The sequence below is a fragment of the Anomaloglossus baeobatrachus genome, chromosome 2, assembly GCF_048569485.1.
Source record: "Anomaloglossus baeobatrachus isolate aAnoBae1 chromosome 2, aAnoBae1.hap1, whole genome shotgun sequence".
In the NCBI taxonomy this organism is placed as follows: domain Eukaryota; kingdom Metazoa; phylum Chordata; class Amphibia; order Anura; family Aromobatidae; genus Anomaloglossus; species Anomaloglossus baeobatrachus.
This window is the reverse complement of record NC_134354.1, coordinates 77,521,198-77,583,418: the sequence shown is the minus strand read 5'-3', so window position 1 is coordinate 77,583,418 and position 62,221 is coordinate 77,521,198. Positions and strand designations below refer to the sequence as shown.

The window sequence follows — 62,221 nt, the reverse complement described above, 5'->3', positions numbered from 1 at the left end:
CTCTTAAAGACACTTTCTTATGTAACTGTATGTATGTATGTATGTATACATACAAAACACACACACACACACACACACACACACACACACACACACACACACACAAAGTTGTTGGTACCAATCGTTTAATGAAAGAAAATCCCCCAATGGTCACAGAAATAACTTGAATCTGACAAAAGTAATAAGAAATAAAAATCTACGAAAATGACCAAATGAAGGTCAGACATTGTTTTTTTTTATAAATTCTGTGGAAGCTGAAAAGCAAACAAAAAAAAAAAAAAAAAAAAAACATGAATTCGGCCTGGACAGAAATGATGGTGCCCTTCCTTCCTTAACTTAATATTTTGTTGCACAACCTTTTGAGGCAATCACTGCAATCATATGATTCCTGTAACTGTCAGTGAGACTTCTGCACCTCTCGACAGGTATTTTGGTCGCTCCTCAAGAGCAAACTGCAACAGTTGTCTCGTGTTTGAAGGTTGCCTTTTCCAGACGGCATGTTTCAGCTCTTTCCAAGATGCTCAATAGGATTTAGGTCAGGGCTCATAGAAGGCCACTTCAAAATAAGCCAATGTTTTCCTCTTAGCCATTCTTTGGTGTTTTAGCTGTGTTTTGGGTCATTATCCTGTTCCAAGACCCATGACTTTGGACTGAGACCAAGCTTTCTGACACTGGGCATCACATTTCTCTCTAGAATCCCTTGATAGTCTTGTGATATCATTGTACCCTGCACAGATTCTAGACAAGCAAAAAACGTTTTTCAGCTCACCTGCAACCCGGACTGCTGTTCCTTGCGGGTGCCTGGAATCCACCGGTAGGTCCAACCGGTAAAGACAGTGACATAGAAGAAAGGAAGGGATCTGGCACGAATTTCTTCTTAAAATAAAATCATTCAAAAGTTTATTGGATTCTTAAAAAATTCCTGTGGACACCATGGGGGGGGGGTTACCAGGCATGGGAACTTTACGCGTTTCGGACTTACATTAAAAACACAAAAAGTCCTATGAATAAGGACTTTGTGTTTTTAATGTAAGTCCGAAACGCGTAAAGTTCCCATGCCTGGTAACCCCCCCATGGTGTCCACAGGAATTTTTTAAGAATCCAATAAACTTTTGAATGATTTTATTTTAAGAAGAAATTGGTGCCAGATCCCTTCCTTTCTTCCTATGTCACAGATTCTAGACACCCTGAGCCAGATGCAGCAAAGCAGCCCCAGAACATAGGAGCCTCCTCCAGGTTTCCCAGTAGGGACAGTGTTTTTTTCTTGATAAGCTTCATTTTTCCTTTGTGAACATAGACCTGATGTGCCTTGCCAAAATAAGAATTATTCTTACCGATAATTCGGTTTCTAGGACCTTCCACGACAGCATAGGAGGTTGTCTCTCCACGCCCTAATTGGGACAGGAAGTTCAAGAGGTTTAAAAGGACCCTCCCACCTCCCACAGCCAGTGTCTTACAAAGAATCCATAGCATATGAGAAGTACCATACATTCAGGAATATATAAATACAAAGGGGAGGGAATTACCTGCTGTCGTGGAAGGTCCTAGAAACCGAATTATCGGTAAGAATAATTCTTATTTCTCTAGTCCCTTCCACGACAGCATAGGAGGAATACCAAAGAATTGATACCTAGGGGGGGACCACAGCCTGCAGGACCTTCCTGCCAAAGGCCAAATCCCTGTTGGAATCCAGATCCAGACGATAATGCTTCGTGAAAGTATGGAGCGAAGACCACGTAGCCGCCTTGCAGATCTGCTCAGGGGAAGCCCCTGCCCGTTCAGCCCAGGAGACAGAGGTAGCCCTGGTGGAGTGCGCCGTGAATCCAGTAGGTGGAGGGAGATGCTGGGCGAGGTAGGCATCTCTAATTGCCCGCACAATCCAGTTGGCGACGGTACTCTTAGCCACCTTCCTGCCCTTATTGCGGCCAAAGGGCTGGATGAACAGGTTAGAATCAAGGCGCCAAGAAGCAGTAACCTCCAGGTAGTGCAACACTGTCCGACGGACATCCAAAGAATGAAACACTTCCTCACCCGGAGTCCGAGGATTCTGACAGAAGGAAGGCAGGACGATGGACTGAGAACGGTGAAAATCCGAAACCACCTTGGGAAGGAAGGAAGGGTCCAGCTGAAAAACAATGCTGTCATCTCTGACGGTCAGGTAAGGTTCCCGAATAGACAAAGCCTGAAGTTCTCCGACTCTGCGAGCAGACGTAATAGCCATAAGAAAAGCAGTCTTGTGAGAAAGAGAACGAATGTTACAAGAGCACAGTGGTTCAAATGGTGACTGAGATAGTCCGGTAAGGACCACATTGAGATCCCAGCTAGGCGTCAGGACCCTCTGACGTGGACAGAGTCTACTAGCGGACACAAAGAACCGACGGATCCAACGATGATCTGCCAGAGCCGTGTCAAAGACTGCACTGAGGGCTGACACCTGAACTTTCAGGGTGCTAGGCCTAAGGCCTAAGTCCAATCCACTCTGGAGGAAGTCCAGAATCTGTGCAATATTAGGCCGAAGTGGGTCAGGAGGCCGAGAACCACACCAGGAGGAAAATCTCTTCCAGATTTTGTTGTAAATACTATTTGTCACTGGTTTACGGTTCTTCTGTAGGGTAGCCACAACTTTGTCAGAAAGCCCTTGGGCCTTCAGTGCCCGGGCCTCAGAAGCCAGGCAGCCAAGTTGAGTTTCTGGGGAGCCGGATGGAAAATCGGACCCTGGGACAGTAAGCTGGGGTCCGAACCTAAGAGGACTGGGCTGTCTATTTCTAGAGTCATGACCAGGCTGTACCAACTCCTCCGTGGCCACAGCGGGGCTACCAGAATAGTTGGGACTCTCTCGTCTCTGATCTTCCTCAGGGCCCTTGCGAGAAGAGGAAGAGGGGGGAACGCGTAAGCGAGGCGAAAGGACCAATTGTGGCAGAAAGCGTCTACCCCTAACGCCTTGTCTCGTGGGTTCAGGGAGAAATATGTTGCGACCTTGCGATTCCCTGCCGAAGCAAAGAGGTCCACCTCTGGAGCACCCTACCTTGCCACCAGAGAGCAGAACACCGCCTGATCCAGACTCCATTCCCCCGGATGAACATCCCGACGACTGAGGAAATCCGCCTGAAGATTTAGGGAGCCCTTCAGATGGACCGCAGAAAGGGATAGCAGAGATTGTTCCGCCCATTGAAAGATCTGGGAGGACACTGACTTCAGTGCGTCTGAGCGTGTACTGCCCTGATGACGGAGATGTGCCACTGTAGTGACATTGTCTGAATATACCAGGACGTGAGAGTCCCGGATGAGGTCCCGAGCCGCAAGGAGGGCTTCCCTGACTGCCCTGAGCTCCCGGTAGTTGGAGGATTGGGAGCTGACGTAAGGACTCCAGACCCCCTGAAATGGGGAGTTTGCCACCATTGCACCCCATCCTCGCAGGCTGGCATCTGTGGTCAGTGTAACCAAGGGTGCCTGCGTCCAGGCAACCCCCACCTGCAGATTGGTGGGCCGCAGCCACCAGAGAAGGGATGAGGAGACGGGCCCCGAGAGGCGAAACCGTCTGTTTAGGGATGACGGGAGTCTGTCCCAATGCGCCAGGATATGATCCTGGAGACACCGAGAATGGGCCTGAGCCCACCTGACTGAGGGAATGCAGGACGTCATAGAACCCAGAGCTGACATAGCCGCTCGAAGCGTCGGGCGAGCCTGCCTGCGAAGCTTTGATATCTTGGCTAACAGAGCTACCCTGTGGCCCTCCGGGAGAAAAGAGGCCTGTTGGTCGGAGTCCAGCAGCACTCCGAGAAACTGCCGAGTGGAGGAGGGGGTTAACTGTGATTTTTTGAGATTGGGAATCCATCCCAGGGACCGAAGGATTCCTAAAGACTTTTCCACATGGCTCCGGAGGGTTGGAGCAGATGGAGCCATGAGAAGGAAGTCGTCCAAATATGGAACCAGACAGATACCTTGCAATCTTATGAAGGCGACCACCTCTGCCATGATCTTCGAAAAGATCCTTGGAGCCGAGGAGATCCCGAAGGGAAGTACATTGAATTGGAAATGAAGCACCTCCTCCCCGTGTAGAACCGCAAACCTGAGGTATTGCCTGTGACCCGGATGGACGGGCACATGGAAGTAGGCGTCTTTCAGATCTATAGAGGCCATCTGGTGGTGTAGACCTATCAGTGGAATAGCCGATTTGACTGACTCCATCTTGAACCGCCGGTACCTGACCTGACGGTTTAGACGCTTTAAGTTGATTATTATGCGGACGTCGCCAGACGGCTTCTTGACAAGGAAGAGGCGGGAGTAGTGTCCAACCCCTTCTTCCCGATTCGGGACTGGGGAAACGACCCCCGAGTGCATTAGCTCTAGAATCTTTGCGTACAACAGGGCCTGTGAAACCTGCGACGCCAGAGCAGTGACTCGGAGACCCGGACGAGGGGGGGAGATGAATTCTATTAGGAGACCTTCCGAGACGATCTTCAGAACCCATTGGCAAGTGGTTATGGACCGCCACTGGGGAAGAAACGCCGGGCCGAGTCACTGTTTGTCCTGCTGAGGACGTTGTTGATGGGGAGGGATGAGGATGTTTCTCCCTCTACCCTTAGGATAGCTCCACCTGCCTGCCTTCCCTTTCCCTCTGGGCTGGGAGGCCTGAGGCATCGAGGGACGAAAGGACCGCTTCCTGGTGGGTCTAGGATCAGGCAAGGCCTTACGATCGGTCGCCTTGTCCAGAATATCATCCAGGGCAGGCCAAAACACCAAATCCCCTTTAAATGGAAGGGAGCAAAGCCTCATTTTGGAGGTGGAGTCTCCACTCCAGGCTTTAAGCCAGAGGGCACGTCTGGCAGAGTTCGAAAGAACCGAGGTCCTGGCCGCCAGGCGAACAGATTCCACCGAGGTATCTGCCAAAAAACTGGTAGCCTTCCTAAGCAAGGGAAGGGATTACAGCAATTCCTCCCTAGGGGTTCCTTGGGAAATATGAGCCTCCAACTGGTCTAACCACCTAATTAGGGACCTGGAGACACAAGTGGAGGCAATGTTAGCCTGAATAGAAGACGATGCCTCCCAGGATCGCTTCATTAGGCCTTCCACCTTCCTATCCATCTGATCCTTAAGTTGGGAAGTATCTTCAAAGGGAAGAGCCGTTTGTTTAGCTACCCTAGCCACCTGTACGTCTACTTTTGGGACCTCCCAATGTAATCCAGAAGGTTCTAGAGGAAACCGGCGTCTAGGGTCACTCCGTACCCGCCTCTCGGGAAATTCCCATTCCTGAGAGACAATATCCAGAATATTGGCATGAACTGGAAATCCCAATTGTTTGACTGTTTTCAGGCCAGCAAACATTTCATCCTGGATTGAGGGAAGAGACTGCACTTCCTCTAACCCCATAGTGCTCCGAACTGCCCCAATAAGATCCCCCAAATCTTCAGAGGGAAACAAAAAAGACTGGTCAGACCCCCCAGAGGGAAATCCTTCATCAGGACCCTCAGAGGTGGAATCAGCGTCCTGATCAGACGGGGCCGACTGGAGTTTCCTCTTCTTTGGAGAAGAGGGTCCAGGAGCAGGGCCAGGAGCAGGGAGGGAGGCCAGTGAGGCCCGAATCTCCTGTTTCATCATGGACCGCATGGGGCATGGAGAGGTTTTTTATCGTCTATCAGGGACGGTTGTTCGGCCCTAATAATCTGGTCCGTACATTGTTGGCAAAGCTTTTTGTCCCATACTGCAGGGAGCTTCTTTATACAGACAGGACATTTTTTAATTTTTTCAAATCTGTCAGGTCTATCCGGTTTATCGGACTTGTCTGCCTTCTCTGACTTCTCAGACTTTTCTGACTTTTCATTTCTGTCAGTTTTCTTAGTGGCCTTGTCCTCCTATAAAACACAGACCAGAGAGCCATAAGTCATTGCCTGAGACCTATGTCTGAGGGACCATCCCCCTCCATACTTACAGTAGTGGGGGGCACACTGGGCTCTGCAGATGCAGCTGCAGCAGAAGACATGACAGGGAGCACGGTTGCTTACCATGATCTGACGTCTTCACGGCAGCCCTTATGCAAAAGGGCCTGCCCCCCCAGTGACAGCTAACGGTCCCCGCCTCCTGCAACTGGTCCCGGACAGGCCGTGTCAGCGTCGGCGTGTCCTCCACGCTGCCTCCGCAAACCGGAAGCACTTAACCGGAAGTTCGCTAGACCGGAAGTCCCGCCCCCGGGAGCACTTCCGGATCGCTCCGGCAGCGTGTATGCAGGAAGCGGCCGGCGGCTCAGGGAGGACGCCGGCCGGGGAGCTCCACAGCCTGCATCACCCCAGAGGCGTTCCGGAAGGCTGGAGCAGCGGTCCCCCACAGCGTGAGGGAACAGCAAGGGAGGAGCGGTGAAGGCCCGACCGATGCTGTCCGGCTTAAGGTAACAGGAAGGAAAGAAAAAACATTATACTGTAGTTCGCCGGCCACCACAGCATAGGAGAAAATAAAAAACCTCTCCATGCCCCATGGGGACAGGAAAGACACTGGCTGTGGGAGGTGGGAGGGTCCTTTTAAACCTCTTGAACTTCCTGTCCCAATTAGGGCGTGGAGAGACAACCTCCTATGCTGTCGTGGAAGGGACTAGAGAAAAGTTCCATTTTCGCCTCATCTGACCATAGGTTTTTCAGCTCACCTGCAACCCGGACTGCTGTTCCTTGCGGGTGCCTGGAATCCACCGGTAGGTCCAACCGGTAAAGACAGTGACATAGAAGAAAGGAAGGGATCCGGCACGAATTTCTTCTTAAAATAAAATCATTCAAAAGTTTATTGGATTCTTAAAAAATTCCTGTGGACACCATGGGGGTGGGGGGGGGGGTTACCAGGCATGGGAACTTTACGCGTTTCGGACTTACATTAAAAACACAAAAAGTCCTATGAATAAGGACTTTGTGTTTTTAATGTAAGTCCGAAACGCGTAAAGTTCCCATGCCTGGTAACCCCCCCATGGTGTCCACAGGAATTTTTTAAGAATCCAATAAACTTTTGAATGATTTTATTTTAAGAAGAAATTGGTGCCAGATCCCTTCCTTTCTTCCTATGTCACAGATTCTAGACACCCTGAGCCAGATGCAGCAAAGCAGCCCCAGAACATAAGAGCCTCCTCCATGTTTCCCAGTAGGGACAGTGTTTTTTTCTTGATAAGCTTCATTTTTCCTTTGTGAACATAGAGCTGATGTGCCTTGCCAAAAAGTTCCATTTTCGCCTCATCTGACCATAGGACATTCTCCGAGAAGCTTTGTGGCTTGTCAACATGTAGTTTGGCAAATTCCAGTCTAGCTTTAATCATTTTTTTTTTCCAATAATGGGGTCCTCCTTGGTCATCTCCCATGAAGTCCACTTTGGCTCAAACAACGACGGATGTTGCGATCTGACACTGATGTTCCTTGAGCTCAAAGTTCACTTCTAATCTCTTTAGAACTTTTCTGAGCTCTTGTTACCATTTGTATAATCCGTCTCTTTGATGGTTTGTCATCAATTTTCCTCCTGCGGCCACATCCAGGGAGATTGGCTACAGTCCCATGGATCTTAAATTTCTGAATAATTTGTGCAAGTGTAGTCACAGGAACATCTTGAAGCTTGGAGATTGTCTTATAACCTTTACCATGCTTGTCTATAATTTTCTTTCTAATCTCCTGAGACAACTCTTTCATTCGCTTACTCTAGTCCATGTTGAGTGTGGTACACACCATGTCACCAAACAGTAGAGTGAGTATCTGTAGCCCTATATACAGGCCCCACTGACTGATTACAGGATTTTAGTCACCTGTGATGCTAATTAGTGGACACACCATGATTAGACATGTCCTTTTTGTTACATTATTGTCAGGGGTACCATCATTTCTTTCCAGGCTTATTTCATGAATTTTTTTTTTTTTTTTTAAATTCTGTGAAAGCATGGTTGGAAAGCAATGTCTGACTTTCATTTGTTCATTTTCATAGATTTTTAATTTATTACTTTTGTCAGATTCAAGTTATTTCTGTGACCATTGTGGGTCTTTCAATAAAACGAGGGGTACCAATAATTTTGACCGCGTGTGTATGTGTGTTTCCATCCTGGTGGTATATACCCCAGAGCCGCACACAGCTCTTCCTCACGATCACTTAGTAGATAGAATTTGATGGTTATGAAAAGGCTTTAATTTACAAAGGCACAAAACCAGAAGCGGATGGGACATGAACATACAATAAAACCATGGATTCCAACTTCCCAAATTAAGAGCGAGGCATGGTTAAAAAGGCAAATCATTAAATATATAGAAAGAAAAAGTCGCTTCTGATTATAACGAGTCGTGTGCACTACAGTATACAGCCCGTACTGTACGCAAGTGAAATACGGCATTTATACGCTTCTATCGAGGTAATCTCCTCCACAAGCAGTGCTCCTACAGATCGCGGTAATGCACCGAGCACTCATAGCTCCACAGTGCGGAGTCGCGTGGACTCCGTATAAAATGGTACTGAACTTACAGGGGTTGTCCGGTGGAAATAAGTTATCACCTACCCAGTTATAACATGTTGATTGGTGAGGGCCCAGCCACTGGAACCCCCAGTGATGGGCAGAACAGTGGACTTTCAATACAAATGAAGCGGCAGTGCGCATGGTCAACCAATGCTATACTCATTCCCAGTGGAGCTGCTATGTTCGTTTTTTTCCGGCATCTTTTTTTCTTCATTTTTTTCCGGCAGCCCCATAGAGAATGCCGCTCAATTCAGAGCCCATCGATGAGTTATAAACTACCCTTGTGTCCCCCCATTTCCCAAGACAATTCCTTCAATGTGTTGTCTCACTGACGCCTGGTGCGCACAAGGGAGACTATCAAATATAAACATGTACAACATGAACATTTTTATCCACATACAATGTAATGAACAGAAATAATAACCTGTGACTATAAACCTCTCATCTATTCATTTGCAGGTTATAAACCTCTGGCTAAAGTTTAGAACAATCCCAATTTGTAACCAAATGCCTCCAGTCAGGCAAGACGGGCACTCACACCCCTCACAGTCAGTTATGGGTCAGTACAGGGAAATTCTGGACAATCAGGTGCCAGATAACTGGTATCTAGTGTATTACTGGAGCTTTCTGTACGGCCAGTCTTGTGTATGGTATATAGATGGAGATCGTATGTCATATTACAGGAATAAGAGCATATGTAATAGAAAACCCCGATGTGACCAGCGGCTTGTAGGCATGCAGGTCAGGAATCCGCTGCCATGCACATGGCGGGAAGATTGTAAGTGCTAAACTGATGGGGGAAACTTCAGATGAGGATTTGCTGATTGAAATATGATGGAAGTGAATAGATCTATTATAATAAAAGTCGGAGCGTCTTTACAAAAATTGTACACTGCAGCTTCTGGATGTCAGCGTCTCCTGACACAGAGGGGGGGATCTGTACAGAATGAAAGGGTTAATGTCTATATACAGGTACTAGTATTGTACAAGGTCATTTAGCGTCTGTTAGCAAATGAAAGACACCTTTGTTCTTCAGTTCTCAAAAATAAATCCCTGTTCAGACTGATCCATTAGTAATAAGATACAAGTCCACACGTAGCGGGGAAACTTCCGATGATCGGGCGGTTAATCTACGCCCAGAGCCTTCAGCTGGCGCTCGATCTCTTCATCTGAGATTTTGGTGGAGGATGCGGAGGGAAGGCCTTTAGCGGCGGATGGGGCTTTTGCCATCTAAAAGTGATAATAAGGAGAAGGTTAGAGGATAAGAAAGGTAAAGTAGGACTAACCAGATGCAGAATATCTCCATAATACTCATGTACACAGCATAAGGCTATGTGCACATGAAATTTTTTCCTTGCTGCTTTTAATCAATACTGCAAGGAAAAATGCATGTAAAGTCTATGAGAATCCTGACTTGCTGTGCACATTGCTTGTTTTATCCTTGCAGAAAAAAAGAAGCAGCATGTCAATTGTTTCTGCGTTTTTTCCTGTGGATCTAATCCACTGCAGCTCAAGCTCGATCACAATCACTACAGTGGATTATAGGTCAGTGCTGCAATTCTCTGACACTTTGCCTCACACTGCATGCATCAGGCATGGTGTGTGAGGCTCTCCATAGCTCAGTAACCTGGGGTAATCATAGTAAAGACACAGGGTTGGCATGGCAGCGATCGGATCCCTGTGATCACAATATAGGGGCCCGATCGCCGGGGGGGAGGGGGGGGAAGAGATTCTTCACTCTGCCACCTGAATGCTGCAAATCGCATTGATCACAGCATTCAGGGTGTTAAACTTCTGGGAGCAGGGATGGGGTGAGCGGGGGGCAACCGCTCCAAGCAGAGAGAGACGGCTCCTGGCTGTAACATCAGCTGGAGACCCAACAGTTATCACGGGGCACTGCGCCTGAACCCCCACGATCGTCATAGCTAAGAAATAAATTAAAAAAAAAAAACACAGGAAAAAACTCGCATATGCAATTATAAGAAAAATGCAGGGTTTTTTCCTGTTGTGTTATTCCTGCCAAAACACGCTTTGTGTGCTTATTTTCTGTATATAATAAAAAAATTAAAAAAAAAAAAAAAAATATAAGAAAACAATGCGTGCACATAGCCTAAATGTGCAGATGGGAGGGATACAGGAGTCCTTCATTGCGCTCCTCCCATATGTATTAGTGGTCGAGGATTCATTGACTATAGGACCACAGACCTAATTTTTTTTTTTTCCTCATTATAGCATTACCAAATCAGAACGGGATATATGAAAACTGTTATAAAGAAAAGGTGGAGCAGAATTCCAAAGCCACCACCTAGATTACAGCTTTTATACTGACAGAAAATAAAAACCAACACTGGCTGGACACGATCAGTCTGTAGGGACACACCCACATTGGTATAGAAGAATGGTTGTCATCACATTATTCATATATTTCCATGAAGAGTAACAGAGGAATGGCACAATGCAGTGTTTATAGAATAATTTCCTTAGTATGTCCTTTCTTTGCGAATATAAATATTTACTGAAGGAAAATAATTATATAAAAGGAGCAATCCCATTGGTGCTTATACCCCAAAGACTCTAGAAATAACTGATGGAAAATTCATAAGTTGCGTTTTTAACTTTTCTCCATAGAGTATATGCTGCAAAACTCACTTGTGTAAAGGCCGCTTTACACGTAGCAACATTGTCGCTAGCGATCGCACCCGCCCCCGTCGTTTTGTGCGTCACGGGCAAATTGCTGCCCGTGGCGAACAATATCGCTAGGACGCATCAAACGGACTTACCTTCCTAACGACGTCGCTGTGGGCGGCGAAAAACCTCTTTAAGGGGGCGGTTCATGCGGCGTCACAGCTATGTCAATCAGCGGGCTACCAACAGAAGTGGAGGGGCGGAGAGTAGACGCATTCACGTCACTCCCACCTTGTTGCCGGAGGACGCAGGTACGGTGTTGTTCGTTGTTCCCGGGGTGTCACACATAGCGATGTGTGCTGCCTCAGGAATGACGAACAACCAGCGTCCAACACGAGCAACAATATTTTGAAAATGAATGACGTGTCAACGATCAACGATTAGGTGAGTATTTCTGATCGTCTGATCATTAGCGGTCGCTCAAAGGTGTCACACGCAACGACGTCGCTAACGAGGCCGGATGTGCATCATGAATTCCGTGACCCCAACGATATCTCATTAGCGATGTTGTTGCGTGTAAAGCGGCCTTTAGGCTGGAATGACTCGCGCGAGTCTTGCATCAGCATCACCAGGAGCGGGTCGGTTGCATATTTCTATGTAGTTGAGGCGGTCCTCTCCAGAGAATGTGTGGCCGTGCCCGGTGATGCCAATGCGAGACTCACGCGAGTCAGTTACAAGTGTGACTCTGGCCTTAGATACAGATTTCAGTTAGAATTTATTGCAGATTTCACGCTTTAATTTAAAAAAAAAAATAATAATCGGTGTTGAAATCCGCACAGAGGAATAAAAAGTTGCAGATTATAGAATCCGCGCCTCGTCAGTCTTTGCGCAGGAATACTTAGCAACGTGTACCTTGTTTGTTTGTAGTTGCACTTGGTACATACCTTTCCTGAGATTTCAATTCCAATCTCATCCAACACCTGGTTCACAATGTCCTGGCTTTCCTCCTCGTCATCAGAGGCATCAAAGATGTCATCCAGAGTGTCGTTTACTGCAAGGGTAAGAGGAACATGTCAAAGTGTGGTATGTGGCCTCTTTCCAGAGTATTTTAAAATTAGATTTTCATCCTAAATAATTCTTTAAATTTTTAGTTTTAGCAAAGTAGATTTCCCATAGGAATGAATTGGTGGAGTTTCTATGTTTTTCTTTAGGAGGATTTTGGAGCAGATCTTCTCAACAAAACATAAAATCCTGCCCAAAAAGTTATCGGCGTTCTGCTGTAGGCAGCAGGTCCTGCAGTGTTCTGGTGTTGCATAGGGCTTTGGATGGGATGAGAAGTGACTGATCACTCCGCCACCCCTTAGTGCTGGGATTTGTGATAAATACCGTATTTTTCGGACTATAAGACGCACCCTGGTTTTAGAGGAGGAAAGTAAAATTTTAAGCAAAAAATGTGGTCATGACACACTGTTCTGGGGCGAGGATCTGCTGCTTACACTGTTATGGGGGTAATGTCCTAAAATTCTCTACTAAGGTACCCCATCCTGGTAATGATCCTTCTGCCTTGTATATGATCCCTATCCTTGTATATATGTACCCCATCCTGGTATATGCCCTTATCCTGCAATATACTGGCATCCTGCTATATACCCCCATCCTGCTATATATTGCCATCCTGGAATATGCCCTCATCCTGCTATATACCCCCATCCATTCTGCTATATGGCATGTATCCTGTATCACACAAAAAAAAAAAAAAAAAAAAACGTTTATACTCGCCTTTCCTTACTCCGTGTGGCAGCAGCGCCGCTGATCTGTGTGGAGCAGTCACCTTTGTCTGCAGCATCGCTCGTTTTCCTGTCTGCCTGTCAGCTGACCTGCGTTAAGACTAGCGGCGCGCACAGGGATGACGTCATCGCTGTGCTCACCGCTCTCTACACAGATCAGCTTGCCGGCAGACAGGAGGAGATCGCGATGCTGCAGGGAAGTGACCGGTGAGTATACCATACTTATTCATTGCACCCCGCGCTGATGATGATATGCGGGGGGCAGTGAATACAGCCGCACATGATCACTCCAGGCTGTAGTTGCCAGGGGTGATCATGCGGGCCAGTTGTTAATTATGCACGCACCCCCCGCCCATCATCCCGCCCACCTGTCAGCGTCGGCTTCAGCGCTGTGGGATGATTGGCATGCATATGTAATGAGCGGGCCCACGTGGTCACGGTAGGTGCTGTTACAGCCTGCTCGTGCCCCTGATGACCCGCTCCACCCTCATTCCCCGCAGACACATTGAGACTACATTTGGGGGGGGAGGGTGCGTCTTATAGTCCGAAAAATACGGTACTTGGTTCTAGTCTTCTATTGGAAACCTGTTTATTTATTAAGGAGCTGGACTCTTACTCATTTCTTCCGTCATTTCCATCTTCATATTTTCTTTCTGGAAATTTTGCATCGTCTGCAGAGTTTTCTGTGGATCCATTTTCTTGTTCACGGCTTGCATAGTCTAAAATAAAATACAAAATAAACAAACGGTGTTGAAGTCGGTCGTCCTGTGGGGTTAAAACATGACCCAGTGGCGTTTCTTACAAGGCTGTTACATGCCCCCCCCCCTGTATTCAGCCCTTACCTTTGCTGTAGTGGACATTGCCCCGGCCATCTTCATCTGGGAGCTCATGACTTTGGTCTGCGTTGACATGGAGGTGACTTTGGAGCTAACGGCATAAGTTCTTGTCTTCTGCTTGCGGAGCTGGACCAGTTGCTTTGCTAGAACTCGGCAGGCTTCTTTATTACCCGTCTTGGCCATCTTCTTGATTTCCATTTCCTGGAGAAGGGGGGGGTTTGGGAAAGGAAGAAGGAATAATGCTCACAAGTAATATCCATCAATGGCAGAACTATCAAGAACTTTAAACCTTGTAGCTAGATATAATTAAACTGGTAGAGTTAACCCCTTATCAACCAGGTGTGTTTATTTTCATCACAGATCGTGGCGGAATGTAGAGAGGAGCCTGCTCCACACATGGCAAAAAGTGGCGGTGTTAAAAAGCCGGCATCTGTCTCAAACAGCTCAGAGCTAAGCTCCTATCACTTAAAGGGAATATGCCAGCAGGTTTTTGCCTCCAAATCTGAGAGCAGTATAAGGTAGGGGCAGAGATCCTGATTCCAGCGATGTGTCACTTACTTGGCTGCTTAGTGTAGTTTTGATAAAATTACAGTTTAAATCAGCAGTAGATAATCATTACAGGACTACTTGGCTGGTGCCAGGTAGTCCAGCATATTCATGAGCTTTGTATAACTGCTAGATCTGCAGCAGAGAAAACACAAATGACAGCAAAAAGCTCAGTAAGCGACATCACTGGAATCAGGGTCTCTGTATTGTGATGCTCTCAGATGAGGGAGTAAAAACCTGGGTGACATTTCCTTTAACCACTAAGATGCCACTGTCAATCAGTGGCAGTGGCATTTAAACAACGTGTTCACGGCTAGTTAATGGGTTAAACAGACACCCAAAGGTCTGCTGAAAACCCCTGTTACTGCCAACTTTACCCTACTATGAGGCTCAGCCACAGGCTGTATGTCAGGGGAAAACTACAATCACACAATTTACTGCAATAGTGTAGTATTGAAAATGAGGACTAACTAAATGGAGTGTGATGACCCCAAAATGAGAGAATAACGAGACCTATTTAATTAAAAATTATACTTTATTAGAGATGATAATAATAATAATAATAATAATAATAATAATAATAATAATAATAATAATAAAGAGGAAAGAGTAAATTTGCTAAATAAAAAAAAAAAAAGGAGTACTAAGTAATGAGGTAGCAAAAAAGTAGAAAAAGATGGCTGTCAATCAAAATCATTAAAGAATGTATGCCTGGAACACCAATGGTGTGAACAAGGTGCAAAACTCAAAAACATAACTATACAATAAAGGTATAGAGTTGCACACCAGTCACAATGTATATGGGAATGATGAAAAGCAGAACTGCTATGGGAATACTAGACTGAAAAATACAATAAACTATCTGAAAAATTGAAAAAAAACCTTGAAAATGCAATATGCATAACTGCTATGGATAATAGCAATATAAGAGATGTTTAGCCATTGTATTGATCAATGCAAAAGAGCCCTAAAACCAACGCCAAGGTAATCTCTATTTTTGGGGTCCCTAACTTTTGCATTGATCAATACAATGGCTAAACATCTTACATTCCTATTATTCATAGCAGTTATGCATATTCCATTTTCAAGTTTTTTTTTCAATTTTTCAGATAGTCCATTGTATTTTTCAGTCTAGTATTCCCATAGCAGTTCTGCTTTGCATTATTCCCCTATACATTGTGACTAGTGTGCAACGCTTTATCCTATTGTATTGTCAATCAAAATCTACAGAAAGTATTCAGTTAAATGATCTCACAATAGTAAGGTGGTCTAACCACTAGATGGAGCCCAAACATAATAAGGCACAAATTACATCTTAAAAAAGAAAGGCAGGAACCAGGAATAAGGAGATAAAAAAAATAAAAAAAAAATAGCAAATTATGAAATATCAATGTTATAAATAGTGTATTAGTGACAATAATGAAAGCCGTGTAACAGCCCCCACAAAACGGGTGTCAGGGCTTGACACACACAGGGACACAGAGCGTACTGGTAAGCACCTGTCACTTTGCATGAGGATGATGCTGGTTCCATTATTTTCAGACTATTTGTAACATCAATATTTCACAAGAACCTGAGTTTTTTTTTTTGTTTTTTTTTTTTTACCTCCTTTTCAGTTACTGCCCCTTCTTTGTAATATGTAATTTGGGCCTCATTATAGTTGGGCGCCATCTAGTGTTTATACCACATTACTATTGTGAGATGATTTCTGCGCCCTCTGCATTGTCATATTTTGTGTCCTCAACATTCACCTACTACTACTATTTTTTTATGGATATAAAATGTATTTTTTTTTTCTATTTTTTCTATCGAATTTTAAATAAATACTATTCTTCACTGATTTTGGGGTCATTACACTATTTCTTTCACCGATCTTGGGACTATGGTCCGTGGAAAGGAAAAAAACACTACTGCTCAGCATGCAAAAGAAAAATCAGCCCTCAGCCAGGACCATGGACAGAAAAGTAAGGTTACAAGTCTCAAAAAAAAAAACAAAACAAAAAACAATTTTAATGTATTTATTTATTATCAGAGCAGCGTGTGTAGATATTGAAGAATTATACATAAACCTTTCTGATTTATTTTTAAAAGAACATACATATTTTAAATGAAAAAGCAGTCATATTGATGGCATTTTACAGTACAATGAATATCTTATACAAAATCCAGGAGAAGAAAAAAGAAAAAAAAAAAAAAAAAAGGCAAATTGGACATAATTTCATGCAAAACCCCAAAACTGGGCTAGACAAGATTGTTAGCACCTTTCCAAAATTGTGAGATAACAACTCTGTTTCCAGGATGTGATGCGCGTTCAAACTCACCTTTGGCAAGTAACATGTGTGGGCAATATGAAAATCACAACTGAAACCAGATGAAAAGAAGGGAATTTTGTTTACTTACCGTAAATTCCTTTTCTTCTAGCTCTAATTGGGAGACCCAGACAATTGGGTGTATAGCTACTGCCTCCGGAGGCCACACAAAGTATTACACTTAAAAGTGTAAGGCCCCTCCCCTACTGCCTATACACCCCCCGTGGGATCACGGGCTCCTCAGTTTTAGTGCAAAAGCAAGAAGGAGGAAAGCCAATAAACTGGTTTAAGCAAATTCAATCCGAAGGAATATCGGAGAACTGAAACCATTCAACATGAACAACATGTGTATACAAAAAAACAGGGGCGGGTGCTGGGTCTCCCAATTAGAGCTAGAAGAAAAGGAATTTACGGTAAGTAAACAAAATTCCCTTCTTCTTTGTCGCTCTATTGGGAGACCCAGACAATTGGGATGTCCAAAAGCAATCCCTGGGTGGGTAAAATAATACCTCGTGATAGGGCCATAAAAACGGCCCTTTTTTACAGGTGGGCAATTGCCGCCTGAAGGACTTGTCTACCTAGGCTGGCGTCCGCCGAAGCATAGGTATGCACCTGATAATGCTTGGAAAAAGTGTGCAGACTCGACCAAGTAGCCGCCTGGCACACTTGCTGAGCCGTAGCCTGGTGCCGTAATGCCCAGGACGCACCCACAGCTCTGGTAGAATGGGCCTTCAGCCCTGAGGGAACCGGAAGCCCCGCAGAACGGTAGGCTTCAAGAATTGGTTCCTTGATCCACCGAGCCAGGGTGGATTTGGAAGCTTGCGATCCTTTACGCTGGCCGGCGACAAGGACAAAAGAGTGCATCCGAACGGCGCAGAGGAGCCGTGCGGGAAATGTAGATTCTGAGTGCTCTCACCAGATCCAACAAATGCAAATCCTTTTCACATTGATGAACTGGACGAGGACACAAAGAAGGTAAGGAGATATCCTGATTGAGATGAAAGGGGGATACCACCTTAGGAAGAAACTCCGGAATCGGGCGTAGAACCACCTTGTCCTGGTGAAACACCAGGAAGGGGGATTTGCATGACAGTGCTGCTAGCTCGGACACTCTCCGAAGAGATGTGACCGCTACTAGAAAGGCCACTTTCTGCGAAAGGCGAGACAGGGAAACATCCCTCAAAGGCTCGAAAGGCGGCTTCTGGAGAGCAATTAGAACCCTGTTCAGATCCCAGGGCTCTAACGGCCGCTTGTAAGGAGGGACGATATGACAAACCCCTTGCAGGAACGTGCGTACCTGAGGGAGTCGTGCTAGGCGCTTCTGAAAAAATACAGATAGCGCAGAGACTTGTCCCTTAAGGGAGCCGAGCGACAGACCTTTTTCCAACCCGGATTGCAGGAAGGAAAGAAAAGTAGGCAAGGCAAATGGCCAGGGAGAAACTTCCTGAGCAGAGCACCAAGCTAAGAATATCTTCCACGTCCTGTGGTAGATCTTAGCAGAGGTTAGTTTCCTAGCCTGTCTCATGGTGGCAATGACCTCTTGAGATAATCCTGTAGACGCTAGGATCCAGGACTCAATGGCCACACAGTCAGGCTCAGGGCCGCAGAATTCTGATGGAAAAACGGCCCTTGAGACAGCAAGTCTGGTCGGTCTGGTATTGCCCACGGTTGTCCTACCGTGAGATGCCACAGATCCGGGTACCACGACCTCCTTGGCCAGTCTGGAGCGACGAGGATGGCGCGGCGGCAGTCGAACCTGATCTTGCGTAGCACTCTGGGCAACAGCGCCAGAGGTGGGAACACATAAGGCAGCCGGAACTGCGACCAATCTTGGACTAAGGCGTTCGCCGCTAGAGCTCTGAGATCGTGAGACCGTGCCATGAAGGCCGGGACCTTGTTGTTGTGCCGGGACGCCATTAGGTCGACGTCCGGCCTCCCCCAGCGGCGACAGATTTCCAGAAACACGTCCGGGTGAAGAGACCATTCTCCTGCGTCCATCCCCTGGCGACTGAGGAAGTCTGCTTCCCAGTTTTCTACGCCCGGGATGTGAACTGCGGATATGGTGGATGCCGTGTCTTCCACCCACGTCAGAATCCGCCGGACTTCCTGGAAGGCTTGCCGACTGCGTGTCCCTCCTTGGTGGTTGATGTATGCCACCGCTGTGGAGTTGTCCGACTGAATTCGGATCTGCTTGCCTTCTAGCCACTGCTGGAAGGCTCGTAGGGCAAGATACACTGCTCTGATTTCCAGAACATTGATCTGAAGGGTGGACTCTTGCTGAGTCCACGTACCTTGAGCCCGGTGGTGGAGAAAAACTGCTCCCCACCCTGATAGACTCGCGTCCGTTGTGACCACCGCCCAGGATGGGGGTAGGAAGGACTTTCCTATGGACAGTGAGGAGAGAAGAAGCCACCACTGAAGAGAATCCTTGGCCGCCTGAGAAAGGGAGATGTTCCTGTCTAGGGACGTCGACTTCCCGTCCCATTGGCGGAGAATGTCCCATTGTAGTGGACGCAGATGAAACTGCGCAAAAGGGACTGCCTCCATTGCTGCTACCATCTTCCCTAAGAAGTGCATGAGGCGTCTCAAGGGGTGCGACTGGCCCTGAAGGAGAGATTGCACCCCTGTCTGTAGTGAACGCTGTTTGTCCAGCGGAAGCATCACTATCGCTGATTGAGTATGACACTCCATGCCAAGGTATGTTATCGATTGGGTTGGGGTCAGATTTGACTTTGAAAAGTTGATGATCCACCCGAAACTCTGGAGAGTCTCCAGCGCAACGTTCAGACTGTGTTGGCAAGCCTCTTGAGAGGGTGCCTTGACAAGTAGATCGTCCAAGTAAGGGATCACAGAGTGACCCTGAGAGTGCAGGACTGCTACTACTGCTGCCATGACCTTGGTGAAGACCCTTGGGGCTGTCGCCAGACCGAAAGGCAGGGCTACGAACTGAAGGTGTTCGTCTCCTATAACGAAGCGTAGAAAACGCTGGTGCTCTGGAGCAATCGGCACGTGGAGATAAGCATCCTTGATGTCTATTGATGCTAGGAAATCTCCTTGAGACATTGAGGCGATGACGGAGCGGAGGGATTCCATCCGGAACCGCCTGGTTTTCACGTGCTTGTTGAGCAGTTTTAGGTCCAGAACAGGACGGAAAGACCCGTCCTTTTTTGGCACCACAAACAAATTGGAGTAAAAACCGTGACCTTGCTCCTGAAGAGGAACAGGGATCACCACTCCTTCTGCCTTTAAAGAGCACACCGCCTGCAGAAGAGCCTCGGCTCGGCCGGGAGGCGGAGAAGTTCTGAAGAATCGGGTTGGAGGACGAGAACTGAACTCTATCCTGTACCCGTGAGACAGAATGTCTCTCACCCAACGGTCTTTGACATGTGGCAGCCAAATGTCGCCAAAGCGGGAGAGCCTGCCACCGACCGAGGATGCGGAGAGAGGAGGCCGAGAGTCATGAGGAAGCCGCCTTGGTAGCGGTTCCTCCGGCTGCTTTCTTTGGGCGTGACTGAGCCCGCCAAGAATCTGAGCTCCTCTGATCCTTTTGAGTCCTTTTGGACGAGGAGAATTGGGACCTGCCCGAGCCTCGAAAGGACCGAAACCTGGACTGTCCCCTCCTCTGTTGGGGTTTATTTGGTCTGGGCTGAGGTAAGGAAGAATCCTTACCCTTGGACTGTTTAATGATTTCATCCAATCTCTCACCAAACAGTCTGTCACCAGAAAATGGTAAACTGGTTAAGCACTTCTTGGAAGCAGAATCTGCCTTCCATTCCCTTAACCACAAGGCCCTACGTAAAACTACGGAGTTGGCGGACGCCACTGCCGTACGGCTCGTAGAGTCCAGAACAGCATTAATAGCGTAAGACGCAAATGCAGACATTTGAGAAGTTAAGGACGCTACTTGCGGAACAGATGTACGTGTGACAGTGTCAATCTGTGCCAGACCAGCTGAAATAGCTTGGAGTGCCCATACAGCTGCGAATGCTGGAGCAAACGACGCGCCGATAGCTTCATAGATGGATTTCAACCAGAGTTCCATCTGTCTGTCAGTGGCATCTTTAAGTGAAGCCCCATCTTCCACTGCAACTATGGATCTAGCCGCAAGCCTGGAGATTGGGGGATCCACCTTTGGACACTGGGTCCAGCTCTTGACCACGTCCGGGGGAAAGGGATAACGTGTATCCTTAAGACGTTTGGAGAAACGCTTATCTGGATAAGCGTGGTGTTTCTGGACTGACTCTCTAAAGTCAGAGTGGTCCAGAAAAGTACTCAATTTACGCTTGGGATACCTGAAATGGAATTTCTCCTGCTGTGAAGCTGACTCCTCCACTGGAGGAGCTGGGGAAGAAATATCCAACATTTTATTAATGGACGCTATGAGATCATTCACTATTGCGTCCCCATCAGGTGTATCCAGATTGAGAGCGGTCTCAGGATCAGAATCCTGATCAGCTACCTCTGCCTCATCATACAGAGAGTCCTCCTGCTGGGACCCTGACCAGTGTGATGAAGTCGAGGGTCGCTCATAGCGAGCTCGCTTAGGCTGTCTGGGACTGTCGTCCGTGTCAGAGCCATCACACCGGGATGTATGGGACCCCCCCGGAGCACGGATTTGTTCCAAATGGGGGGGGCCAGGGAGCATTGAATCAACAGTGCCCATGGTCTGAGTTACCGGTCTGGACTGCAAAGTCTCAAGGATTTTAGTCATAGTCACCGACAGTTTATCAGCAAAAACTGCAAACTCCGTCCCTGTCACCTGGACAGTGTTCACAGGCGGTTCTCCTTGGGCCCCTTCTAGCAGAGACCCCGGCTGAGCGAGTGCTACAGGGGCCGAACATTGCACACAATGGGGGTCAGTGGCACCTGCCGGTAGAACAGCCCCACATGCGGTACAGGTAGCATAGAAAGCCTGTGTCTTGGCCCCCTTGCTTTTTGCGGACGACATGCTGTTGTCTAGCAATCTAGGAGGGTATATAGCCAAGAATAGCGACCGTACAGTGCACTGTATAGCATACAAGCATAAAGTACAAATGAACACTTCGGCACTAGTGGGGTCAGCACCCGAGGTGCCGCTTACCGCCCGCTGCCAGCGGGTGTGTGGTCGCCAGAATCCCGTGTCTGGGTCTCCCAGAGCTTGTCTCCCCTCTCCAGTCAGACTGCAAACAGGAATGGCTGCCGGCGTCCTGTGAAGAGGGGCGGGCCGTGGGCGTGCCCCAGACAAAGTGCGGGAAACTGGCGTCCCACTGTGCCCAGTGAGGGGGGTTGGAGTATGCTAAGCAGACTCCAGCCCTCGGCGCTGATGTTCTGACCAGCGTCTCGCCCTTCCCCTGACTGGCAGGCCTGGGGGCGGGAACGAAACGGAACTAGGCCGCAAAAGCCGGGGACTCGATTTATAAGCGCGGCCGTCATATATGCACGGTCAGCGCGGAAGTCCCCGGCGCACCACAAGTCCCAGCCGCGCCGCAGTGTAAAAAACCGCCAGCAGCGGCTGGCGCGGCAGTCCCTAATACATAAACTCACTCAGCAAAGCTGCAGTGAGTAAAGCACAAGCGTGTCGCGCTGCTGTCCCCGGCGCACTAACACACCCAGCAATGCTGCAGTGTGTGTGCGCGATTTGTACGGGGACACAGAGTACCTTAATGTAGCAGGGTCCTGTCCCTGACGATACTCAGCTCCATGTCCAGCAGATTCCCAGGGGCTGTGGACGGAGACCGATGGGATCCCACTTCACCCAGAGCCCTAAGGGGATGGGGAAGGAAAACAGCATGTGGGCTCCAGCCTCCGTACCCGCAATGGGTACCTCAACCTTAACAAACACCGCCAACAAACGTGGGGTGAGAAGGGAGCATGCTGGGGGCCCTAGTATGGGCCCTCTTTTCTTCCATCCGACAAAGTCAGCAGCTGCTGCTGACTAAACAGTGGAGCTATGCGTGGATGTTAGCCTCCTTCGCACAAAGCATGAAAACTGAGGAGCCCGTGATCCCACGGGGGGTGTATAGGCAGTAGGGGAGGGGCCTTACACTTTTAAGTGTAATACTTTGTGTGGCCTCCGGAGGCAGTAGCTATACACCCAATTGTCTGGGTCTCCCAATAGAGCGACAAAGAAAGTGGAGAAGTTGACTTCATCTTTGCATTGTGTGTCTGTGTGTGCCACACTAAACATGGGGAACAGAAAGAGGAGAAGAGAACTGCCTGAGGACTTGAGAACTAAAATGGTTGAAAAATAGCAACAATTTCAAGGTTACAAGTCCATCTCCAGAGATCCTGATGTTCCTTTGTCCATGATGCTCAACACATGAAGTTACTATCTCATAGCACTGTAGCTAATCTCCCTGGATGTGGACGGCAGAAAAAAAAAAAATAAATATCTAAATAAAAAACACTGATGAAAGGTTGCAATGCGGGATAGTCTGCATGGTGGGTAAGCAGCCCCAATCAAGCTCGAAAGAAATTCAAGCTGTCCTTCAGTGTCAAGGTGCATCAGTCTCAGCGCGAACTATCCATACACATTTAAATGAAATGAAACTATGGCAGGAGACCCAAGAGGACCCCACTGCTGACACAGACATAAAAAAGCTGGACTACTGTTTGCCAAAACGTTGGTGGGTAAGTATCTTGCAAACAGAGGACACCTACCGAATGCAGAATGAGGCGTAGAAATTAAAGAATACCGTACCTACAATCATATATGGGAATGGTTCAAAGATGTTTTGGGATTGTTTTGCAGCCTCTGGCACTGGGAGTCTTGACTGTGTGCAAGAAAGATCATGAAACCTGAAAATTACTAGAGGATTTTGGGTGGCTATGTAGTGTCCAGTGTCAGAAAGCTGGGTTTGTGTCGTTGGTCAATGGTCCTCCAGAAGGGCAATAACCCAAACATAATTCAAGAACTCCTAAAAATGGATGGAAACAAAGTGATGGCGAATTTTGAAGTGGCAGCAATGAATCCGGATCTAAATCCCATTGAACACCTCTACAGAGATCTTAAAATTGCTGTTGGGAGAAAAAAAAACCCCTTCAAATATGAGCGACCTGGGGCAGTTTGTAAAAGAAGAGAGTCCAAAATTCCAGGTGAGAGGAGGAAGAAGCTTGTTGGTGACCAATAGGAAGCGATTGATTCAATTATTTAGTCCAAAGGTGTGCACCCAAATATTAAGCTGAGGGTGCCAACATTTTTGACCAGCCCTTTTTGGCGGTTTTATGTGAAATTATGTCCAACTCCCCTTGTTTTCTCCTTTTTTTGGGTTGTTCCAATACACACAAAAGGAAAAAAAAAAAACAAAAAACAAAAAAAAAAAAAAAACAATGTAGAACAAAATGTGTAACTGCAATAATTTTCTTTGTTCCAGAAAATGAAGTATTTCTCAATTTCTCAAAGGGTGCCAACACTTGCTGAGAGGCACTCAAAAAAACCCAAAAACAAAGTTAAGTTATAATTAACTCTCCAGTCAGAGCGAGCTCACTGACTAAAGCGGGCTTTACACACTGCGATATCGTTAATGATTTATCGTCGGGGGTCACAGTGTTTGTGACGCACATCCGGTGTCATTAACGGGATCGCAGCGTGTGACACTTATGTGCGACCTAAAACGATCGCGAAAGCGGTCAAAATAGTTTGCCGCGGAGAGGTAGTCCTGAAACATAAAATCGTTTAGCGATGTTGTTCCTCGTTCCTGCGGCAGCACACATCGCTGTATGTGACACCGCAGGAGCGAGGAACATCACCTTACCTGCCTCCACCGCCAATGCGGAAGGAAGGAGGTGGGCGGGATTGTACGTCATGCTAATCTCCGCCCCTCCGCTTCTATTGGCCGCCTGCCGTGTGATCACATATCGCACGTACGACGGAGGTGGGTGCTACCGATGCTAGCGATGTCACAGTGTGTAAAGCCCGCTTAAGTGTTAAATAAACCAGGACAGGCAGGGAAGGGCTCGCACTTATCAGCCGAGGCCCAGCAAAAACATTCTACTCTTCTTTATAACCAGAATATTATACATAATGCATTTTAAACCTTATCAATGCCTCCAATCTGTACGACCACAGTTCTAGGATATATATATTTTTTTATATATATAAGATTTTTGTTTGTTTTTTTTATTTTCATTATACCATACAGAGTCTTTTTAGTCTATCATCATTTCTGGAGTAGATTCTCCTTTAAATAGGACATTGTATCAGGACCTCTTGATGAGGCTGAAGTATGGGACGATTGGTCCACGTGGTCACACGTAGTCCACGTGGACTACGGCTCACATTTATGAGCCGTAGTCAGGGCATTTTACCTATTCTGACCGGATGTGTTAGGTCTCATGCCTTTATGGATGAGCACTATCTTCCCAAGAAGCATGCTGGAGCCATCGTCTGTATCTGGGGAGTATCTCCTCCACACACGAGGAGAATCCGTCCTCTAATTTTGGCAATTGAATAGCTGTAGCACACAGATTATCCTAGCCTTATGAGCCTCGTACTAACTATATACCGTATTTTTTGCACTATAAGATGCACCGGACTATAAGACCCTTGTTTTAGAGGAGGAAAAAAATAGAAAAAAAATAAAATTAAAGTAAAATAATGTGGTCATGACACACTGTTATTTTACTGCTGACAGTGTTACTGAGGTAATAATATCCCCAAATTTTGTCCTCATAGCCTCCATTCTGGGTACCTTCCAGGTATATATGGCCCCCATTGTGGAATATGTATGTTCCCCATCATTATATGTGTGATCCTCCAATCTGGTGTGTGTGTGTGTATATACTTATAGTGTGTGTGTGTGTGTCTGTGTGTATATAGTGTGTGTGTATAGTTATATAGTGTGTATAGTTATATAGTGTATGTGTGTATATAGTTATATAGTGTGTGTGTGTATATATATATATATATATATATATAGTGTTAGTGTGTGTGTGTGTGTGTGTGTGTGTGTGTGTGTGTGTGTGTGTGTATGTATATATATATTCCAACCCCATCCAGGTGTACAGTAATGCCTATACTATATTATTAATTGCCTTACTTTTACAGATGTGCTGCTCACCATGTTTCAGTTTGGTCCTGGCATTACAAACAAAGTCTGCCATATCTCAAGGACCTGCAGTGATGTAAGAGGCGGGCACTGTGCTGTTCTGGCCACCCCTCTCCATTACATCACTGTAGGTCCTTCTCAGCTACGGGAGACTGTTTCTAGTGCAGAGGCAGCAGGAGCAAAGTGAAAGTAATTTGAGCCCTCAGCACAGAGCCTGCGGCTGTGCTGTGATGTATGCCGTGCTCTGGCCCCGGACGCTGCAGTGATGTGCAGTTCTTCCGGGCCAGACATGAGTGCAGCGGCCCCCTGCTCCTGCCTCCTACACAGCGGACACAGTCTCCCCAGCCGCTGCAGGAAGCCGGGGGCTGGAGAACCCACGTGTGACCACTGTTTACATTAAACAAGTATTCATTAGCTGCTCCTCACACCCGCTGACTGCAGAGAGAGGTGGGCGGGGAGCAGCTAATGAATATTCACTGACTTTAAGCAGCGGGCACACGTGGTTTCTCCAGCCGCCGGCATCCTGCAGCAGCGACCCTCCCTGCCTCCTGTGATCCCACTCCACAGCCGCTTCCTCCCCACAGCTCCCTACCCCGCAGCTTCAGACCATAAGACGCACCCCACACTTTCCTCCCAAATTTGGAGGAAAAAAAGTGCGTCTTATGGTTCGAAAAATACGGTAAACCCTAATTGCATGGGACTGCCAAACATTTCCCTAGCAGATGACGTTGGGAGATAGAAGGACCATTCATGCCCGATTCCTTTTGCCTCCCTGGAGATAAGCAGCATCCAGATCATATGTATGCTCGGCCAAACCAAGCGTGCATGCATCTGAGGAGGTCGGAAGAGAAAGCTTGTTCAGCCGACAGCTATTTAAAGAGTATGGTCGCCCTTCGGAGCTGGAGATCCTTATTCTTCTCGTTAGAGGCAGTGGTTATATTTACCCGACACACCAACTATTCCTCACTTCTAGAATGACTTCTTTTCTTCTGATCTGGAGTAAGAATTGTGCATCCAGCTCAGTTTTTATAAGGATGCCTGCAGGATATTCCCCCACATCATCATCAAAGGGGTCTCAGCTCTACGACCCTTACCGATCCAAAGGATGCAGGGGGGGGGGTGGGGGTTGCAATAATTCAGCTCTATGTCCCCTTCAATTCTTCAAATGTTTCGCTGCACAGTGGCACCCGGCTGTGCAGGTGAACTGCAGCAGCGCCCTTCACAGCTGTGGGCCATTATGATGCTGGACAGGCAAAAACCGTGAAGAGGACGCAGCAGTTAATCGGCTCTGCCGCCACTTTGTTCTCTAAAGCAGTCAGATCCACACTGATGGAATATCCTGATATGTCACCACCTAATGGGATAGTAATACCCCCCTAATCATTAATATGCTCAATAGGGCAGTGAATCCCATTCAAAGCTGTGCCTGGCATCACGCCTGTCCAATAACAGGCAGAACTATGAACACAGCTCTGGAGAAACACTTTAGTATAAGTAAAGAATGTATAAACGTTATTCAGTGTTGCAGATAGATTACTGACCATCTATATTAAGACGACGATATATGGATGTTTGGCCCCCTCTCAGACATAGCCCTATCAGCCGTGCTTTATTATCAGCCCCTCTCTAATTCTCACTTATAGGGGCTGACCTGCGTCCTCACAAGAGCGGCTCCACGAGCCTGCAGCCCACTCACCAGCTGTTTCTCCTGCTTCTCCAGGGCTGCCCGGTCTCTGGTTATAGCCCTCTGAGTGCCTCTAAGCTCCTTATTCTGCTCCTTTATTATGTCTGCAAGAGAGAGAGAAGACAGTGAATAAATAAAAGGGTCCATAGAAACGTCTGGTGACTCCCCGTGTGATCCCCTAATTCTTCTGCCGCGATGGCTGGAGACAATAAGACGTTATGGATGTTTGCATTAGACGTGCCGGGGTCAGATGGTGCGACGCCTGGTGAGAGTCGTAATAATCTGCCGCAGCTACAGGACGACGCGCCCCTATGAATATTTAATGGGGGAAGATTTAGGGACATGAAGTCTCAGCTCCAACAGCTTAAAAAACAGCCGCTGCCTTCTGGTCCTGAGAGCGCCGACGATGGGATGGGGGAAAGGAGAAGATAAACGGAGCTCCGGGGGCGCATTACAGCTAATTAGGGCGTTTACTGCCTTAAAGGGCCCGGGAAGCGGGAAATAATTACAGCCGGAAAGGGAAAAAGTTCTCTACAATCCTGCATTGCATTGTGAGTAATAAAGAATATTAGTAGACATCAAAGCAGCACAGCAGAGGAGGTACAAGGCAAAAAGTCAAACAACATAAAAAAGTTATCAAAAATCTATATCATACATATACACATATATATATGCACACACATAAAATAAAAAAATATAATTTTTTATATATATATTTTTTATTTTATGTGTGTGCATATATAGATTACACACACATATACATTATATATATATATATATATATATATATATATATATATATATTATATATACACACATACATACATACACACACACACACATACACACACATATACATACACATATTTTTTTTTTTTTATTTTATGTGTGTGCATATATACAGTTTTGTCTGAGTCCCAGTCAACAAAAAATAAAACTAACAAATGCCATAAACTTTCTGCTTCTCGATAAGTTTTCACACCCCATCACTCTACATAATACAAATTCCTGATGATCAAAACTGCAAGATTTTGGATTTTCCAGTGTCCATGAAGGGTTAATACCACTATTGAACAACATATACCCACAATACCAACAAGAAGAAAGCACGGGTGCATCCATCACACTGTACGATACAATAGCGACGTCTCCATATAAGATGCTTACAGTTTATCCATCACCCGAGGTCCAGTAAGTGACCTGCGCTGGTCTTAGAGTCCGCAGCCGTCCCCCCAGCACCACCTTGGTGGGTTATCCATGAGACTCCACTCTGCAGATTGTCATCTGGAATAGATCTTGCGTCTTGCCTCCGTATACCCACAGCCATGTTGTAATAGGGGGTCGGCGGTGCCCAGATCTAAGTGTGGGCGGTGTGGCAGTGCTGTGCCCACGTTATAAGCAAAACTGGCAGCCAATCCAGCAAAGTGGGAGGGCAGGACAGACAGCGACGTATACAGCGACACTGGGGGAGAACGTGAGAATACACTGGATTTTGTTTTTCTACTTAAGGGGCTTATTTAAAAGGAAGATATGTGCTATAGTGACTCAGCATGGCACAGGTGGGCACCTATCTGCGGACTGTATAGGATAGAAGTCATTCATGCGCATAAAAAGTTCTTTTACTAATTTTGTCTGTATATCAATGCAAAGTGCAATCTGTTATTTACTTTTTTTTTTTTTTTTATTTAAACCTAATAATCAACAGCAAAAGTAATAACTTATATTTGTCCCTGGCACCGGGGCCCCGAGCTTTCATGTTGAAGGACACCAGAGAAAAGCCATCTATGTGGTACCACAGAGACGCCGGCTATAATACTAATAATATGGAGATGGACACACAACCCCAGGATAATTCAGTGCCGCACCAGAAATACAGGCTGGACCGAGCAATTCTACTATTGTGTCATCACGGGGGAATTTATCACTAGTTTATATGTCACTACAGGTATCGGGATGATACAGAGAAATAACAGAAAAGGAATATACACATGTAAGACTTTCCAGAAGAAAAGAAGTGTGACTTAGGAACGCAGGAGCCCATTATCTGCCACTGAGCATGGATTGTAATGACTGTAATGTTAACGCTTGCCACTAGAGGGAGTAGCCATATAGTACATTGCATATACAGGATAGACTAGGATAGACAGACTAGGATAGATAGACTAGGATAGATAGATAGATAGATAGATAGACTAGGATGGATAGATAGATAGACTAGGATAGATAGATAGATAGACTAGGATAGATAGATAGATAGACTAGGATAGATAGATAGATAGACTAGGATAGATAGATAGATAGACTAGGATAGATAGATAGACTAGGATGGATAGATAGATAGACTAGGATAGATAGATAGACTAGGATAGATAGATAGACAGACTAGGATAGATAGATAGACAGACTAGGATGGATAGATAGATAGATAGACTAGGATAGATAGATAGACTAGGATAGATAGATAGACTAGGATAGATAGATAGACTAGGATAGATAGATAGACTAGGATAGATAGATAGACTAGGATAGATAGATAGACTAGGATAGATAGATAGACTAGGATAGATAGATAGACTAGGATAGATAGATAGACTAGGATAGATAGATAGACTTGGATAGATAGATAGACTAGGATAGATAGATAGACTAGGATAGATAGATAGACAGACTAGGATAGATAGATAGACTAGGATGGATAGATAGATAGATAGACTAGGATAGATAGATAGACTAGGATAGATAGATAGACTAGGATAGATAGATAGACTAGGATAGATAGATAGACTAGGATAGATAGATAGACTAGGATAGATAGATAGACTAGGATAGATAGATAGACTTGGATAGATAGATAGACTAGGATAGATAGATAGACTAGGATAGATAGATAGACTAGGATAGATAGATAGACTAGGATAGATAGACAGACTAGGATAGATAGATAGACTAGGATGGATAGATAGATAGATAGACTAGGATAGATAGATAGACTAGGATAGATAGATAGACTAGGATAGATAGATAGACTAGGATAGATAGATAGACTAGGATAGATAGATAGACTAGGATAGATAGATAGACTAGGATAGATAGATAGACTAGGATAGATAGATAGACTAGGATAGATAGATAGACTAGGATAGATAGATAGATAGACTAGGATAGATAGATAGATAGATAGACTAGGATAGATAGACATTCCATTCAAGCCAAAAACTGAGTTAATAATGGCTACACACTGTTCTCTGAAGGCAGCACAAAAATGAGTGAATGTATATTGTACATTGAACTATTCAATAGATTTCAACAGTTTGATTTTTCAACAATACAAATGAAATACAAAATACAATGTTATTACTTGGTAACTTATGTTACACAAAAAGTAACGTAAGGTATCAAGTAATAACATTGTATTTTGTATTTCATTTGTATTATTGAAAAAATCAAACTGTGTTGAAATCTATTGAGAATAGTTCAATGTACAATATACAGTCACTCATTTTTGTGCTGCCTTCAGAGAACAGTGTGTAGCCATTATTGACTGAGTTTTTGGCTTGTGAATGTAACGTAAGTTACCATAGAATGACCCATAGATAGATAAGATGGACAGGATAGATCTTCGGTATGAAGGTGATCACCACATGACAGGAGCCACTGTCTATTGCTATGGCTTCTGATATATGCACACACATATGTACATGGCTGACAACAGGGAGAAAAAAAAAAACTAGGAGTTGAGTGAAATCATGATGAGTTATTGCTAGTATATTATATTATTATTATTATTATTATTATTATTATTATTATTATTATTATTAAGAAACTAATCATTTGTTTCCAGAACACAAAGGGTAAACACACTCATGATGTACTGTATATACCACCTACTGTCTCCTCCCCAAAATCCTTTAGAATGTAAGGCCTCAAGGGCAGGGCCCTCTTCCCTCTGTACTAGTCTGTCTATTGTAACTTATATATGTATTCTGTATGTAACCCCCTTCTCATGTACAGCACCATGGAATTAATGGTGCTCTATAAATAAATAATAATAAATAATAATCAAATAAAAGGGGTTGTATACAAGCTTTGGGAAAAAGTAAACACATCATTCTCCTGGAAATGTTGTTTCTGCACTGATCTGTCACCTTTCTGATGATCAGTAAATAAGTGCAGAAGTCCAAAACCCCAGGGAGGTGTCCCCCCCGGGGGGCTTCCTTCTACACGTCCAGCGTTATTTGTATTGTTCACATCCAGGAGTTATGCTTATACTCAGCAGATTCATTGCAGAAATGCCTCTCTCATCCCTGTGAATGGGTCGTTTCTGCAGTTTTCACGAGCCCCATTCATACGGATAAGAATAAATCTGCTGCCTGTGAACTCGTCCTGGTAACGAACCACAAACCGCAAAGGACTGGAGGAAAAAGTGTCCGTCTCCATGACATGTGGGTATTCATCATGTATACTGCACAGCAGGAAGTGGACGTTCTGCAATGACTGTTCTAGTGCTGGATATCTGTGTCTTGGAGGCTTCATAGGGCGGCACGGTGGCTCAGTGGTTAGCACTGCAGTCTTGCAACATTGGGGTCCTGGGTTCGAATGTGACCAAGGACAACATCTGCAAGGAGTTTGTATGCTCTACCTGTATTTTCCTGGGTTTCCTCCCACACATCAAAGACATACAGATAAGGAATTTAGATTGTGAGCCCCAATGGGGACAGTGTTCCTGATGTATGTAATATGTTAGAGCTATATAAAAAATAAAAAGATTATTTATTCATGGAGGGATTACAAAATTTGATCATAAAAGACCCGGATCAGACATTTGTTCCTTTGCTTTCCAAGTACGGAGCGCATATTTCATTACAAATCGTTCTCATTCACAGATTTTGAAACTTTTACGTTGAGCTGCTTAATGCATTTTATTCCACTGATACTAAAAGAAAAGGGAAAAAAAACAAAAAAAAAAAACGAAAAAGAAAAAAAAAAAGAAAACAAAACCCAGAATGTTCCAATCATGTTCATTGTCATCCAATGTTCTAATTTGAATGAAATGCTTCATGCTCAGAACCGTCCCTGAGAGTGTAATGTATGTGCAGTTGTGTGTACATACGTGTATCACACATCACACGCTCACAGGTGTAATCCGCCCGGGTCACAGCGCTGCCGTCCTTATGCTCCCCCCGCTGTAATCTTGCAGTATGGAGTCCACATGTCTGCACATTGCTCTTCCCTCTGATCATTCTCGTCACTCATTTGCTTTGGGAAATTCTGACCCCAGCCCGAGTGAGTCATCTCCTGCGTCACCTTTTCGTCTCTGCCCCTTTTCGTCACCTGATGAGTTGGTGACATCAGCCCCGAGTCACACGCCACATCACGTGGGTAAATAATAGGTAGAAGAACTTCCGGAAAGAAGTATCTATGTATAGAAACACGCCGCAACAAAATCAGTCTGCTCCAAAATACAGCCAGCAAACAAAGGGTGCACACATTATTAGGGATGCCAGAGAGAACCGTTCCCCACATGACACATACAGATGTAGCAGAGCTGAAAATGACTCTGAGCTCTTCATTGCTATAGCATCTATACATTGTGATTATGTACAGCAGCCCCATGTAACACCACTGTACCTAGTCCCATGCAACGCCACTCTAAGTACCCACGCAGTCCCATATAACGCCACCCCAGCTAGCCCTGCAGTCCTATGCAATGCCATCCTAGCAGTCCCATCTAATGCAACCCCAGCAAACCCCACAGTCCCATCTAACGTGACCCCAGCTAGCCCCGCAGTCCCATATAATGCCACTGCAGCTTGCTTTGCAGTCCTATGTAACACCAGCAATGATAGCTCTGCAGTCCCATGTAACACTACTCTGCTACATCTGTAGGAAGCAACTCACAATGCTGGGGACGCTGCTCTATAATTCTACACGTCTACAGAAGCAGAATATGAGATGAAGACGACCCTGATTTATACATAATCCGGATACAAATCCTCCTGACACCAGACTGGAGCTCTCTGAACCGCACTGATGTGTCTGTGATAAGTATCGGGAGGAATCTGCATATTCAACCGTAAATAATGGGGTTAAAAGAAAACTTATTACACAGCAATCCTGCCTTTCCCTCCAATATCACTGACTGCTCCTCCACCAGAAAACCCTACAATGATTATGCAAAGCCCTCCTGTGACGTGAGAGCAGCAGACACTGCAGCACCGCCGGGGAGAGCAGCCAGACACAATGACAGAGGGTCACTGACAGGGAAAACAGACCTCCAGGTGGGGACAGAGGGTCCCTGACAGGGAGAACAGACCCGGGGGAAGGGGGGGGGAGGGGGGGGGGGGGGACGACACACAGAGAGAGCAGAGACGGGGGGGGGGGGGGGACAGAGCTGGGACAGGGGGTCACTGACAGTGAGAACAGAACAGGGGGGCCGGGAGAAGGGGGCACTAACAGGGAGACAAAACGGGGGCATGGAGTCGGGACAGAGGGTCCCTGCAGACCCGGGGACACACACACACACACACACACACACACACACAGAGCAGAGACGGGGAAGGGGGGGGGGGAACAGAGCCAGGACAAAAAGCAAAAAGTCACCAACAAGAACAGACCACCAGGGGGGACAGAGCTGGGACAGGGGGTCACTGACAGGGAGAAGAGACCTGGGAGGGGGGGGGGGGGATAGAGGGTCACTGACATGGAGAACAAAACGGGGGGATGGAGTCAGGACAGAGGGTCACTGACAGGAATAACAGACCGGAAGTGGGGGGGAACGAACCAGGAAAGAGGGTCACTGATGGGGAGAACAGACCGGGGGGGGACGGACAGAGAGAGCAGACCGGGGACACAGAGCAAGGACAGAGGGTCACCGACAGGCAGAACAGACCTCCAGGTGGGGACAGAGGGTCACTGACAGGGAGAACAGACCTCCAGGTGGGGACAGAGGGTCACTGACAGGGAGAAGAGACCGGGGGGGACAGAGGGTCACTGACAGGCAGAACAGACCTCCAGGTGGGGACAGAGGGTCACTGACAGGGAGAAGAGACCGGGGGGGGACAGAGGGTCACTGACAGGGAGAAGAGACCGGGGGAGACAGAGGGTCACTGACAGGCAGAACAGACCTCCAGGTGGGGACAGAGGGTCACTGACAGGGAGAAGAGACCGGGGGGGACAGAGGATCACTGACAGGCAGAACAGACCTCCAGGTGGGGACAGAGGGTCACTGACAGGGAGAACAGACCGGGGGGGACAGTGCAGGTGACGGGATCAGGGCTATGCCCGGCCATAAGGACAAAACAACGTGGCAGGAGGGCGAGGACAGATGTCTGATGGAGAACAACAACCAAACAATTGGCACTGTTCAGGTGACAGTGGGGGACGGGCAGCCCCCAGAGGTGTGTATACAGTGTGACTGGTGGGCACAGCCTGGCGCCGGCCTGTAGTCCTGGAGACTGTAATATATGAGTCACAAACCTAAACACGTCAGAAAATCAGCTGTGGGGACAAATCACTGACGTGTAGGCACGGGACCAGCGTGGGCACAGGTAGTCACAGAGCGGGCCACTGACCAGGCAGAACTGTCATAGGGCCACACAGCAAGGTGAAGGGCACGGAGCTGGAGACACACTGAAGGCGAGGAAGGGGCACACGGAGGAATTCTCCAGATAGAAGGGGGTGAGGGCAACAAGACGGTATCCCCCGGGTGTGAGGTGGGGGGGCACACAGCAGTATCCCCCCCGGGTGTGGAGTGCACACAGCAGTATCCCCCCCCGGGTGTGGAGTGCACACAGCAGTGTCCCCCCCGGGTGTGGAGTGCACACAGCAGTATCCCCCCCCGGGTGTGGAGTGCACACAGCAGTATCCCCCCCGGGTGTGGAGTGCACACAGCAGTGTCCCCCCCGGGCTGCGGTCACTCACCGTCCACCGTCTTCTTCTTGAACAGGGAGGCCATCTCTGCCGCTGGTTCCGCACTTCCTCGTTCTCTCTGCAACCAGGAACCGGTTACTCAGCTTCTCTCCCCTCAGTCTCACGTGATTTGCAAAGCCCCGCCCACCGCTACACCACGTGCCCATATTACCCCGCACAGCTCCGCCTTCTGCCGTGACGCTCTCGTCACCCTGGGAATCCGCCGGTTTCGGTCACGTGATGAGTCGTCTCCTCTGCCGCGGTCTCCGGGATTGTGTGGAGGTCTCAGCAGGTGTCTCGGTGGCGGCTTCTCTCGGGCGGTGTGCACACGGAGCCCTCACCTGTGCAGCCTGCAGGCCGTGGCTTCAGGGAGCTAAGCTTCTTTTGTGTCGTTTTTGGGGCCGTTCAGCCCTGGCCGCTCCTCTGTGAGGGCTTTACACACTCATGTTTGTTAGTTTTTTCCGCGCATTTGCCTTGGTTTTTGCTGCAGAATTGGTGCTGTTTTGTTTATAACCTTCCTGCAGGCCTTCCCCAGCAAAACCTATGGGTATAAAACAAGTGTGCTCACACTGCGGGGTTTTTTTTCCCTACAGGTTTTTCTGCAGCAAAAAGAAGTAGCATATCACTTTGCGTTTTTGACATAGATAATGGTTAAAACCACAGGGACCAACCCATGGAAAACCGCAACTAACCATAGTAAAACCGCATCAACTGCGGTAACACTGCATGTGGATTTTAGGTGCGTTTTTGGAGCGTTTTTTGCCGCAGGTGCAGAGTTCTGCCATAGGGTGCAGATTTTTCTTAAGAAAAACAAATTTCCCACAGACCCTAAAGGGGTTTTGCACTATTAGGCTATGTGACCACGGGAGCTCGTACCTGAGGATGTATCCGCAGGTACGGCCGCAGGTTTACCGTAGCTGCCCGCCGGCATCCGCTGCTATTTTTAGCTGCGGTAGTACAGCGAATAGCTGCGGTAAACCGGCGGACTTTCATGCGATTTACTTGCAGACGTCTCGGCTTCTAGCTCCATAGTGGAGGGCCGGCATTTTCGCAGGAATAATTGACATGCAGTTATGTGTGGCTGCGGGACATCCGCAGCATATTCCACAGCCGCACATTCCGCAGCGTGGACACAGCACTCCCCATGTCCCATAGGATAACATGGGGAGTGTCTGTACTTGCTGAAACCTGCGGATTTATATGGCAGATCCAGATAAAGCCGCAGGTTTTCCGCAGCAAAATCCGCAGAAGCAAGCTCCCGTGGGCACATGGCCTTAGGACAACCAACCCTCCTCTCATTGTTCCCCTATGCACCCCCATTAAAATAGCCTATACTCCTCCGGTGCAGCCACGGATCCTACGTGTCGGAGCTTACATTCCCGGGGCCCATGTGACATATCACTCGAGCCCGCAACCAATCAGTACTGACCGCCTCCTCTGCAGTTTCGGGCGTTTCACCTCTTTACGACCTTGGATGTATCAGTCCGAGGTTGTATCTGTCCCTTTACTACGGGCTCACATGCCAACATTTCCCTGCACATGTCTGCTGATTGGATCAGCCAACTTGCAGCTAACAGGTGCTGGTGGATCAGAGATCCACCCATGCCTGTTAACCACTTAGATTGTGCTGACAGCGGGATCTAACGCGCTTTGGCAGGTATCGTACTGTTCCCCGCCACCATCGTTGGAGCGCCAATGGATTTCTATGATGACCATTTGTCGCTGTCATGACTCCCTTCTTGTGAAGAGTGGATGGGATTGGAGTATCGCAGATTCAAGTCCCTAGTAAATCAATAAAAAGGGTAAAAATAATTAACAAAAATGTGAAACTAAGAAAACAACAAAAGTTTTACCTCATTGAAAATAAAACAATAAAAAATACACATATTTGGTATTGTCTCATTCAGAAACGCCCAATATATTACAATATTATATCAGTTAATCTTATCAGTAAAGGGTGGATCGAGAAAACAATCAAATGCCAGAATTCCTTTTTTTTTTTTTTTTTGTTGCTGCAGCATTGCAATAAAATGCAATACAGGTCGGCTATACAGTGTATGTACGCAAAAATGGGATAATTAAAAACTCCAGCTCAAGACAGAAAAAATAAGCCACCAATCAGCCCCAGATCTCGAAAAACGAGAACGCTATGGGTCTGGGAAAATGTTGACAAAAGCAGAATTTTTATTTTTTTTTTTTTTTTACAAATTTTTGGTTTTTCTTTTTTTTTTTTTCACCAGTCAGATAAAAGTAAAACTATGCATGTTTGGTATCTAGGAACTCGTACTGACCTGGAGAATCTTACTAAGGCTACTTTCACACATCCGGTTTGAGCAATGCGGCTCAATCCGGCTGTGAAACCTATGCAACGGATGCGGCGAAAACACTGCCTCCTTTGCATAAGTTTTTACATGCGTCCCATCCGTTTTTTTCCGGTTGGGGCATGCTACTGAGCATGCGCAGTGGAAGAAACCGCATGCGGCGGCCGGATGCGGTTTTGTCCGCATCCGGCGTCCATAGGCATGCATTGAAAAATGCGCCGCAATGCGTTTTTTTTTGCCGGAGCAAAAAATGTTGCAGGCAACGTTCCATCCGGCCGCGGCATCGGCTAAATCTGCCGTATGCGGCAAAAACCGGACCGAACGCAAGCCCATGCGGCACAATATGGCACTAATGTAAGTCTGTGCAAAAAAAAACGCAACCGGCGGCAAAAAGAAGGTTGCGGTTTTTCTGCAGAGCGCCGTATTGTGCCGCAGAGCAAAAACCGGATGTGTGAAAGTAGCCTAACAGGTTATTTTTACCAGATAGTGATCATGGTCAATATAGAAGGCAAAAGATAATAGTGACATTCACCGCACTTGGAATACTTTTCCCGTTTTTTCGGGACACTATGTGGCAGAATAAATTATGTCATACAAAAGTACAACTTGTCCAGCAAAAAAAAGCACGCTCTCATATGGCTATATTGGCCCGAAAATAAAAAGAAAAGTTAAGGCTCTTGGAAGAGGGGAAGGAACAAATGAAAAACGGAAAATCGCCCGGAGGTGAATGGGGTAAATAACAGGAAGTGAGCATTGCAGCTGCCACTCACATCATGATAATTACTTAAAGGGAACCTTTCACCATTTTTTTGCCCTATAAGCTGCGGCCACCACCACCGGGCTCTTATATACAATATTCTAACATGCTGTATATAAGAGCCCAGGCCGCTGTGAGAACATAAAAAACACTTTATAATACTCACCTAAACCGGTTGCGGAGGAGGATGTGGGCCATATGGGCGTCTTTGTTTTCCGGTAACGGCGCAGCCTCTTTCGGCCATCTTGGTCCTCCTTCTGAAGCCGCGGTGCATGACGCGGCTACGTCATACACACTCGCCAGTCCCGCGCAGGCGCACTACAATACTTTGATCTGTTCTGCTCAGGACCTGAATGCCGGCGAGTGTATATGACGTGGGATACGTCATGCACCCCAGCTTCAGAAGGACGACAGAGGCGGCAACAAAGATGGCCGAAAGAGGCGGCGCCGGCACCTGAGGACGAAGACGCCCATCTGACCCAACTCCACTGCAGCAACCGGTTTAAGTGAGTATTATAAAGTGTTTTTTATGTTCTACACAGCGGCCTGGGCTCTTATATACAGCATGTTAGAATGCTATGTATAAGAGCCCACTGGTGGTGGCCGCAGCTTATAGGGCAAAAAACTGGTCACAGGTTCCCTATAACTGTAGAAAGGCGCTGAGATGGAAGCCAGCACTTGATTGGTCATGATGTAACAATGTGATGTGGATCCTGGGAATGTGCGTTCCGACATCACAAGAATCATGCCGCCACCAGAGGAGAGTATAGGGTTTATTTTTATGGGGACGTAGAATGGGGAATAGGAACAGGTTGTCCGAGAAGTGGACAATCCTATTAAGCTGAATGGAAAAAAAATGCAGATATCCAGATTTTTTTGGAGGAGTTTTTGGTGCAGAAAGTGGCTATATGCACACTGTATACATTAGATTAGTTTTCTTTAGAGGTGCTTCTAATCTAAGACCCCCCCCCAGCTCCCCTATCTTAGACCTTCCAGCATCTTCATCTGTTTCCAACACCGCTCCAGAAGATCTCAGGTGATTTGTAACTTTCCGGCAGCTCCTGTGTTCCATGGAGCAGCCGGAGATCAAAACTCAATGTGAACTATGGGAGCCTCGTTCTGGCCTTCATAGACTTGCATTAAAAGCTTGATTTCTGGCCAGTCAGAAATTACAGTTGCAAGATTGCGCTGCGGGATTGGTGCCATGGCGCTGTGGGATTGGTGCCATGGCGAAAAAGGATGAAAATTCCAAAAGGTGAGTATAAGGCTTAGGGCAGGGAGCTTAGATCAAAAGCATCACTCCAGTGCTGAAGAAAACCCCGCTGGAGTTGGGCTTTAAAAGAAGTAGCAAAAGGCTTAAAATGTGCACAGTAATGTCGTTTGCATGTTGTTATTCTTTTGAATTTTTTTTTTATTGCTTTTCAGGTGGTTTCCTTCTTTAGAAACTGTCTGACATAGACACTGTGTGAACATACCCACTGCGAGGAAGGTCCAGATCCTCCCAAAAAGTCTTGGAGTTTCCACGCTAAAAACTTGGCATAAAAAACCTGGTGTTCACAGGCCCTGGAATCCTTGAAAAATCTTAGAAAACTCTTCCAATTAATTTCTGTATTGCTGTTGAAAGGAGCATTCCTTTAAAGGGCATCTGTCACCAGGTTTTTGCTCCCCCATCTTGAAGCAGCATAATGTAGGGTCAGAGACCCTGATTCCAGTGATGTCACTTACTGATCTGTTTGCTGGCATTTTGATAAAATCAATATTTTCTCTGCTGCAGACCTAGCAGTTATACAGAGCTCATGAATATGCTGGACTACCCAGCAGCAGGCCTGTAATGATAATCTCCTGCTGATTAATCAGTGATTTTATCAAAACTACACTAAGCAGCTCTATAAGGAACACATCGCTGGAATCAGGATCTCAGCCCCCACATTATGCTGCTCTCAGATGAGTTGTCAAAATTCTGGGGAAAGATTCCCAGTCCGCAGTCTCAGCTTGAAAACTCATGCCCTGATTCAGTTTGTGTATGTGTGTGGCTCCTCTTAGGCTCCGGTAGCCACAGGGTACTGCGACTCCATTAAGGTGCGGTATCCATCTCAGGTGAGGAGGGGGTTAACCATCAGTGTTGTCACACCACACTTCATCTTAGGCCTGTGACACACATCCGTGCCGCCGGTACGTGTTTGCCATGTTTTGCACGTCCCGGCGGCACGGAGACACGTTCAGCAATGCTACACTATTGTAGCAGGCACACACACGTAAAACCACACGGAACGTGTGTCCTTATCTTTCACCTCCTGATGCTTAAGTGACAGGTGCTGGATAATCCCTATTAAGGTTTTGTCCAGTACAAGTATATTGGTGACCTATACTTTGGAAAGATCAGTATCAGATCATTGGGGTCCGACACCCCCTCCAATTTGCTACAATAGCATGTACATTATTCAGCCCCATACACTTCCTACACCTGGCTGACATCGGATCAGTGGCGGTGCCAAGTGTCATGCCCACACCAATCTGGTAATGATGATCTCTCCATAGGATAGGGAGTAAAGATGAGTAAATAATCGTATGGTGAACACTTACACACTGTATATGTTTCAGTCCATATTGAGTATTTACTGTATGTGTCCAAGGATTCCTATTGAAGGCAAAGATTTGTTGATGAATAGTAACTTGAGATTGTGTTAATCCCAGCAGTCTGTCATCGGTTGAATAAAATATTTTTTGCTTGATTTAATTTCACTGAGAACACATGCATAGTGGGATTGGAAGAGATAGTTATCAGCCATATAAGCATTTTAATTAACAGATTTCTGCTGTGAATGGGCAGCTATAGTCATGATATGACTCTAATTACCTACAGTGGGTGAAATAAGTATTGAACACATCACCAATATTCTAAGTAAATACAGTACTCACAAAAAGTTAAGAATTTTTGGTTCTTGAGTGAAATTTCGGGATGATCCTAAAATGACCTCTTAACTTTTTCAGGTGAACTGACGGTGACCTTACCTAAACTTCTGACTGCACATGTCTAACTGTTCAATGTTTCCGTAGTGTTTTAACAACGTGCCGTTCTCTAACAAGGATCTTAAAGGCAAACTTCACAACAGGTGTTTGATCCATGAATTGCCCATTAAATTTTGGGGTTCAGTTAGAATTGGTATTTATGCAGTTCTCCTCATCATGATGTTCACATTTTGACATCATGAGATCAAGTCGGGACCTAACTCTTGATCAACAGTACCTCAAGCAGGATGTTCTCAGATGGAAGTGGCTACTGAGCTTAGAGTGTCACAGAGTGTCACCAGCAGGTTGTACAGAGACGCAGAGAGACTGGAAGAGTCACCTAAAGGCAGAGAAGAGGATGTCCTTTAGCCACATACCACACTAATGAACACTTCATTCTGAACAGTGCCCTTCGGAAACAAGATGATGAATGCCGTACAACTCCAGGCACGTTTAAGGAAGGTGAAAGGCACCCTTTGTCACGTCAGACCATTCAAAAGGATTTACATTAGCATGGTCTTTGTGCTAGATGACCTGCAAGAGTAGCTGACCACACCACCAGGCACAGACTTGCTGGACAAAGGACCAGTGGGACTCAGTGATGTTCACTTTTGAAAGTAAATTCACACTGAGCAGAATTGATGGCCGCCAACGATGTTGGAGGTGTTGAGGAAAGCGCTGTGCATCAGCCACTGTTGTCACCAGACAAGTCTTTGGTGGTGGTGGTGGTGTTACAGTGTGGGCATTTGGGTCAATATAGAACTTCCCAACAGTTTGTGAATGACACAGTGACAAGCCCTTACTACTTGAATAACATCATTAATCCAGTCACTGTGCCTCTGTATGAACAACACAGACCTAATTTAATCTTCATGGAAGACAATGATCCGCTCCTCGATGTTGTATCATTAGGAAATGAAGTGGCCTGCACATTCTCCAGATCTGATTCCTTCAGAAACCCTACGGGATCTGCTGAGTCTGCCGTGTAGAGTCTCGTAACTCTGTACCCCAGAACCTCAATGACCTTAGGGCCATCCTTCAAAGGGAACCTGTCACCACTTTTTTGGCTATAAGCTGCGGCCACCACCACAGGGCTCTTATATACAGCATTCTAACATGCTGTATATAAGAACCCAGGCCGCTGTGACTACATAAAAAACACTTTATAATACTTACCTAACGGTCGCGCTGTGGTGGAATTGGGTCACGGAGGCATGTCCGGTGCCGGTGCCGCCTCTTTCTGCCATCTTCGTCCTCCTTCTGAAGCCACGATGCATGACGCATCCGACGTCATCCACACTCGCCGGCATTCAGGTCCTGAGCAGGCACACTTTGATCTGCCCTGAGCAGGGCAGATCAAAGTATTGTAGTGCGCCTGCGCAGGACCGGCGAGTGTGTATGACGAAGACGCGTCATGCACCCAGGCTTCAGAAGAAGGAGGACGAAGATGGCCGAAAGAGGCGGCACCGGACAACGGTGGGGCGGCGCGGCCTGGAGCCTTGGGGGCTTTGCCTTGTAGCATGGGTGCTGTGAGGCACCAGGTCGCCCGCCTTGCTGGCGCTTTGTTGCTGCGGCGGCGGTCAGTGCACGGTACCCCACAAAAAGGTCAGGTTAGGGACCCACTCAAGAGGTTTGCCGTGACGTGGCAGTGGGCTTAATACAATCTGATCAGAATGGTAACAAAAGAACCTCATGTTCTATTTAATTTTTTGCCTAGCGACTTTAGATCATTGTATTTTTGGGATGTGCGATCCATGTCTTTTTCTTCATAGTATGGTATTTATATCAGTCTATCCCCCTCTTTTTTTGCTTGGATCTGCACTCTCCCCATTTGGCACAGGTGATTTTAATCAGCAGGAGACTGCAAGAGGGGTCAGCCTGCTTTTTGCTCCCAGTTCACATATGGGAGCCAGTGGGAGGTGAGTGCACAGCTCCTCTCACTGTGTGCTGGTGCTGTGTGGTGGCTGCTGTTGTGGTGGTGTGGTGTCGGTGGGGCGGCGCGGCCTGGAGCCTTGGGGGCTTTGCCTTGTAGCATGGGTGCTGTGAGGCACCAGGTCGCCCGCCTTGCTGGCGCTTTGTTGCTGCGGCGGCGGTCAGTGCACGGTACCACACAAAAAGGTCAGGTTAGGGACCCACTCAAGAGGTTTGCCGTGACGTGGCAGTGGGCTTAATACAATCTGATCAGAATGGTAATAAAAGAACCTCATGTTCTATTTAATTTTTTGCCTAGCGGCTTTAGATCATTGTATTTTTGGGATGTGCGATCCATGTCTTTTTCTTCATAGTATGGTATTTGTTGATGATGATAGCTTCAAGATACCTCCTGTATGGAGAAACTAATGGCATGCATTGCTCAGCTGTGATTTTGGCCCCATCTTCCACACAAACTCTCTTTAAATCCAAGAGATTCAGTGGGCTTCTTTTATGAACTCTGAACTCTATTTAGTTCCTTCCCTAAATTTTGCTGGAGAGTCTCCTCCCAGCCGTAGTGAGGCATGGCCAGTCTTTGCAAGAGTTTAATCTCCTGTCTGCTATGAGTGTTTCTTCTCTGGCCTATCCCCTGCCAATAGAGAATATATTAGGCAGTTGCTCCCACCACAACTTGCCTGAGCTTAGGTTAAAGTTAGTTTGTGAGTTCTTCTGTTTGGCTGCATTTCTCTCCTGTCATTTACCTGGCTTGTCTACATGTTTATCCTGAACTCTCCGCTCCTGAACTCGGCTTCGTATATTGATCTTGGGTGGCCTGCCCCAATGTTAGACTGTTTGATTTCATCTGTGCATGTGTCCTCTTTACGTCTTCCTGCCTTGACCTGTTGGTTACCTGCTGCAGGTAAACTGGAACTGTACTTGAGTGGCACCTGGTGACTACCTGCAGCCCAAGCCTATCCTCACCATCTGAGGCTCTAGTGAAAACTAGGTAGCCGCTTAATCACACCCCTCCAGTGTAAGCCTGGCTAGTGGCACAGTGCGTCCATACTAACAATCGTTATACCAATTGAGAGCATCCTTGGCTGTGTGTTCGGGATCATTGTCTTGCTGAAATGTCCATCTCATTTCATCATCATCCTGGTAGATGGCAGCACATTTTTATCAAGACTCTCTCAGTATATTTGTCAATTCATCCTTTCTTCAATCATATGAAGTTTGTCAGTGCAATATTCGGAATAACAGCCCCACGCCATGATTTGTCTTCTTCCAAACCTCACTATTGTTGTATGGTGTTTTTGGGGTGATATGTGTAATGACTCAGCGTCTGGCCACTTGTGTGGCGGATGAACTGTTCTTTATTGGGACAGATGTATGGTTCCTTTGTTTCTTAAACCAAGAGAAGTTAGCTATTGTCTCATGTCAGACTGATTGGAGCCCTATTGTCTGTTGAATGCAGTTTGCCTGTTAAATGTGTATTGCTTCAACACCTCTGACAACATAATTCAGAGGAAAATTATGCATTCGGATTGAACTAGTCAATGAGACAGCAGTCATCTCCAACCAATCCTGTAAGACTCAAAACCTTGAATTGACAACTGAGTGATATAAAAGCTCCTTGCTTCTGTCACTAGATGAGTATTCTATATGACCTCAGCTGAAGAGCTTACGATCCATCTGGGGGATCACAGAACTGCTTAACTTCGACTATCTACATGACCTCAGTCGAGGAGCTTTGGTTCCAGTTTGAGATCACAGAACCGCTTCACTCCTCAATGCTGAGCCCACAAATTCGTTTGAAGAACCCAAATGGGACAACTTAGTTGCCTGGCTTCATATCTTGCTGTGCTTGGTCAGCCTCCTATGCTTGCTGCTATCTCCTCTCAGTGGGTGCCTGTCAAAAGCAGAGTGTTGTTGGCTGGCTCTGGAAGCTGTGAGGCCATGAAGATTCTAATCCTTGGCGGCAGACCAGTGGAAGAGTGAGGCTGTCGCTTGTACCATCTTGTGTTTTTGCTTGTTGGTGAACTAATAAGTCTTACCAATGCGTGGTTCCCTCACTCTGTCTTGTCTGAGTAGTGTTCTGCCCACGAGGAAGGAGAGCTAGTTTTCAGTGCGATGACCCTGATCTATGCGGTTTTCTTACGACAGCCAGGCCAGCAGAGGAGAGCACCCACTGACCTTCATGTCTCCACAACTGGTGATATGCAGTGCCTTTTGATCACCATACATGGTGCGTATTATGGCATCCAAAGAGTTCAAATTTGCTTTCATCTCTCCAGACTATATATTTCCAGTATTTCACAAGCTTGTTTATTTAGTTTTAAATAAATATTTTAAATGTTTTTGAGAAAACTTTAAAAGCGCTCAAACATGATTGAGCATGCATACAGGCCATGGAGGTTTACTAAAATAAATTGTACCTGCTGATTCCAGGTCTGTCTGTAGCTCTCCACAAGTGGTTCTTGGCTCTTGGGCAAATCTGATAGTTCTTTTCACTCCTCTATGAATAATTTTGCAGAGAGCACCTTGTCGTGGCCAGATTATGGTGGAATGATGCTCTTTCTGCTTCTGGGTTATGGCCCCAATAGAATTTACTAGAACCCTAAGTAGTTTAGAAATTTTTCTGTAATAAATGCCATCAGTATGTTTTAGAGCTGTAAAGCCCATATTAGACAGGGCAAAAATTGAGCGTAAAATCGCAATATCGTTCTAAAAACTGATATTCAGAATGTGTAATAGTTTCTAGCGATCGTAATATTATCCGATTGTCATGAATCCAGAGCTTTCAACTTGCTTAAACATTATCGCTGGTTGGCATAAAATTTCTCCTTAAGCTGTAATACATGCTTTTATGAACGACTAGTGACTTTCTATTGACTGCAACAGTGGTCTTTCGAGTTCACATTTGCTTTTCTAATAATGAGCTTGTATGCATGTTAGCGATGCGATAAGCATTCACTCATCAATTGCTATCATTAAAAAATCATGTTCTCCAATAAGACCCTAAGGTTGTGAAGGTCTTCGACAGCTCACTGATATTACCCATCATGAAATGTTTCTTATGTGGCACCTTGGTAATAAGACACCTTTTTATAGGCCATCAGTTGAACCATTATTTTTCACTAAAGCGGGCTTTACACGCTACGAGATCACTTCAGCGATCTCGTTGGGGTCACGGAATTAGTGACGCATATCCGGCCGCTGTAGCGATCTCGTTGTGTGTGACTCCTAGGAGCGATTTTGGATCGTTACAAAAACGTCCAAAATCGCTCCTCGTTGACATAGGGGTCACTTCTCAAATATCGCTGCTGCAGCGTGTACAATGTAGTTCGTCGCTCCTGCGGCAGCACACATCGCTCCGTGTGATGCCGCAGGAGCGAGGAACCTCACCTTACCTGCTGCTGCCCGCCATTCAGAAGGAATGAGGTGGGCGGGATGTTACGTCCTGCTCATCTCCGCCCCTCCGCTTTGATTGGGCGGTCACTTAGTGACGTCGCTGTGACGCTGCACGGACCGCCCCCTTAGAAAGGATGCGGTTCACCAGTCACAGCAATGTCGAAGAGCAAGTAAGTAGTGTGACGGGTCCGGGCGATATTGTGCGCCACGGGCAGAGATTTGCCCGTGTCGCACAATCGATGGGGGCGGGTACGCACGCTAGCGATATCGGTACCGATATCGCAGCATGTAAAGTGGCCTTAAGTGACAAGATTGCTTTCTAGTTACTGATAGATTTTAGCTGGTATCATGACTTTCCATGGCTTTTTGCTCCTCTCTTTCTTTACGTGTTCAATAATTTTTCCCGGTATCATTTCTCATTATTACACATTTAATTTCACATCTATCGTTTGATTTCTTTTCCTATGTGGATTGGATTTGTTGTTACCAATATCTGGTGATAAATTCATGTCAATACCCCTTTACAAATATATTTACTTAAAAAAACTTGGTGACCCATTCAATACTTAGTTTAACCGCTGTATAAAGGGTATGTGCACATATTGAGTATTCGCAGCACATTTTTATGATGCAAAAACTATTGTTGGCAGGATATACTTTGCATAAAGAGGAACTTAGTAGTCCCCTTGCTGCTATAGTAATCTATCGGTACAATGCTATAGCGTTATGGGGAGCACATGGGAGCCTCTACATGCACCTGCGATCATTCCTTCTAAATGCCACAATCATAAATTGACAGCTGCATCTAAATGGTTAAGCAGCAGTGATCGGAGGAAGCTCTGGGCAGATGCTTAAAGATTGTTGTTGCAGAGGATGCAGCTGGGCCCAGAGGTACTAGGGGTCCAGCGACCCCAGCGCTTACATCAGCTGGATGAGCGTCTTTGGATGCACATCCACCTAATATACATCACTGTGCAAAGACCTGTCAGGTCCTTTACTGCAATACATGCCACAAGCCAAACAGCCCAGCAGTTGATGTTGGCGTGCCCGCTACTGGGGGTGCATGGTAGTGACTTCATTTTTTATGCGTTAGAGGCAGATGGAAACTATATATATCAGCAAGGGCCTTAGGATAAGGACATATATGCTAGGATGGGAGACATATATACCAAATGTGGGACATATATATCAAGATGAGGGATATAGTTAACAGGATTGCTGACTTATTTACCAGGATGGGGACATATATACCTGGATGGATGACATGTATACCAGGAATGAGAAATGTTAACCATCATGGGGGACATATATAGCAGAAAGGGGCCCAGTATGGGGATATATATACCAGTATGGTGGACATATTTATTCGGATGGTGGAAATATATACTAGAATGAGGGATATATTTACCAGGATGGGGAGAGGGATGGAAGACATATATACCAGGATGTGGCTCAAGATGGGACATATATACCAAGATGGGGACATTTACCATGAGGCGGCTCATTATGGCGGACATATTTACTAGGATGGAAGATATACATACAGCCATGTCTGAAAGTGTTGGCACGCTTGAAATTGTTCCAGAAAAAAAATAATTTCTCCCAATTTTTTTATAATTACACATATTCTGTTATGATGTGACTTTAGAATAACGAGGGACATGGGCTTCTATGCTTTTCCTAACGCTAGGGGTCCCTGGGCGGACCTATACCTAACCTCAGAGTTTCTCCTGCTGGTGCAGATGCCTGAGTCCACTGCCTGGCTATGCGCCTGACCAGAGCTAATCTGATTCTTCCATCCCACCAGGGAAGCAAGGGGCAGAAGTGAGAAGGAAACAAAAATAACAACACATACAGTAATAGACAATGAGAGACTCAGGAGAAAATTAAGAGCAGGAAGGTAGCAGCAGAAGTCAAACAAGGGTGAACTCCACAACTGGAATCAGCAAAAGATACTACAATCACCAAATAGTCTGGATCACAACACCTCACCAGACCAGCTAAGATAAACTTCAGCTGGCATAGAAGGAAAAATCTAACCATCATAAAAATGAGGGGAGCAGATGTATTTGTCTCCCCCACAACACGTGATCAAAGGAGACTAACAAGCAGACTAGCAGAAATTAACTCTTGCTAGCCTGCCTATCAACTACCACTCTGCAGGTCGACACTCGACTCTGCCTGCATTGATCACAGACACCAGAGAAATTAGCAGATGCAGTGTCAGAATCAGTAGTCTGAACAGATCCCAACGCCACCATGACAGCCTGCAAAGTTTGTAAAAATCTCCATGTGACATATTTATTTCCTTTGTTTCTATTGGAATAACACAAAAAAATGAGAAAAAAGGTAAATTGGACATAATTTCACACAAAACCCCAAAAATGAGCTGGACAAAACTGTTGGCACTTTTCCAAAATTGTTTGTAAACAACTTTATTTCAAACCTGTGATTCTTGTTCAAACCCACCTGTGGCAAGTAACAGTTGTGGGCAATATGAAAATCACACCTGAAACAAAAAAAAAGGGGAGATGTTTACTCAATCCTTGCATTGTGTGTGCCACATTAAGGGCTACTTTGCACGCTGCGACATCACAAGCCGATGCTGCGATGTCGAGCGCGATAGTCCCCGCCCCCGTCGCAGCAGCGATATATTGTGATAGCTGCCGTAGCGAATATTATCGCTACGGCAGCTTCACATGCACTCACCTGACCAGCGACCTGCCTTCTTATTAAGGGGGCGGGTCGTGCGGCGTCACAGCGACGGCAGGCGGCCAATAGGAGCGGAGGGGCGGAGATGAGCGGGACGTAAACATCCCACCCACCTTCTTCCTTCTCATTGCAGCTGGGACGCAGGTAGGAGATGTTCCTCGCTCCTGCGGCTTCACACACAGCGATGTGTGCTGCCGCAGGAACGAGGAACAACATCGTACCTGTCGCTGCACCGGCATTATGGAAATGTCGGACCCTACACCGATGATACGATAACGACGCTTTTGCGCTCGTTAATCGTATCAAAAAGGATTTGCACACTACGATATCGACTGCGATGCCGGATGTGCGTCACTTTCGATTTGACCCCACCGACATCGCACCTGCCCGCCTAAGGATGGAAAACAGAAAGAGAAGATAACTGCCTGAGGAGTTGTGAACCAAAATTGTTGAAAAATATCTACAATGTCAAGGTTACAAGTCCATCTCCAGACACCTTAATGTTCTTTTGTACACTGTGCGAAAAGATTACAACCCATGGCACTGTAGCTAATCTCCCAGGTCATAGACGGCAGAGAAAAATTGATGAAATGTTGCAACGCACGATAGTTTGGATGGTGGATAAAAAGCCCCAATAAAGTTAAAAAGAAATTCCAGCTGTCCTGCAGGCTCTGGGTCCATCAGTGTTAGCGCAAACTATTGGTCGATATTTGAATGAAATGAAATGCTATGGCAGGAGACCCAGGATTACCCCACTGTTGACACAGAGACATAAAATGCAAGACTGTAATTTGCCAAAATGTACACCCAGTAAGCCAAAATCCTTCTTGGAAAGCATCTTGTGAACATATAAGTCCAAAATAGAGCTTTTTGTTAAATCAAATCTTTATTTTTTTTTATGTTTATATAGCGCTAACATATTCTGCAGCGCTTTACATACATCAGGAACACTGTCCCCACAATCTAAGGAGTTCACAATCTAAGGTCCCTATTTGTATGTCTTTGGAGTGTGGAAGGAAACCAGAGGAAACCCACGCAAACACAGGGAGAACATACAAACTCCTTGCAGATGGTGTCCTTGGTGGGATTGGAACCCAGGACCCCAGCGCTTCAAGACAGCAGTGCTAACCACTGAGCCACCGTGCCACCCTATGCACATCATTCTACTGTTTACAGAAAACAGATTGAGGCCTACAAAGAAAAGAACATAGTACATTCAGTCAAATATGGCAGAGGCTCAAAGATGTCTTGGGGTTGTTTTGCTGCCCTTGGCAGGTAATCTGAAGATTGCCAAAGGATTTTGAGTCGTAATAGTGCGGTCCTAGGTCAATGGTCTTCTAACAGGAAAGTGAGCCCAAACATACTTCTAAATCCCATTGAACAACTGTGGCGAAATCTTACATTTCTGGTGGCGCCTTCAAATATGAGAAACCTGGAGCCGATTGCAATAGAAGAGTCCTAAATTCCAGGTGAGAGATGTTAGAAGCTTGCTGATATAGGAGGCAATTGATTGCAATTATTTATTCCAAACGGTGTGCAACCAAATATTAAGTTGAGGGTGCCAACAATTTTGTCTCCATCATTTTTTTTTTGTGAAATTATGTCCAAATTTACCTTTTTTTTATTTTTGGTGTTGTTCCAATGTACATGAAGGAATTAAACATGTGTATAACAAGATGTGTAATTGCAATAATTTTCTTGGAGAAATACTTAATTTTCTTGAACAATTTAAAGGGCGCCAACACTTTAGGCTATGACTATTTACCAAGATGGCGGACATATTTACCACAAAGGGGCTCAGGATGGGGGACATTAGTACAAGATTACTACATAATGAAGGGCCTGGTGTGGCAAGACATGCCTTTATAGGCTTTAGAATGCTGCAAGGTCCCATACATCTGACCAACATACCGGTGAGGGCCCAGGTCTAAATGTTGCATTGGGTGCCATCACACTCTGCTTACACCACTGGCTCTGGTCAGTAAGTGACATGTCACCTATAAAGCAGTTTTCATACAGATTCTGCTTGAACATCATTGCAGTAACCTCTCGAGAAAGACCATTTCAAGTGTGAACCCATGGCAGAAACCCAAAGCTCAGCCTCAGGGGTATGGCACTCCTTTTACACCTTCACGCAATTCTGAATTAAATCAGTCCCAGAGGATTGCGGTTGTTGAATCCACCGTTCCCGGCCCCATGTTATATTTTTCGATGTCTAGTGGTTATTTTTAAAAAATTTCCAGTTTGTACTGCTCACGCATTTAAAAGGCTGGCATGTGCTGTACAAAGATGACCTGAAGACAAGGACCTCACCAACATCGAACACTTTGTTGTAATTAGGACTAGGCTTAGGTGGCATTAATGGTGGTTGGGAGACATAGAGGAGCTGACCAGTTCACTTTATTCTACAATTTCCTGGGTCATAAGGCAATTACTCCTGTTTTAAGAAGTATGAATTTTATTGCAAAAAATGATGATGTGGCCTAATGACTAGAGATGAGTGAACCTTTGGAGGTTTGGTTAGCCAGGTACATTCGAACCTTTAAAAAAGTTTTTGATCCATACCTCAATGGAAGTCAGTAACTAAGCATTTTGTGGCTCCACCTACATGCTGGCAGCCATAATCAGAACACTTCTGAGGAAGGGTGGACTGGGTTTTTCAAAATTTTTTTGTTTTGGTGTGTACACTACATCAGTTCACACACTGCACGCGGCTCGCACAGGACTGAGCATCACTGAAGCCGAGCACAGCGCACCTCACTTGTTTGCACTCGTAACTCACTCAAACTTTGAACCTGAACTTTGTTTTTTTGGATTTCGGTTTCCGAACGCGAACTTCGAACATTGAACCTCAGGTTCGCTCATCTCTACTCGTGTTGACATTACTGTTACCTATAACAATTTTGTTGAAAGAAATAGCATTGACCTTCTGGTTGCATACTGTGGGACATGGTACCACACTCTTGTGCAACCTTGTCACACAGATAAGTAGTGGTGAACTATGAATGTCAGAACCTGACTTAGCTCAGTGTATGTGTTCTATTCATCAATTTGCAACAGCACAGGGCATACAACTTTTTTATAATGTTGGTATGAAATACAGGATACTCACAATAATGCTTGGTCTACATGACGACTAGGGTTCCCGTGACATGAGATGACTATCTTGCTACGATAGTAACAAGCAATCATAGTGAATGATGCCATACAGTTATTCGGCGTTTTCCAGTTGCAGCGTTTTGCACTATGATCCCATCCACTATTATTATTTGTGACTGCATCACATAAGCTTGCAAAGTCACGGAGAGCCCAAGTCTTCCAGTTTTCCATAGAGATGTGATAGGCTGACAGCTTTTTTTGCTGCTTTCCGCAAGAAAAACAAATGTCTTTGTCAGAATCTTGTAGCACTGGGGGTTTTTACTATTGGCATAATGTCCGTGTAAAAGAAGTGTTTCTGCCAATGAGCATGTGGCAATGTCACTTATGAAAACTACAGGAAACATAACGCCGAGGCCAGTCCTAACCAATGACAGATGTGACAATTTATCCGCAGCGCACTGTTAATTTGTGATATGGGAAGCTGTATTTTCTGCACCAGTATCCATTCTGCTCTAGCCCAGCATTTTCGCTGGCATTTCTCACTTTCCATATATATCTCTATGTGACACGCTGATTACTGGGTTCATTAATTTGTAAAAACCTTGGCGTCAAAACTTGAGCAAAGTTGAAGGTAAATGAATGGCTGCTGCTGGGTGGTCTACATGTCTCTGCAGGAGATCTGGAGATTAATGGATTTGTCATTAGGGCCAAGCCTTGGATAATGTCGTGACGGTCCTGTAGAGACATAAAATGGAAGGTTTACAAGAGCTGAATAATGTATTTCATTAATACTTTTCACAAAGAAAGTAGAATCTTTCCTGGTTTATGATGGAGATGAACGCTTGCTTTTAGCGCTGTTATATCCTCTCCAGTTTGACTAATTAATGGCATCCTATGGACTTGAGTCATGGGATTGGATTGAGGGACCATTAACATTTAAGAGGAGAGGACATCATTTGTTTTTCATGACAATGCTCATTAATCCTTCACTTCTACATCTGATCCTTTGCACGCAGGTCAAGTAATTTTCTCTAATAAACATTTGCTGCAAAAGAGGTATTACCACCTTGTATTTTTACAATGTGCTTCATGATCAGTATGTGTCCTTTCTCCAAGATCCCCAAACATCGTGAGAATACAGGTGCCACACCAGTGGTTTGGTACGGTGTCCACTTCGCAGGTTTTTCTTGCACAAACCCACCGGGCAAGGTATTGCAGTATGACTCTGCATTGTCAAGTTTGCTGGCATGTAGGGAAAACTTAGGACAGCAAATAGTGGCAGGAGGCCATTTTGATTGGCTGGTATTGGTTGCAAAACGCTCACAGATTGTTAGAATGAAGTCACAGAGCTGTTTGACTTCGATGTGTGTTGCACTAGTGAACCCACAGGACCACAAAGACAAGAGACGGACTCAGACAAAGCTTGAGGGAAGGGAAGGACTTTAATGATTAGAGTGCGACCAGTGCCAAACAACACTATGGTAGAGTACAGAGTGCAGGTATAGTCAGCACAGCAATAGTTCAAATACGCGGAGGTATGGCCGAGTGGCAATGAACAGCAGGCATGACCTGAGGACTAGCGAAGTGCAGTCCAAAGTGGAGGAAGATGGTAACGTGGCGCCCCTGAGGCTCTGTTCACCACAGGGTACTGCACTCCACTTAGAGTGTAGTATTGATCATGGATCCAGGAGAGGTCGTGCCGGTTTCATCATACCCAACCACATACACGGGTTGCCCCTTCCCCACTGGGGACTGGGCTAGGGTCAGGTACCAAAGGGGTTGCCTACAGTGTGGCATTTACAGGATGCCATCACAACTGGGTCCCCAATCCACTAGCTTAGAATCTGGGTGAGGAGAGGAGCGGCCACCAAGGGGAGCTAGGAGTCACACACAGCAAGATAGAGAGTTCTCCAGCAGAAATGACAGTGAGCGGATGTCTTTTCCGGTAGCTGCTGTGGGACATAAGAGTTTAACGGTCACTGTGGAGGATACCGTGTCAGTTTCCCCGGGAGCAGCGCAGTTCAGGGTGCAGCACCCTAGGGTGGTGAAATTCCACGTTGCATAACCAGATTCTGCCGCACGGAGAGGTTCTTTGCTTCTGCGACCACACAAGTTTCCAGAGCAAAGTGGCACCTAGGACTCCTGGGCCTCGATCACGGTCAGACTCAAAGGGATCCACACTACTGGAATAGGGAACAGTACTCTACCTAGTACGGAAGGTACTTTAAATGCTTCAAGCCACAGGGACCCGCATTACAAAGCGCAGTGAGGAAGGGCCCACAGACTACCGCATTGGTTCTGACCTCCTACGGATCTGGGATTGACCTGAGCCCATCACGGCAGTGACCGGTACCACCGGGCTGGCAACTGAAGTCATGAGTAAACACACCTTGAACCCACAGAGACTGTCGGCTATTCCTTACCGGCGTCGCTGCCCCGCACTTAGGCGCCAACCGCAATTATCTTCACTACCACCATGCACCCAGGGCCCGCTCCGCCTGTGGGGAGCGATACCATCCCGGCTGCCATAACACCTGCCCTGGTGAGGAATTTTGCAGTGGCGGCTACTCCCTGGCCGCATACCACAGGTGGCATCATGACAAACTTTCCCCAAACACCCCTGCTTTCCCTTCATTTGCTGTACACCTCGGGGCAACGGAACTGGGCAAAGCCACCCGTGACATCGCCTGACCCGACCCGTGACTGCCCGGTGACAAGAAGGTTGTCCACCTTCATCGTGGGGCGCTACTTTAACACCGAGCCACACCTTGATCCAGTAGTAGGAAAGATGTTAGCACAGGCGACCCGGTAGGGACCTCCTCTGGCAGTGCTTGATCCGATCCAGCGGGCTGAAGCAGATAGGTCACGGACGGACGGACAGATAGGTCACGGAGGTATGGACTCTGTGGAGCGCAGAAACCCAGGTATGGGCTGGAGCAGCAGACAGGCACAGCCGACTCTCAATGGAGGCAGGTACAGAGATTAGGAACAGGAGCAAGGTTAAATAAGGCAGGGGACAGGGACTTGACAGGAAGCAATTCCACACTAAGGGGCAGGAAGATGTTGCTCAGGTACTTCCCAGAGGGGGAGGCTGCCTTATATATCGAGTGTCTCTGTGCAATAGGCTGAGAAGAACTTCCAGGTTAAAGAGTACTGGCCTTTTAACACTAGAACTACTGAGGTAGTCATTTTGACTACTTTGCACCATGTATTTCTATATAGGTGTCACGAGTCCAGTAGTTCTAGTGTTAAAACATCAATATGCGGCAGGCTTTGCCTAAGGTCCTAGAAGACCTGTTCAGCACATGCATGTTTCTGGATGAGCAGGCCACAGACACAGAGCTAGAGGATGATCCACAACTGCAATCTGAGTGTGTAACCTGTATGGAAGGAAGAACAGTGGGATGGTCAAACCGTATCAAGCTGCGTGCTGGACACCGACCCCGCTGCCCAGTAGGGGTCGGTCCTGCGGGTCGGGGCATGACACTGTGCTTCCTCAGTTTTTTCTTACGTGACCATCTATCAGCCGTGTTCACAGATGGCAGATTTATTCCCGAAATTTCTGCTCTTTTCCCATTCATCCAAAAGGGCCTCGTAGAAATGCATGCACTTGCCACTATAACAACCTTATTATGGAATGGACCTGCTGCATGTGAATATAGTTGGGTCCAGAAATATTTGGACAGTGACCGAATCTTTGTGATTTGGGCTCTGTTCGCCACTATGTTTTATTTAACATGAAACAACTGGGATGCACTTGAAGTGTTGAATTTCAGGTTTAATCGAAAGGGGTTGAAAAAGAACATCCTGTGAAACATTATGGAATTGTTTACCAGAAATTTTTCCACATTTTTTTTTTTTACATTTTTCCAAAAAAAACTCATCATTTTAGGGGCTCAAAAGTAATTGGACAAATTTACTATAAATAAAATGTTTATATTTAATGACTGCCTGAAGTCTGGAAGCCATGGACGTCATTTTCTCCTTTGCCAGCCTTTACTTCAGCTGACTTCAGTTGTTGCTTGTTTGTTGGTCTTTCTGCTTTAAGTTTTGTCTTAAGCGGGCTTTACACGCTACGACATCGCTAGCAATTGTAAGCGATATCGAGCATGTAAGCACCCGCCCCCGTCGTGTGTGCGATATCGTGTGTTCGCTGCCGTAGCGAACATTATCGCTACGGCAGCGTCACACGCACTTACCTGGTTGGCGTCGTCGCTGTGACTGCCGAACAATCCCTCCCTCATGGGGGAAGGTCGTTCGGCATCACAGCGACGTCACCGTGACGTCACTAAGCGGCCGGTCAATCAAAGCGGAGGGGCGGAGATTAGCGGGACATAACATCCCGCCCACCTCCTTCCTTCCGCATTGCGGCCGGCGGCAGGTAAGGAGACGTTCCTCGCTCCTGCGGTGTCACACATAGCGATGTGTGCTGCCACAGGAGCGACAAACAACATCGATAATCAACCATTACCGGTTTTTGGTTTTGGGACAACCTCTCCTGGTGAATGATTTTAACCATTTTTTAGGTCGCTTGAGGTTGCTTAAGGTTGCTAGTAAGTGTCACACACTGCGATATCGTTAATGACGCCGGATGTGCATCACTAACAACGTGACCCCGACGATAAAACATTAACGATATCGTAGCGTGTAAAGCCCCCTTTAAGTGTATGAAATGTAGCTGTCACTATGAATTTTGTTCTAAACTCACTGTTTTTCATGGCAGCATCAGATGCTGGTCACAGTACAGATCCTGACACTTCACCCTATGGTTTCTCTAGTGCTTCTGAGTCACACAGGCAGGTTCAGTCTTCGACCAGCTGTGGGCTCATTCATGATCAGGCTAGCAAGAGTTAACCTCTGCTAGCCTGCTTGTTACTTCACAGATCATATGTTGTTGGAAGCCTATCGCATTGGCTTCCTTCTTATTTAAGATGGTGGAATCTACCATATCACGACGACTACATTTTATTGCTGTGTTGATCTGTGTGCTGTTGTGTCCTAGTCCTGCTGGTGACTGTATTGCTTTATGCTTGGAGTTGTGGTGGAGTTCTCCTGTTGTCTTTTTGTTTCCTCCCTGCTCTTATTTTCCTCTTAATCTCTTATTGTCTTAAGGCCCTGTCACACACAGAGATAAATCTGCGGCAGATCTGTGGTTGCAGTGAAATTGTGGACAATCAGTGCCAGGTGTGTGGCTGTGTACAAATGGAACAATATGTCCATGATTTCACTGCAACCACAGATCTGCCAAAGATTTATCTGTGTGTAACAGGGCCTTTATACTTCTGTGTGATGCCAAGAGATAGTGTTTCGGTTTCCCCTGTTTGCATATTTCTGTTGGCTTAATCACTTCTGCCCTGGCCCTCCCCTGGAGTTGGGGGGAGGGGTGGAAGATCAGGGCTGGTCAGGAGCAGGACCAGGAAAGCGGCTCAGAAATCCTCACATTTAGAGGTAACTCTGAGATCAGGGATAGCTAGGGTCCCCTAGCATGAGGGCAGTCTAGGATCCCCGTCCCCTTCTTTCTCTGTAATCACCGTGACAGTAGGTCAATGGAGTTGAGATCTGGTGAATGACTCAGCCATTGCAGAATATTCCACTTCTTTGCCTTAAAATAATCCTGGGTTGCATTCACAGTTTGTTTTGGGTTATTGTACATTTGTTCGGCCAACCTTGCTGCATTTGGTTGAATTTGAGAAGAAAGTATTGCCCTGTACACTTTAGAATTAATCTGGCTGTTCTGTCTGAAGCCACATCATCAATAAACACTAGTGACCCAGGGCCACTGGAAGCCATGCATGCCCTGCCAGCACACTGCCTCCACCATGTTTTACAGGTGATGTGGTGTGCTTTGGATCATGAGCCGTTCCAAGCCTTCTAAATACAGAGCAGGCAGCACAGGTTTAATATACAGGGTCAGAAGAAGAGTGGACAGGATAAGTGAGTAGGCAAGCTAGGTCAGAAAACAGAAGAGACAATACAGGAAGCACCTTGCAAGAATCTAGCCTGGAACATACAGAACTAGAACCTAGATCAGGCAAGGAGTGATGGGAGGAGCTGCCTCATAAATCCCCCACTGCTTGGGAGTCAGGAAACTGAAACTCTGCCGGACACAGTGGGTTAAACACCAATAGTAACTGGCCATGCATCCTCTTAAGCAGGTGGACGTCACCAGCAGCAGGAGGATACAGCAATGTGGCAAGGCTACAAGAGGCAGCTCAGAGAGACAATCTGAGGCTGGGGAGAGCAGAGTGGTGACCACAGTGAGCAGAGCGGCGCTTACCACCTTTGCGAGACACCGGCGTGACAACAATGCACAATTCAACTTGCTTTGGAGGTGTAATTGGGCCCTCTTACCTCTTCAGGTGTCACCAATGATATGTCCGCCCTGGCTTTGTTGGGATTCCTGTTGAAATATCCAAAAAACACTATTCCATGAGGAAACCCAATGATGCCGACACTGAGGATGCTTCTTTTTATGCCTGAAAGACTAGTAGTGCCAGGACGTAGCATAGTCCACAGAGACTCAGATGGCTTCTTCGAACTGACTGGCTCTGTCATATTTCCATAAGTCTCCTGTTTTTCAGTGATTTTGATAGAAAACATAGTGCTCAGCAGACAGCACTGTATGTGTGTGAACCTAGCCTTGAAGATGCTCTAGCCCAGTAGTCTAGCCACAATTAGTCTTGTCAAATTTTCTCATATTTTTTGTTTTCCCATTTTTCCTGCTTCTAATACATCACATCTTTCTATTTAGTACTTCTACATATTATATCAGTGCGTATATATTTCATTATATAAAGTTCTGTAGTATTTCCTTCTGCCTCTGGCTGCCCTTCCCATTATACACTACATATATACAGTAACATATATAAGAATGTGAGAAAGAGCAATGACCCCCGGCTGAATTACTGTCATTTCATGTATTTGCAGCTGAGTAAACAGGCTCGATGGGATTTCTTCTCTGATTTATCTTTCAGCCAGAAATCACTCCGAACGATACTGCATATTTTGTCGCTTAAGACTTACATTAATTGGTTTTCCTGTTTTTTTGTTGTGCAATTTATAAAGCTCATAGGAAGAAAATCTGCACATGAAACCTATTGTTCATCGGCGACAAGTAACACACTGTTTTTATGACATTTGTCTCAAATCATGAGTTTGTTGTATAACATGCATCATTGGCGGTTTTACATTCTTTATTTTATACTCAGCGGCAATGCATGCATTCCTGCATAAATCTAATAAATAAAGAGAGGAGCAGTGAATACTGATTGTAGGACAGCCAGAGAAAGCGGGAGCCCAGAGATGAAGGACTAGTCTAACATACAATGAGAATTTTTATTTGTTTGCTGTAGTGTCAACATATTCTGCAGACCTTTAGAAATCGTGTCCTGGTATAATATTTGGGGCTGGTTTGTGGTACAGAAAACATTTCTACAAATTTGGATTCCTCCATGACTAATTTACCCTGTATGATTTTTTTGAAGGGAACCTGTCACCAGTTTTTTACCCTATAAGCTGCGGCCACCACCAGTGGGCTCTTATATACAGCATGTTAGAACGCTGTATATAAGAGCCCAGGCCGCTATGTAGAACATAAAAAACACTTTCTAATACTCACCTAAACCGGTCGCTGCAGTGGATGTGGCTCAGATGGGCGTCTTCGTCCTCCGGTTTCGGCGCAGCCTCTTTCGGCCATCTTCATCTTCCTTCTGAAGCCGCGGTGTATGACACGTCTATGTCATACACACTCACTGGTCCCGTGCAGGTGCACTACAATACTTTGATCTGCCCTGCTCAGGACCTGAATGCTGGCGAGTGTGTATGACATCGGACGCGTCATGCACCATGGCTTCAGAAGGACTACAGAGGTGGCGACAAAGATGGCCAAAAGAGGCGGTGCCGGCACCAGAGGATGAAGACGCCCATCTGAGCCATCCACCGCAGCGACTGGTTTAGGTGAGTATTATAAAGTGTTTTTTATGTTGTACACAGTGGTCTGGGCTCTTATATACAGCATGTTAGAATGCTGTATATAACAGCCCACTGGTGGTGGCCGCAGCTTATAGTGCAAAAAACTGGTGACAGGTTCTATAACTTTATGAGGGCTCGTGGTTTGCAGGAAACTTATATTTTTGGGTGGAAGAAGATAGAAAAAACAACAATTCAGAATTTATGGTATTTATTTGGTCAGTACAATTATAGCAGTACTGAATTTATGGAGAATTTTTTTGTTTTGCTACTTTTATATAATAAGATCTCTTTAAAAATAGAATAACTTCTTTTTTTAGGGCCGTATCCTGAGAGGCTTTTTTTACTTTTCTGCTAATGGAACTTTGTGAGGTTAATTTGCTAAAATTTTGGGGTGCATATGACTTTTTGTGGGAGGAGAATGAGCAAAAAACAGTAATTCTTTGAGATTTTATTGTTTGTTTACTATAGTTTTTACCACACAGGATAAATAAAATATTTTTTATATGTAGAAGTTGTTATGGACATGGATCTCTGTTTTGGCCATGTTTGTGTCTCTTCTAGTCTTGGGGGAACCCGCAGATATCCGAAAAAAAAAAAAACAGTTCGGGATCAGAATTAATTCTGAATATCTGGCCCAATGCCGATCCCCATATAAGCCTATGTGGACCCAAATATTGTGCTTTAAAATGGTGGTAGAAAGGGCTAGGGGGATTAGAGCAAGCGCGTTATACTTACCGAGTCTTTTGTTAGGCTGTCACACTGCTTCTAGGTCCGCTCATTAACACTCATACATATTCACTGATTCCACCGCCCACCAGTAGTCCCGGCGTCTGATTGGTTACAGTCAGAACACGCCCCATCCTATGTGACAGCGTGTCTGACTGCTTGGAATCACACATGCTGTCTGCATCCCTATAGTGGTGTAAAAATAAATGGAAAAATTGGAGTCCCCCATATTATGATACCCAGGACAGATAAAGCTTTTGGCTAAGGCTGCAGTCCCCAGCTGTGCACTCATCTTGGCTATGTTATCAAAGTAAGAGGGATCTCATGCAGCTTTTTAAAAAAATATTTAAATAAATAAATTTAAATAGGCGTCCCCCCCATGCTGAAAAGTCCGCACCAAATTTGCATCTCCTTGTAGAAAACCGCACCAAAATGGCGTCAAAACAATTTTGTGCATTTTTTTGCCAAGAGATAGAGGTTTGGTGCTAAAATTTATACAACATATTCCTGCACCAAATCTGCATCTCCTGGCAAAAAATTGCATCAATACTGCATTAAAATGGCATCGTCTTTTGATGTGTTTTTTTGCTAGAAGATGCAGATTTGGTTCAGGAATATAGTGTATAAATTTCAGCACCAAATCGGCATCTCTTGGCAAAAAATATGTGGTTTTCTGCCAGGAGAGGCAGTTACTTCATGTAACTGAGTTCTATGAGGTCACAGGTGGGGTACGGTGGGAATCTCCAGCTGTAACCGCAGATAAACCGAGTGACGTCACTGCTCATAGATGCGGCTCAGTCAGTCTCTGCCTGAAGCCACAGCATGCGGTCATGTTTTTTTAATGTGGCCGCATGCTGTGAGTTCATTATGAAGCACCACCAGGATCGTCGTGGGACCTCGTGTGGATTACATCGGAACTGGATGCTTAGGGTTAATAAATTAGAGAAAGAGGATGTTTTGTTTCAAATAAAGGATTTTTTCGATGTTTGTGTTTTCTTTTCACTTGCAGATTATATAAATAAAAAAAAACAACAAAAAGAGGAATAAAATTTCCTCCAAAAATTCAGCAATTACTTACAGCAAATAGAGGGCAGTACTTATAACCTGCCCAGCCCAAGGAAC

General features: G+C 46.0%; 1 protein-coding gene across 1 annotated transcript; it reads right to left on the bottom strand.

Moving 5' to 3' along the window:
• Nucleotides 1-8,116: 8,116 nt before the first annotated feature.
• CHMP2B (charged multivesicular body protein 2B) lies at nucleotides 8,117-35,322 on the bottom strand. Its single transcript, XM_075335093.1, has 6 exons — nucleotides 35,195-35,322; nucleotides 27,287-27,378; nucleotides 13,716-13,910; nucleotides 13,490-13,592; nucleotides 12,031-12,137; nucleotides 8,117-9,691 (listed from the first exon to the last, which is right to left on the bottom strand). The coding sequence occupies exons 1-6, from the start codon at nucleotides 35,226-35,228 to the stop codon at nucleotides 9,587-9,589; spliced, it is 636 nt and encodes a 211-aa protein (XP_075191208.1). The 5' UTR covers nucleotides 35,229-35,322; the 3' UTR covers nucleotides 8,117-9,586.
• Nucleotides 35,323-62,221: the final 26,899 nt, after the last annotated feature.

Excerpts from the sequence above, each read along its gene's own strand:
- CHMP2B (XM_075335093.1), bottom strand. The coding sequence starts at position 35,228 with ATGGCCTCCCTGTTCAAGAAGAAGACGGTGGACG. Across the intron at positions 27,379-35,194 it reads CAAGAAGAAGACGGTGGACG|ACATAATAAAGGAGCAGAAT; the intron begins GTGAGTGACCGC and ends TCTCTCTTGCAG. Across the intron at positions 13,593-13,715 it reads CAATGTCCACTACAGCAAAG|ACTATGCAAGCCGTGAACAA; the intron begins GTAAGGGCTGAA and ends ATTTTATTTTAG.